General features: G+C 39.9%; 1 protein-coding gene and 1 pseudogene across 1 annotated transcript; one reads left to right on the top strand and one right to left on the bottom strand.

Annotated features, from left to right (window-relative positions):
* Positions 1-16,630: 16,630 nt before the first annotated feature.
* On the bottom strand, positions 16,631-54,621 carry SMC3 (structural maintenance of chromosomes 3). Its single transcript, XM_044240489.1, has 29 exons — positions 54,499-54,621; positions 53,368-53,443; positions 48,313-48,351; positions 46,255-46,322; positions 44,794-44,865; positions 44,353-44,432; positions 43,819-43,897; positions 40,021-40,138; positions 38,899-39,074; positions 37,980-38,060; positions 37,582-37,746; positions 37,160-37,281; positions 35,837-36,050; positions 33,090-33,193; positions 32,496-32,595; positions 31,933-32,093; positions 31,449-31,590; positions 29,082-29,232; positions 26,619-26,771; positions 24,565-24,716; positions 23,637-23,795; positions 22,764-22,871; positions 21,821-21,929; positions 20,871-21,118; positions 20,178-20,390; positions 19,590-19,781; positions 19,259-19,436; positions 17,655-17,761; positions 16,631-17,040 (listed from the first exon to the last, which is right to left on the bottom strand). Exons 1-29 carry the CDS (start codon positions 54,511-54,513, stop codon positions 16,969-16,971), a joined length of 3,654 nt encoding a protein of 1,217 aa, XP_044096424.1. The 5' UTR covers positions 54,514-54,621; the 3' UTR covers positions 16,631-16,968.
* A 9,451-nt stretch (positions 54,622-64,072) lies between these two features.
* On the top strand, positions 64,073-64,191 carry LOC122901325 (annotated as a pseudogene).
* The last annotated feature ends 7,898 nt before the right edge of the window (positions 64,192-72,089 follow it).

Here is a 72,089-nt window from a genome sequence, read left to right as displayed (position 1 = left end):
AATATATTAGACATATTAATACATTAGATATGAATATATTAGATATATTAATATCAATAGCAATGTTTCCCCTAGCTTGTCATTTTCTTTGGCTTTGTCTCTGGTGTATTTTTTGGCCATGCAGGTTTTTCTTATTATTTTTAATGCAATTGAATTTTTGAATCTTTTCTTCTTTTTTTTTAAGATGTTATTTATTTATTTGACAGAGAGAGAGACAACAAGAGAGGGAACACAAGCAGGGAGAGTGGGAGAGGGAGAAGCAGGCTGCCCCGCAGAACGGGGAGCCCGATGAGGGGCTCAATCCCAGGACCCCAAGATCATGACCCAAACCAAAGATAGACGCTTAACGATTGAGCCACCCAGGTGTCCCTATCGATCTTTTCTTTTATGATGTAGAGTCATTTTTAAGTCCAATTTCCCACTAGATACCAGAAAAAGATGATTTCAGACAAGGTCTAGCTATGTTGGACTGAGCGTGGGAAGGGCCTGAGCTGGTGGCGAGGAGACAGGGTTCAACCCCTTTCTTTGCTGCTTATCTGCTCTGGATCCTGGGCAAGTTGTCTTACCTCGCCTTGGCTCAGTCAGTTCCCTCAGCAGACAACTGGGGATAACAAGGCCCGGCTTCAAGAGTTGTCAGGATTCCATGAGATGGTGTAGAAAAAAACGCCTGGTGCACGCTTAGCATGAGCCTTCCATACAAGGTACTTCTGCCTCTCCAGATGGTGTGTACAGGTGTGTGTGTGTATATGTGTGTGTGACAGGTGTAAATATATGTGTGTGTGAGTGGGAAGAGGCAGGGCCAGCTGTGAGATACTGCACAGTTGGCTCAATTACTCATGGCCTCAAAATAAAAAAGCTGCTCCAGGGCCCCAGGATGATTGTAAATCCTACAGCCCTGGCCCTGGGCCAGAACCCTCCTTGCCCACCCTCCCTGACTGCCTCCACTGATGGCCAGAGCCCTGCTGCCTGACTCTTTCCCAAGGATGGCCCGGCCCATGGATGCCTAGGCGCTGGGTAGTCACAGAGCATCGAGGGCTCCAGGAGAGTCCGGAAGGGTCTGGGGCAGAGGCTGGGCCCCTGGTTTCTGCTGGCCTTTTGGAAACCACCTCCGTCTGGGTTGCTTGCCCACTCTGGGGACCTCTCTGGGTAAGGAGATTGATCTAGAATCAGTGAGTAGGAAGCTGTACAGTCTGGCTCAGCCAGGAGCAAATCTCAAGTCCTCCCCACATGGGAGCTCACAGAGAGGTGGGTGCACGTCAGGCTCAGCTTTTCTGAGAAGCGTTCAGGAATCCCTGTTTTTGTATACCCATTCCTGTTCTTACACTTTGGGAATCCGTTTTTATGAATCTATTTCCAAACAGACCTACCACCTCCTCCCTGTTGAGCTCTGTAACTATTTTTCTGTGGCTTTGCTAGAGGTGAGAGGCACACAGACACCTCTGGAAACCAGCATGAAGCCAGGCAGGTCTCAGTTTCCCCGGCAGTGACAGTTAGCCCCTCAGCAGGCTGATGATCCCTGGGAAAGGTTCTGGAGCACCCAGGGCAACCTCCTTCTCACTCCACTGACCAGGAAAGTGGGATTCTGGGAAGGGAGGGGACCAGCCTGACATCACCTGCATGAGGAACAGGTCAGGCCGAAGTCTAAAACCTGGGAAAACTCTCTTCTGTCTCTGGGTTCCTGACGTCAGACTTAAGCCTTGAGAGTAACAGGGGCTCAAAGGACGGTGGTGGGTTAGACTCAAACCCAGGTTTCTGGTGGCCAGCCCTGGACCCATTCCATTCCCCCAAGATGTCACTAGAAAAGTTCTAAACAAAGAAATACTTCATAAGATCCTATTTGAGGGCGTCTGTGGTAGATTAAAGGTCAGCAAAACTTGTGACCACTCCCCCCATACAGAGGTGCGAGGCGAGCCACTGCCCCTCACCTTGGAACTGGGCTGGGCTTCTGACTCGCTTGACAAACTGACTAATGCGCAAGTGATGTCCATTCATGGCCTAGTTTCCCCTAACACGACGCCAGACACAGGAGTGATGCCACCTTGTACCCTCTAGGTCAGCCCATCTCTTCTCACTTAGGCGGCTGCCATTGCTACTCCGTGGAGCAGAGTCACCTAGCCGAGGGCTGCCCGGATTCCTGACCCAGCAGATCAGGAGACAGAATAAAATGGTGGTGATTTCAATTTACTGAGTTTGGGTGTCATTTGTTACACGGTAGTAGATGCCGTATCGAACGCGCCGGAGGGTAGGGCAGCTGGCTAACGTGAGTACACACTCCCCTTTCTCAGGGTGTCGTGAGGTATTCTCGTTCTACCAGAGAGGAAGCGGAGACAGAAGTTAGCCAACTGGCCCGTGACTACACAACCGACGAATGGCGGGACTGGGATTCACAAACCTTCCTTTTTTCTAGAATCCACCAATACTGCCTCTCTGGATGGACAGAGCTCCCCTGGGCCCCTCCCCATATGAGACAACATGCCTGGACGTGCAGTGTTGGTGGCACCAAGGGCTGGGGACTCAATGCTGGAGCGAGGGTCCCAGCGCCCCAAGAGAGCTGCCTCCAGGATGATGAATGAGCGCAAACCCCGGGCCCAGCCTTTCTCCATCTGCCCGAGCCCCCTCCTCAGGCCTCCGCCGCCACAGCTGTCACCATCACAGCCTCCGATCCAATTACAGACCCCAGAGCCCCCGGCTGCCTCCTCCTCCTTCTGCCACTGCGTGCACACGATGGCAGACACCCATCCTGCCTGGGAACAGCGCTGAAGTCGGAGGACGAATCTGTCAAAGGCAGTGCCAGCTGCAGTCATCCCCGTGGCCCCCACCCTCTGCAGTCATTCCCAGAGGTCTTAGACGGCTGGTGTTGAAGAGGGACAGGAATGAGGGCCCTGCAGAGGGCCGTGTGGAATCCTGCAGTTGGCTTTGTTTAGACGTGGAAGTCCGCACCAGGCCTGGACTCTGCACCTGCTGCTAAAGGAAGTCACCTCTGCCGCCCACTCGGGACACATACATGAGCACACACACATGCCCGGAGGAAGTCACCTCTACCTCCCACACGGCTGTGGCTCAGGAGACCCCCGCACGGATTAACTCGGCTTCACCAGTTACTAACCTGGAGACTGGGGGCTTGTTCTAACCTAAGCTTCAGTTTGAAACAGTTCTTCAGAGCATCTACCTTATGTTTTCATATACCAGGTCCTTACCATATGCTTGTTGAGTAAAGCCCGTCATCCCCCAAACCTTTCCATTCATTCCCTCTGTGCGAGTCCTGACTCCCACTTTCCTCTCCCTCCCCACCTCCCCATCATGGATGCAACCAGGCTTGACCCAGCTCCTTCATGCTACTCTTCCCCTGGTTCCCCTGAGAGTCTGTGAGCTACCATCCCTGAGGTCATGCTTCTGAGGACAGGAGTGGGTATGCAGAGAAACTTCGGGGGTTTAGAAAACGTGTCTGATACTTGGAAATAAGGCAACAAACCCGCTGGATGCTCTTTCAAAGCCATAGTAGAGTGATGGCCCACAGGCCCCCGAGGGTCATCTGATCTCTAAGGGAAGGTCACCCACTATTTTCTACTGATTAGAGCCCAGACTTCGTAAAATTAGATGTTAGCTTACAAAGAAAGGGAGGATTGGGAGGTTGGGAATGACTCCATGGGCTAGAAAGATACCCCAAAGGTTATGATTCGATTGACCTATGTAAGTCTGGTCAGCCTGCTAGTTCCCTCACTAATGAGACAAAGAAATCTCTAACACGTGCTTCTGTACTGTGAGCATCGCGTTTCCAACTTTTCAAAATTCATGCTTCCACACAGATCTCATGTGTTGGGATGAGGCCAGAGTTGGGGTGGGAGGACCGCTGAGGGTGGACACTGGGAAGAAGGTCAACGCCATTGTGGATGGCGACAGGCCACAGAACGGAGAGGAAGGCTGAGCGAAAGGCTGAGTGCGCTTGCGTCCTGAGTAGGAGGCGTGATTGCTGCTCAACAGTGCTGAGGACAGGGGTCCAGGGGTCCCTGTTCCTAAACCTGAGGGAAGAAGTAGGTGAGAAGATGTGGTCTCCATCAAACGGGTTTCAAGGATGAGACATCTCAGAGGAAATCATCAGTGGGTGAAAGGAAGTTTCAGGTGCTGCAACTGAGGCTGAAGTTTTTGGAGGGCTTAGTGAGAAAAGAGGTTTTTGGAGGAGGAGGGGCAAGTATGGACGATGAGTGCTTGAATGAGGGCAGCAGGAGATGGCCAGCCCTCTGGACAGGAAGCTGTCAGAATGAGGTCCTGAGCGCCTCCTACCCATGGATTCAGAGGTCAGGCAGGCTCAGAGCTGGGTTCTGGCTGCCGGACACGAGCCATGGGGGGGGTTTTCTTGGTGGCCAGACTCACACTGGCTGAGCAAGGGACCACCACTACACTGGTCCCGCTCATCCTGGGTCCTGGCGCCCCAGAACCTGTGGTGTACCCGGGAGGCAGGAGGATGGCGGGGGACTATAAGGTCCTCCAGCTGCATGCACTGTAACACGAGGGCTGCGAATATCCCCCAAATCATCAACAGGCATGGGACCTCAGCTGGGAGCTTCCGGGTCCCTTCTATTAAGAAGGCCTATGAGTCAAGCTGGTAAGTTTAAACCCACTTTCCCCTCAAGATGGGGATTCACTGAAGGCCCTCAAGTAAAACGGGGGAGGTGGCACCCACCATGGTGGGTCAGGGTGGGGACGACTCTGGTTTATTGTCTCTGTTGCCCCAGCCCTGCAGTCCAGAGGCCTTTTCGTGTAAAGTTCTGCCCATTTTCAGGGACCCCCAGCTCCCTCAACCGGAGGCTGCAAGCACTTGACCTTAGTACAGATGTCAGTTTCATTTCCCATTTTGGATAAAAATACGACCCCAAAAAATGTGGCGCTTTCCTTGGCGTAGATGCCTCAGGAAGGACATCTCCCAGATTTGAACCTCAGGTTCAGGTCAAAGGTTTCAACAGGCCTGAACTTGAGGCCAGCGGAGCTCCCTGCTGGGCCCTGGCACAGACCGGCTGATTCCAAATCTCCGGGGGCAAAGCCATTTTGCAGAGAAACTGCCCCTTCCACCACCACCCCACGTACAGCTGACGGGGGGCTAACAGCTTAGAGCTGCTCTGCTGTGCTAATGAGCTGGTATATGGGGTCCTGCATACACGTCTAAACAAAGTTCTGGCGAAATTATTCTAGATTTTTCCCTAGCCACCAGGTTCATCACTAGGGTGGGGCAAAGTAGACCCTGCAGAGCACAGTTTCTCTCGAATATCCACTCTCCTCTATGGGGAGAACCACGTCAGAGAGAACCATGGTGAAGACAGAAATAGAGTCTGTGGGAGAAGTCACTGGGGGGCAGGGTGGGGTGTGACAGGAAACGGCCCACCAGCAGGTGGAGGGCTTACTGACGGGGACGTACAGTGATGCTGTGGGCCTGAGAGGAGGACAGGCCTGCTGGGGCCCGGCTCTCTCACTGAGAGCTGCATGGCCGTGGGTGGGTAAAGACCTCTTTGAGGCTTGGTCACTTTCTTTGGAAAACAGGGGCAACAGATTCTCTCTGAAGGTGATAAGGCTCCTCTGCCGTAAGGAATAGAAACCACTGAGCACCGAGCCCGGCATTCAGTAAGTGCTCAGTACGTCAGCTGTGTTGTCAGTCATTCATTCAACACTCACCGGATAAGAATGACAAAACAAACAACAAAACGAAAAACAGACATGGTCCCAGGCCTCACAGTGCTCACAGGGTAAAGAATCTTAAAGAGATTTCACTTAAACAAAGGTAAGTAAAAGAAGATAAAGTTTTTGTTTTTAAAGTGTGTGGGGTAGGAGGTGGGAAGTATGGGGCTAGAGAACGGGTTTGATTCAGAAGATGAGAGCTTTGTCCTTGCCCCTGCTTTGGATTCACTCTGTTGGAGCAAGAATAGACTGTGGAGGTCCCAAAAAGGGGATGTGACTTCCTGAGATCCCAGAGCCTTCAGCCTCATAGAAAAAATAAAATTGTCCCCTGCTCCACCTGGCTCCACACCGCTGTGTTTAACACTTGGTGACCTGCAACTATTCCTAGTTCTATCAACTTCCATATCCTTCTCTATCTCCAATGTCTCATTTCTTTTATTTTTTTAAAGATTTTTTTAAATTTATTTGACAGAGAGAGAGAGAGATCACAAGTAGGCAGAGAGGCAGGCAGAGAGAGAGGGGGAGAGGCAGGCTCCCCGCCAAGCAGAGAGCCTGACGCGGGTCTCCATCCCAGGACCCTGAGATCATGACCTGAGCCTACGGCAGAGACTTAACCCACTGAGCCACCAAGGCACCCCTCAAGTATGTCAAGTTTCTGCTTAGAAACCCTCCTACATCTGCAAACTACAAAGTGAGGAATATTGCTTTTAAGATTTTATCTATTCATTTGAGAGAAAGAGAGAGACAGAGAGCACAAGTAGGAGGAAAGGCGTAGGGTGAGGGAGAAGCAGACTCCCCAGTGACCAGGGAGCCCAGCCCAATGCAGGGCTCAATCCCAGGAACTGGAGATCATGACCTGAGCCGGAGGCAATCACTTAACCAACTGAGCCACGCAGGCGCCCCAGTGGGGAATAATTAAATGGATTTCAGGACCAAAAGAGAACAGGGACGGGTGACACTGGGTGGGGGGTCAGTATCACAGGCCTGCTCTTCTGAACTAGACGATGAACGAGAACTGAACCCAGGCTCTCCTTCAGGAAGGCCGAGCTCTAAGCAGCATGGTCAGGGAAGGGGGTGGGGTAGTGGCAGGTCCTCAGTCTTTTTAAAACTGAGAGCAGAGGATAGGGTTGGGGGAGGTGAGAGCAGCTGAGGGTTAACACTAGAGAATTCCAGAATCAAAACCCTCAACCAGCACCCCACTCTGCAAAGGTGCCTGTGAGTCATGCGGAGTGAGAGGAAGAAGGGACAAATCCTGGTTTTGGATTGGCAACTCCTTCTTGGCTACCATCTGAGAGCCTGCATAGCCCAGGGTCTTGTTGCAACAAAACCTTCTGCTGTTGCGGCTTGGCCTGTCTGGGGGTGCGGAGTGGGATGGAAGGGGGGAGGCTGCAGGAAAAAACAAAGCTCCACAAATAGTCCTCAGATTTGTACACGGCTCTGACAGCAGCGGGTTCGGGGGGCCTCACTCCATGCTACGGCTGGTGGAGCTGCGAGCGTTGGCAGCATCTTCCTTCCAGGTGTTTGTCAGCAGGCTCCACGCCCACACCGGGGCGGGGCTTGAACTCGCGACCCGAGGTCAAGAGTCACATGCTCTACTGACGGAGCCGGGCAGGCATTTTGAGTTTTAAAAAGGAAGCCAGAGAGGTCTGGTGGACCCGGAGAGACCAAGAGGCTATTCTCAGCTCCACCCTCTCTAACTGGAATTTTTAAGCAAATTACTTCACCCTCATGGAAGCTCAATTTCCTCGTCTGGAGGTTGGGGTTACCACCGCCCACCTCTGTCCTTAAGTGAGATGATCAAAGGGCCTGCCTGGTACTTAGGAGGTAATTAATAACTATGAAGTCACATACACAAGGCTAGCCTGGATAAATCAATAATACTCTGAAAGGCTCATCTCTGTCTCTGAAAGGCTAATCCTCATGCCTCCGCCCATGGGATCAGGAGAGCCACCTGAAATTAAACATCTCTTTCTTCTACTCCGCTAAAGGTAGAGGTCAGACGCCCCAGGAGCACGTCCACAGGAAAAAGAAAACAAAGGGCCACAGGAAAGATCTCAGCAACCGCTTCAGTAGGTTCACTTTCTAGGAGGTTCCTCTGAGCTTTAATTGTACACCTGAGACGACAGACAGACATGCTCCTTCTCGGAACTGAAATGCCAGGTTGCATATTGATTTGTTCATACCTTAAACTCCTGTCCGTCATGAGGCCATCCGTGCTCCGTGCCTGCATTCCCAACGGGGTCATCAGGTTAGCATCACGCAGGACAGGATGGAGGCCAGCATGCAAGCCCCGCTGAGGGACAGAGGGCAGGGCTGTCTGCACACAGACTCCCGCACACCTGCTCAACAAGGGGGCGAACATGGTTCTAAGTAGTATAGAAACTAGACTTCTGGAACAACCCAAAAGAGGATTTTCTTCAAGGCTACAGGGGTCCTAATAAAGTTTTTAATAAGAAAATAAATCAGCGGGGTGCCGGGGTGGCTCAGTGGGTTAAAGCCTCTGCCTTTGGCTCAGGTCATGATTCCAGGGTCCTGGGATGGAGCCCAGCATCCAGCTCTCCGCTCAGCGAAGAGCCTGCTTCCCCGCTCTCTCTCTCTGCCTATCTCTCTGCCTACTTGTAATCTTTGTCTGTCAAATAAATAAATAAAAATCTTTAAAAATAATAAATAAATAAATAAGAAAACAAATCAGCAAGAATTCCTGTCATTCTGTGAGCAAATTAACCTAATTCGGACTCAGTCCTGCTGGGGAGATGACTTTGAAATGGTCAAAAGAAAAGCAACATAAGAGGTGAAGACGTTTCAATTAAGGGATGCCAGCTTAGAGTCAGAAATCATAGATAAGGAACACTAAGGCGACCCCTTTGGGTGGATACAAGATTCAGAAGGCACAGGCAGAAAACAGTATAGCTCTGGGCAACAAGAAGGGCTACTGAGGAAAGGGCTGCTGCACCACTTTCTGAAGAGCTGTACGCCTGCGGCAAGCACTAGGTACCTTGGCTAAAATACCCAGTTTATGACTGAGCTGGAAGCAGTTATCACTTAGCTCAGGAACTCCTGTAATAGAGAAATTTCAAGAATATCACACCTGGACCTTCTCACGGCTCCTGTGGCTCCTGCAGCTCGACTAATGAGGAATCAGAGAGGAAACAACTGAACGGAGAAAAGCCAAGGGGTTGGCACGTGTCAAGGGCCCCCTCTAGCGGTCTGGAAATAAAAGCAGTAATTTGGGATTAAGGAGATGGGGAGGAAAAAGAGCAGCATACACAAAGCTGACCGAAGCCTCGACCTCACCAACCTTTGATCATCATTCTAATTCTAAGGTGGGAGTATAGATTCCTGTTGGAAAAACCTCTCCCAGCAAAGGCTTCTGCCTTAGATGTGGCCTGGTCCTTTACAGTCTCCATGACCATAGTCCCAAATGATTTGGCCTTAAACCCATGTCCTTCAAGTTCAATTTTCTTTCTTTTCTTTCACACTTCTAGGTTATCAGTTCTTAAAACCAGCATTTTTAATGGCTGAATAATTTCAGACTAAAATTACGAGGCTAGCGCTGGATCTGGTGTTACCGCACACTTAAACGTCTGTGTGTTATGTAATCAGCACATCAGGCGCTGGTCTGAAACGACATGGAACCCATAAAAAAGAGAACACGCAAATGCTAGTGTTCCGTTTGCAACAGAACTCAACCCACCAATGTGATGACTCGAGAGTCAATATACCCGTGTTCTCCTCGCAAACCTAATCCCTGTGCTGCCTCGTTTCCCCATGCAGCTACTGGCTGCCACAAGGGCTCTTACACCCAGGAGACACTCTGTCTCTAGGAAGGGGGGATGGAGTGCTATGCGGTGGCAGATTTATGGAGCTACACTGGCATCTTCCATGCAGAAGACTGGCAGCCAGGAGTAATCCAGTCCCCCTAGGACACTAAGCGAGACAGATGATCAGATGCCACCGAAATAGGTGACGTCTAAAGAAAAAGGGAGGGTATGGAGGGAAAGGCCGAAGAAAATAAAAGTGGTGACTCACCCTTAAAATCTGTTACTCTGTATGACACAGAGGATCAATCAGCACTGTACAAATATGACACATCTTCCTTTTCATGGTGAAGTAGGGGGGACAAAGTACTCAGGTATTAGAAAGCTGGCTCTAGTTAGGAAAGTCAGCTGTGTGTGCTCACTTAAGTCATTTAGGTCCTACTTACTTGGGTGTTAACTTGGGCTTCAAATTTCCTCATCTACAGAGGTATTAGACTAAAAAGAAAAAATCTTGTTATTTTTAGATCTAAATATATCCCTGTGTACAGGGTCCTGATATTTTTAGTGTAAAGAAAGTGTTGACCAAAAGAAGCTGTATTTAAGGGGCACCTGGGTGGCTCAGTCGTTAAGCATCTGCCTTCAGCTCAGGTCATGACTCCAGTGTCCTGGAATTGAGGCCATCGGGCACCCTGCTTAGGGGGTGGAAATGAAGCTGTATTTAAGAGCAAATGCTTTAGGAAAATCTTGAGCTTCTGCCATACTTAATATTCTTCCTAGAAATGTAACTGAATTAATAATCTTTGTTGAAAATTACTTAATGTGACCAAAACAAAGGCCATGTTTCTAGAAATTTCTGGAAATAGATTCTACTGTTTATCCCAGAGGAAAAGAAAGAGCTACCTGTTTCTCCCAAAAGGGGTACGAAAGCTAGGGAACAATGCTTTCACTATTGCTTAATCTTAGAAGATAATTTCTACCTAATTACATACAATTAAAAATAAAGGAAAAATCCTCAAGTAAGGAGAGAAAGACCTCCCTATTTTCTAGGTACTGGGTTAACACTGTGCTGTCACCAATTTTAACTGCATTAATATGCATCTGTTTTCTATTTACTCTTCGCCTGCTTAACATAAACAACACAAATACGCAAACTTAGGTTAGTGTTTCAGAATAAGGACTTAGGCCTGAGTAAAAGGTAAAGAATAAACATTATTTCTAAAACTGTAAGAATCCTTAAGACAGAACAAATTTACTGCACCTCTTCGGCAAGCATCCCAGCAATGCAATGCAATGGTGCTCCTTGTTTAAGGAGACCATCTGCTGCTGGGTGACAACAGAATCTTAATACTGTTCTCTCTTCCTCAACATTGGTATTCTCCCTTGGTGGGAAGCTAAATGAAAGTGCTAGTCCTTGGGGTGCCTGGGTGGCTCAGTGGGTTAGAGCCTCTGTCTTCAGCTCATCATGGTCCCAGGGTCTTGGGATTGAGCCCTGCATGGGGCTGGCTCTCTGCTCAGTGGGGAGCCTGCTTCCCCCTCTCTCTCTGCCTGCCTCTCTGCCTCTCTCTGTCAAATAAATAAAATCTTTAAAAAAAAAAAAAAAAGGAATTAACCAACTGTTTTTGCTTCAAGTTTTTACCTAAATTCCAGTTAGCTAACATACAGTATAATACTAAAATAATTAACCAAATACTAAAATAATTAACCAAATTTTAAAAGGAGTTGCTATTGCCTTTTTAAAAAACAAAGAAAAAAGAAATCCTCCAAAACCCGTCTGAAACCTTTTTCTGTACTTCTAAGACACTATTCAGAGTAAACCATTTCTATAAACTGCATTTTTTTTATAGCAGTTGGTATTTTTTTTCGTTTTTAAAGATTTTTATTTATTTATTTGACAGAGATCACGAGTAGGCAGAGAGGCAGGCAGAGAGAGAAGGTAGGGAAGCAGGCTCCCTCTTGAGCAGAGAACCCAATGCAGGGCTTGATCCTAGGACCCTGGGATCACGACCCGAGCTGAAGGTCAGAGGCTTTTAACCCACTGAGCCACTCAGGCGCCCCTAAATTGCATCATTTTTTTAAAAAAGATTTTATTTATTCATTTGACAGCGAGAGAGCAGCAGCAGAGGGAGAGGGAGAAGCAGACTCACACCGAGCAGGGAGCCCGACACGAGACTGCATCCCAGGACCCTAGGATTATGACCTGAGCCAAAGGCAGAGGCCCAACTGAGTGAGCCAGCCACACACCCCAAGCTGCATCATTTTCTTCAGAAGTTGGTACTTTTCCATTTTCTATTCATTAGTATTAACAATTTCTATTCATTAGAATTAATAATCTTATGTCATCACTATGATAGAGCAAAGAATATAGTTTTGTTTCTTAAGTAGGCTCTACACCCAACACGGAGCTCAATGCTCCATAAGATCAAGACCTGAGCTGAGATCAGGAGTCAGGTGCTTAACTGACTGAGCTACCCACGCACCCCAAGAATATGGGTTTTAAAAACATTTATATTCTGAGGCATCTGGGCATCTCAGTCATTAACGCCTGCCTTTGGGGCTCAGGTCATGATTCCAGGGTCCTGGGATCGAACCCTATATTGGGTTCCCTGCTCAGCTGGAAGCCTGCTTCTCCTTCTCCCTCTTCCCTGCTTGTGTTCCCCCTCTCGCTGTATCTCTGTCAAATAAAGAAATAAAAATCTTTTTTTTTTTAAGATTTTATTTCTTTATTTGACAGAGAAAGATCACAAGTAGGCAGAGAAGCAGGCAGAGAGAGAGAGGGTAGCAGGCTCCCCGCTGAGCAGAAAGCCCGATGCGGGGCTCAATCCCAGGACCCTGAGATCATGACCTGAACCGAAGGCAGCGGCTTAACCCGCTGAGCCACCCGGGCGCCCCAAAGAAATAAAATCTTAAAGAAAAAAAAATGTACATTCTATGTCTCATTATTTAAGCGCTTGTTACAAACTCACTGGAGTTTCATTATAAGGATATTCACGAGGAGATGCTTAAGAACACTACTAAGTTTTAGGGATGCCTGGGTGGCTCAGTTGTTGGGCATCTGCCTTCGGCTAGGGTCGTGATCCCAGAGTCCTGGGATTGAGACCGGCATTGGCCTCCCTGCTTGGCGGGAAGTGGGCTTCTCCCTCTTCTACTCCCCCTGCTCATGTTCCTTCTCTTGCTGTCTCTGTTAAATAAATAAAAAAGATCTTTTAAAAAGTACGTTACTAAGTTTTAGAATGATACTATACATGTAACTTCCCTTACCAAAATCTGTAGTACGGAGGTTGGTCACATCAGAACAAAGCTATATATCATAAACGATACAACAGTCATTTCAACCTCTATACGTAGTGACTCATAATGAAAATTTTGGGGGAGATGTGTAAGAAACATTTTAGGAATATTAGAAAGATACTATGCTTATATAACCCTTTGAATGGGGACTTACACAGAACATTTCTTACACCAAATTCTGTCAGGGAAGATCAAATAAATAGATTTTAGAGAGCATGCACATGTGCAGGGGGGAGGCGCTGAGGGAGAGGGCAAGCAAGCATCTCAAGCAAACTCTCTAAAGAGTGTGGAGCATGACAAAGAGCTCCATCTCAAGACATATCGTGATCTGAGCCAAAATCAAGAGTCAGACGCTTAACTGACTAAGACACCCAGGGGGCTGTGGGAAGATTAATCATATTATAGCAAAACTAGAGTACAAAACTAGAGCAAAACTAGAATAAACTCTACAGCGATTCAACTAGTCAAAATGGAAGTGAATATACATCTTTAAATTCACAAAACTACTTCCTCTTTAAAAATGCCTCTTTAGTGGTGAAAAAATAATGACTACTGTTTATCTGAAAATAAATAAATTGGAAAAAAACCTGAAACATAAAAAAAAAAAAACACTCAAAAAAAAAAAAAGCCTCTTTAGGGGCACCTGGGTGGCTTAGTGGGTTAAGCCTCTGCCTTCGGCTCAGGTCATGATCTCAGGGTCCTGCGATCAAGCCCCACATCAGGCTCTCTGCTCAGCAGGGAGCCTGCTTCCCCCTCTCTCTGCCTCTGTGCCTACTTGTGATCTTTCTGTCAAATAAATAAAATCTTTAAAATAAAAATGCCTCTTTAGGGATTTCTGGCTTGCACTAATGGAGTAGCTCTAACAAACCAACCCTCCTGTTATCTAAACAACTATAAACTCTAGGGAGAGAAATCAGCAAGAAAAAAAAAAGGTAGATATATTTTGAAAAGGAAGAAAAAACCAGTCTCTATGGGTCACCTGGGTGGCTCAGTTGGTTAAGCGTCTGCCTTTAGCTTAGGTCATGATCCCAGGGTCCTGGGATCAAGCCCTTAATCAGGCTCCCTACTCAACAGAAGCCTGCTTCTCCCTCTCCCTCTGCCTGCTCCCCACCTGCTTGTGCTCTTTCAAATAAAACAGTTTTTAAAAATAAGAAATAAAAAAAGTACTTGTGGAGAACATGATTTGTCCATGTAGAAAACCCCAAAGAATCTCCGAAAAGCCCTACTAGAATAAAGGCGATTTCCAAGGTCATAGGAGTATCCCAATGTGGACTATACCTAGTGACTTCCTCCCAAGGAAGAGTCAAAGAAAAGAAAAAAAAAACCCTAACTTTACAGGGAAGAAACTGGCAAATGATCTTCGGCAGGTGATTGAGTAAACATTAAAGTAAGACACGTTAATAACAGGGGCCACTGATGAGATGTGATGGGAACACTACTCCTGTGATACTATTTAACGCCAGTCTATGTACAAGAAAAATAATCAGGGAACTCCAAAACAAGAGATATTCTATAAAACACATGAAACATAGTACTCAGAACTGTCAAGATAGGAAAAAGACTGAGAAACTCACAGACCAGAAGATCTAGGACAACTAAATGTAATGTACTAGAAATACTCTTGAGGGATCTGGGGGAAAAAAGGGCATTAGTGGAAAAACTGCAATCTGAATATAATCTGGAGCTTAGCTGATGAACTAAATGCATCCATGCTGAGTGACTAATGTACCATGGTAATTGCTTTGGGCTGAACTGTCTCCCCCAACCCTCCCCAAATTTGTATGTTCAAGTCCCAATTCCCAGTACCGCTATATGTAACAGTAATTGGAGAAAAGGCCCTTAAAGGGGTGATTAAGTTAAAATGAGGTCTTAGAATTGGCCTAATCCAATCTAACTGGTGTCCTTATTTGAGGAAGAAATCTGAACCTGTAAATTTATTTTTTAAAAATGTCATCATTCAAAAGACACCATTTGGAAAGCAAAGACAATTCACAGGCTGGGAGAAAGTATTTGCAAGTTCTACCTGATAAGGGACTTGTATCCAGAATATGCAAAAACTCTCACAAATTCAGTTATTTTTATAAATACAAATATATATTAATATATAATGCATATTAATATATAAATATTAAAATGATATATGAAATATATTTACATAAAAATAATTTATTAATATATAATATATATTAAATATATATTTAAATACACAGATATTTAAGATTTTATCCAACAGAGAGAGCAAGCATAAGCAGGCGGAGCAGCAGACAGAGGGTGGCAGAGAAGCAGACTCCCCATTGAGTAGAGAGCCTGGGATCATGACCTGAGCTGAAGGCAGATGCTTAACCCACTGAACAACCCAGGCACCCTTGTTATATTCTATAATAAGTAACAGAACTTTAAAATGTACAAAAAATATGAATAAGCATCTCACTAAAGAAGAGACACAAATGACAAGTACATGAAAAGATGCTTAATTAACATCATCAGTTAACAGGAAAATGCAAACTAAGATCACGAGGTACCAATCCACATTCACAAGAATGGTTGGCTATAATAAAAAGAGTAACAACTGTTGGTGAGGATGTGGAAAACCCGTAACCCTCATGTATTACTGGTGGAAATGTAAAATGTGCAACTGTAAAAGACATAAAAGGTGCAACTTCTTTGGGACAGTGTGGCAGTCCCTGGGATGCTTGGCTGGCTCAGGTACAAGAGCACGAGAGACTCTTGATCTTGCCGTCGTGAGTTTGAGTACCACGCTGGGGGTAGAGATTACTTAAATAAAATTAAAAAAAAAAAAAAGGAAAGGAAAAAAAAGGTTTGGCAGTCCTGAATATGTGAAAAAGTTACCGTATGACCAACAATTCCAATCCAAGAAACATGACAACATATCTCCACACAAAAACTTGTTTCATGAATGTTCACAGCACTGTTATTTATAATAGTCAAAAGTGAGAACAAGCCAAGTGTCCAACTAATAGTTGGATAAACCATAGTATATATTCCTACAACAGGTATCACTCCGCAATATTAAAAAAAATGAATTATGTGCTACAACACTGATAAACCTCAGAAACACACTGAGACAAGTCACTCATAAAAGGCCCCACAGTGTAGGATTCTATTTGTATGAAATGTCCAGAGCAGGCACATCCATAGTAGGAGACAGAAACTAGATTTACAGTTGCCAAGGGATGAGGCAGGTGAGAGATACAAAGTGAGTGCTAATAGGTATAGGGTTTCTTTTTGAGGTAATGAAAATGTTCTAAAATTAGACTGTAGAGCTGGCTGAACAATTCTGTGAAAATACTGAAAAAGTACAGAATTGCATAATTTTAATAGATTTTATGGTCTATGAATTAAGTTTTAATAAACGTAATAAACAAAAAGCAAAGACCTCATTTGAGGGGGGAAAAGTTTCAACAGTAACGTTTTCCAAACTTTTCCTTAATCAGATAAACAAGGAAACTTTAGGACTTAATCTTTTGACTTAGTGTTCTTAGCTGCTCTTAAAACTGTCTTCCCAAATTCTAGTAAATACACTGCCCTCTTAAATTAAAAATTATTTTTAAAGAACTGTTACAATGAGTTAAAGCGAGGGTTCTAATCCTCACCAAGGGTCATAATCCTCTGGGGGAACTTTAGAACTACCAATAACCAGAACACCACTCCAAAAAGATTCTGATTCAACTGGTCTACGGATTTACGCCAGCAGTTTAAAGCTACCCTGTGGATTTAAACATGCAGCCAGGACTGGCAATCGCAGATTTATTTCAAAAGAATATGAAGCCACGTTTAAAAAATCTTCTTTTAGGTGAACGCAGATCTTTTCTTAGGCAAAACAAAAAGCAAGATATTTAAGAAAAATTTGTTTCTAATCATAAAACTATAAATAAAAAGCCACATAAAATACTAAATTAGTCATAAACCATTTAATTGAAGCTATAAAAAAAGAGGCAATATAATTGATAAAATAATTAGGAAAGAATATTTAGCATGTTTCAAAAGATTTAAAACAGGAGCAGGACACTTTACAAAAAGTTGTGTGGGAAATAAAATTCTTAAACTATAAGTAGAAATGTAACATTACAGAGTATCTTATAAAATACAATGACAGAAATATAAAAGGGCTATGTATGCTCTACGTCTGAAACTATTAGTAGTGACTACATATTTAGATTTAAATGTACAGTTCCTGGGTATGAGATTCATATTACTATACACAACTTCCAAACCAGTGGACAATATTTTCTGTTTAACCATGAGTAGTATCATCTTCTACAAAGTCTTTGGCCATCTCTGCTGTGATCACGTCAATATGACTAACCTGAAGAAAAAATGTTAAAAACTGTGTTAAACCTTAAAAAAAAAAACAAAAAACAGTGTTCTTACTGTATAGAGTAATATTTAAAACATATGGCCTACTGCCTATAAATTTTACATACCAAGTCAAATGAGTCTGCAACACTGATAGTAAGATTTTTATAATGGTGTTTGTTGAAAGCATTGAGTTTTTAAAATATTCTGCATTTTAGAATTCTGAAGATCTGGGTAAATACTAATGTCTAAATAGCAAACCGTGTTTTTTCACTTTTTATTATTTTGCTATTTCAAAGAATCTTAGGGCTGAAGACATTAAGAAGAGCTGGGTGGCCCAGCCAAAATAGAAATGGCTATATGTAAAACTGTTAAAGACTGTGCACTGAATAGACAAGACAGGAAGATATTGTCTCTTAATGCTGATAAAAATAAAATCAATGCAAGGAATGCCACAAAAAAAATTGCTACAATTTCATAGGCATTTGAAAGAAAAGCTTTTTCTTTACAAACTCATCATAAGCAACAAATTTCTAGGTTTTCCTTTATGATTTAAGTAACAGAAAACAAGAATTTGACAAGTACAATACAAACTTAAACTCAATGTAAAAAAATTTTTTTTACCTTATTTCTAAATTTTACACCATAGAATTTGTCAGCTGACTCAAGCAGTTCAGGCCTAAAAGTAGTTGTAATAAATTGCGCATGTACAGCAAGTTCCATAATCATATCTATAAAAAGAAACAGTAATTTAATAAAACCCTTTTTTCAACAGATCTGAACATTTAAAAATCAACTATCTTCATCCTTACCTAAAATTCAAAATAGCTTTGTGACTATTTTGTGACTTTTTCATGCACATTATCTGCAAAATTACGAACTTACTACTCTCTTACATTAGGGATAGATTTTTTGAAGATTTTATTTATGTGACAGAGAGAGACAGCAAGAGAGGGAACACAAGAAGGGGGAGTGGGAGAGGGAGAAGTAGGCTCTCCGCTAAGCAGGAAGCCTGATGCGGGGACTCAATCCCAGGATCCTGGGATCATGACCTGATCCGAAACCAGACACCCAACAACTGAGCCACCCAGGCGCCCCAGGGATAGATCTTTTACCTGGTATCTTAAAGTTACAGAATATGAAGCAGCAGCAGCTACTTATAACACAGCATTAAGTCAGAGAGCAGAACAAGTTTTCTCACACAAAAAACAAAGAACAACGTTCCCCTGCTACCCACATATCCAAAAATCTTTTGAATTTATTAAAGATCAAATACAGATTCTTTCTTTTTAAAGATTTTATTTTTTTAAGAGAGTGTGAGTGAGCACTAGTAGGGCAGGGCAGAGGGAGAAGCAGGCTCCCCGATGAGCAGGGAACCCCACATGGGGCTTGATCCCAGGATCGAGATCCTGACTTGAGCCATAGGCAGAAGCTTAATCGACTAAGCCACTGAGGCACCCCAAAATATAGATTCTTTAAATACAGAATCAACATTTAATGTCAGGGGCTATTCAAATATTGAGAAAAACAAGTTTTAAAAAGAGAGACTTCTGGGCACCTGGGTGACTCAGTTGGTTAAAGCCTCTGCCTTCGGCTCAGGTCATGATCCCAGGGGCCTGGGATCGAGCCCCGCATCGGACTCCTTACTCAGCGGGGAGCCTGCTTCTCTCTCTGCTTCTGCCTGCTGCTCTGCCTGCTTGTGTTCTCTCTCTCTCTCTCTGACCAATAAATAAATAAATAAAAATCTTTTAAAAAAAGAGAGACTTCTGCATAAAAGTTTAACTAACGTAGGATTTTCAATTTTCAATTGATTCAACTGATTCAATTTTCAATTGATTGAAACATCGACCTCTCACAGAATTAAGCTTTGTAAAGTAGTCTAATGCTAAATTCTTAAAAACGTATTAAAATAAATTTTAGGGGCGCCTGGGTGGCTCAGCTGTTAAGCGACTGTCTTCAGCTTAGATCATAATCCCAGGGACCTGAGATCAAGCCCTGCATGAGGCTCCTTGCTCAGCAGGAAGCCTGCTTCTCCCTCTTCCACTCCCCATGCTTGTCTTCCCTGTCAAATAAATAAATAAAATTTTTAAAAATAATAATAAATTTTATTTACAGAATATACACCCTGTCCAATCGCCCTAAATATCTTAGGCAACAAGAATGCACAATCAAAGAGGCAAGCTATCATTTTTAAGCAAGCTCTCATTTTTAAGTACAAACCAAACTACCTGACACAGCTTTTCTGTGCTGGGCATCCAGAGCCTGGTCAATCTCATCAAACAGGTAAAAAGGAGCTGGGTCACATTTCTGAATAGCAAAAATCAGAGCAAGAGCTACCAAGGATTTCTGTCCACCAGAAAGCTGTTGCATTTCTCTCATTTCACCCTGTTTTCCTGTAAATGACACCTAAGAGAAAATTTAAATGAGTTAATACCCAGAAAGGGGTAGAATCACCATCACCTCTTAAATCACATAGAATGTACCTATTTAATTTGTAAAATATTCCACAAATTCCACTATGGTAATACTGGGGAAAATTGGATATGAACGTATTTTTACCCTAATTCCAACTCCAGTGAACTGGTCAACTGATGGGACGCTGCTCTGTGACCCAGAACCCCTCTCACTTTCACCACTTCCTTCTCCTTCATCCTGAGACTGACTGCCCTCCACATCTCCTTTCTTCATTACCAAAGTAGCTTTGCCACCAGGTACCAACTTCTGGAATACTTCACTGAAATTCTTCGATACCTTAAAATGAATGAAATGAACAAGTTACAGGGTGATTCAAATATAACTTTTGCTTAGGTGGCACTGCACGTATTATTTCTTAAAGCAAAAGAAATATTTATTTCTTAAATATATTTAAGAAATATTAAGAAATATTTATTTCTTAAAGCAAAAGACAAATATTTAAAACCAATCACAAATATTTTAACAGCAGCAACAGACTGAATCCTTTTAAGAGCTGTGTAGGATGTTCTCATTAATATGTTAGGAAACTATATGCTGGATTTGTTCACTTGTATTAGATCCAACTATCAGTAGGAAGAAAAACTTTATAAAACCTTTATGAATTGAATAATAAGCTGAATAACAGCCGAAGCTTTTGTCTTGTGTGAGCATTAAATACAAACAGAAACATACCTGCTTGAAAGTTAACTGAATAGCTTCGTATTTTCGAAGTTCAAGTACGTTCATCAGTTCCATGATTGATTTGTACCCCCTATCTAACTCTTCTTGTCGTTTTATTAACTTTTCTTTCTGCTCAGAGAAATTCACAAACTGATCTAAAGCTTTTTTGTTAACATGGCTGTACTTCTTCAATTCTGTGTTGCACTGTTCAAGTTTTCGAAACAACTACAAAGAGAAAAAGATGTATAAATAAGTTCACATGAAGAGAAATTTGCAACAAGATTTCAGATTTAAGGGGCGCCTGGGTGGCTCAGTGGGTTAAAGCCTCTGCCTTCGGCTCAGGTCATGATCTCAGGGTCCTGGAATGGAGCCCCACATCTGGGCTCTCTGCTCAGCAGGGAGCCTGCTTTCCCCTCTCTCTCTGCCTGCCTCTCTGCCTGCTTGTGATCTCTGTCAAATAAATTAAGTAAAATCTTAAAAAAAAAAATTTTTTTTTCAGATTTAAAACTACACAATTTACGGGGTGCCTGGGTGGCTCAGTGGGTTAAGCCTCTGCCATCGGCTCAGGTCATGATCTCAGGGTCCTGGGATCGAGCCCCACATGGGGCTCTCTGCTCAGCAGGGAGCCTGCTTCTCCCCTTCTCTCTCTGCCTGTCAAATAAATAAATCTTTAAAACAAAACAAAACAAAAACTACACAATTTACCTGTTTGAGACTCAGTGTTTGGTACTTTTCAAATGCTTCCTGGGGAAGTGAACCAAGCTCTCGGATTTTCTTCATACACTCCTCTTTCTTCTTTAGTAGCATGCCTTGTCGATTCGTCATCTTTTCTAGTTCTTTAGTATCATGATTTATAGCATCCATGTGTTCTTTTTCCATATTTTTCCAGCGTTCCATACTCTTCTGAAGTTCCTTAATTCCAGCTTCTGTTTTATCAATGGAATTGTCCAAATCTAAGAGAAAAAAAACAAATTAAGCCAAAATACCTACTTTAAAGCTAGAGCACTATCTGACCAAAGATTTTAATGGCCAAATCTATCAAAATAAATAGGTTTTAGGGACACCTCGGTGGCTCAGTCGTTAAGCATCTGCCTTGGGCTCAGGTCATGATCCCAGGGTCCTGGGACTAAGCCCCACAGAGGCTCCTTGCTCAGAGGGAAGCCAGCTTCTCCTTCTCCCACTCCCCCTGCTTATGTTCCCTCTCTCTCTATGTCTCTGTCAAATAAATAAAATCTTTATAAATAAATAAATAAATAAGTTTTAGGTTTTTACCCTTGTTTTACTGTGTAAATCCACGAAACATTTAATTCAGGACAAAATTAGGAGTGTACATGAGTCATTAGGTATATATTTCTCATTATTAAATGTTTATAAAAAATTAAAAAAAAATTTTCTTCTCAGCAACTAGGTGATAAGAAACTTAATTCACACTTTTGGCAACGACATTAGTAATTATGGTCTCTCATAAAACTGTCACAGACATTTTAATAAAACAAAGGTTACTATTTATAATCAACCCACTAAACTCCATTCACTATAAATTATTTATGGTGATGGAAAACACAAAATCATTAGTGCACACTTTTGCTTAACAACTTTATCAAATAAGCTAATTTTTAACAAAATAAAAAAATTTTTACTAAATAAAAATTCACCTTCTGATCGTGCCATAGTATCTTTTACTCTTTTATTGATCGCTTCGAGTTCTGAGGTTGTAGCAGTGAGAACAGTACCCCCTTCCGTCTCTCTCAGCTCATTAAGTTCCTACAAGATGAAAGAAACTTAAGATTATTAAACCACAGAATAGGAATTGTTAGTTTCAAAATTTTATGACTTTAAAAGTTGCTTCTTCTGCATTAACGTGTATAATTTTATTTAATCATCCAATTCTTGATATACATTTGTATTATTTTTAGTTTTTGACTATTATAATCCTATGAACATTCTTGTTATCAACCTCAATGAAGTATAACTTACATCCAATAAAGTGAGCTAATTTTAAGTGTAGAGCTAGTGAGTTGTGACAATGTGTACACCCACATAACTACCACCACAATGAAGATACAGATTTTTTCATTAAACCAAGAAGCTCCCTTGTGACCCTCTATAAACAGTTCCCTCTACTCATGGCCCTAGAAAACTATCATTCTGCTTTCTACTGCTATAGAGTGCTTTCTCCAATAGCTGTTATTATGAACAAGTATTCAAGAGAGACAGAAGTACACTTTGTATAATTGCAAATATTTTAAGTATCCATTAAAGGGGGAAAAAAGTAATGATACAATAACTACAAAATTTCTCAGCAAGACTATACTGAGAAAACATTAGTAACTTAACACTGAGTACGTAGAATGTGCCAGGATAATCATACAAAACAGATATTACTGTTATGCTCATTTTTTAGAAGAGGAAACTGAGGCTTAGGAATACTACATTACTTGCCCAATGCCCAAGATCGTACAAGAGATGGCAGTGCTAAAACTCCAACTCATGGTAGATGCTTTCTGTCCCCAAAGCCCATGCTCTCAATCAAAGCTCCTCAAGTGTAAGTTCTTCCAAAAGGTTATGGTTATCAACAAACCCACAAAAAGAATATACCTGTTCTACTTGGTCCAAGCGTTTCCTCAAATTCTCATTTAGGTAGGTCTCTACTCGAGTAATGATACCTTCTAATTTAATTCTTTCATTTAGCAACTGTCTGTTTTCCTGGAAGAAAAGAAAATTATGTCCATATAGGCATGCACATTTCACACACAGGAATGCTGTTATCTGCTGTCCTCTCCACTACTTGTGTTCAAATGACCTACAATGGAAAGCCTTATATTTTTTTCATTTTCGGTCTTATTTATTCAGAATGCTTCATTTGTGTGCTTGGTTCTTTTTATAAGACATGCTGCCAAAAATATTTATCTATTTTTCTTTTTTTTTTTTTTTGAACTTACTATTTACATCTCTATGTACAAAAATCAGTGTCTAATAAAGGGGTGCCTGAGTGGCTCAGTCAGTTTAACATTCAACTCTTGATTTTGGCTCACGTCATGATCTCAGTATCCTGGGACTGAGACCCAGGTTAGGCTCTGTGCTCAGTACGGAGTTTGCTTGTCCCTCTTCCCCTGCTCCTCCCCCCACTCATGTGCAAATAAAAAAACAAAATCTTTTAAAAAAATGTTTAATCAAAACAATATTAATTATATAGTCAGATCAACAGAGACAGCAAAGCTAACAAGCTTGATCTTACTACTAATTGAAGTGCATTAAAATAAAGATGAAAAAAACGAAGAGTTCTTGTATAATCCTAACATAACCCACAATGGTTTAGAAAAACTTATTTACTCTCATGGGTACAAGAAGTTCAAGTTTCATTTTTCTATTTTCTCAGAGTTCCCTTCTTTCTCATTCCCTTGGTAGCAATAAACTTTTTGCAATAGCCAATTATAAATGAAAACTTATATTTTTATAAATTGTACTTGCCTGCTGAAGTTGACGAATTTCATCATTCAGTGCATCTACTCTCTTCTGATCTTCCAGACTAAGTTGTGAAAGCAAATCAGTTCCCAGTTCTGCTTTCAACGATTCTCTGGTAGACTCCATAGCATGCAAGCTTGCTTCTAAACTTTGTAAGCTACGTTGCTATGTGACAGATTATCCACTTATTAATAAAGGTATTAGTCACTGTATTACTTACAACAGTGAAAAACTGAGAACATTCTATATTTGATATTAAAGTGAACTAAATTTTATCAACTCAAGTAACTATTAGGTATCCACTTAATTTGATAATTAGAACTAAGTAGCAGTAAGAAAAATATTTATGATACATTACTATTGAGGTATGTGGGACCAATCACAGTCCATGACTGAATCATATAAAAATCTTCTGGCATATTAATAAGAACAAAAAGAAAAGACTGCTAGAATGTGTTAGGATGGTATAGTTGGACAATTAAAAACTACGATTTTAGTACTACTGATGAACTATAATAACAGTTTTTGTCAAAGCTTTTGAGACTAGTTTGTTACTTGTAATTTAGCAGTAACAGTTTGGTTTCTATCCTGTTTAGTATAATTTGGATAAAAGAAAATATCCAAACAATTCCATAAAGAGTGCTTAACAGACAAAAAAATGATTACTGACAAATTAATGATCATTAGAAAATACTATTACGCCATAACTCAAAATGTCTACTTGTTCAATGAAGTTGGACAATCTGAACGTGGACTGCAAAAGGAGACTTTGGGTACCCACGGGTTTAAGTGCAGTACAGATACACAGACAAGTCCAAAAGTATGGGGCTACAAGAAATGGAACACATGAACTCCAATGGATAATCAATATACAGTACATCCCAATTCTAAATACTTAAAATAAGTCTGTAACAAAAGAGCCATACTTACGAACCTTTGGCATAAAAGTCTTCTCTGACTGCTGCCTCTTCTCTTTTAGCATCTTCATTTCTGATAATATGCTATCTCGAGATGCTTTAAATTTCCTTTGCTGGGTCTCTATCTGCTGCATTTGGTTCATCAACTGATCAATTTCATTATTAATCCATATACAAGGCTAAGGAAAATTTTCTCTAGTTCTTTTAAAAAGTGTGTATCCCTTCCCTTTTCTTTACCTCCAAATAAAAATTATTTCCTCAAATTTATGGACCATAACAATGCTAAATTAAATACTATACGAAGTGTGTTCAACCATAAAGTAGCTTAAAACATTACCCCACCATTTCTCTCTCAAAATAACCTATGTGCTTTACTGATAAGCTATATAAGAACAAAAATTCTTGGGAAACCCTAAGAGAATCTAAATGAAGTATATTTTTTGTTATCTTTTCATTCAAGAAATATTTACTATATAATCTATTGTGCTTAAAGCACTATAGAAGGTAGTTGTGTATGAAAAGGAGACATCGCCCAATGTAGAAAAAAAATAATACCACCATCCAAAAAAAAAAATTTGGATTATCAAATACAGGAAGGTAGTTGATGTATGTTGTCAATATCCTCCTTTTTCTTCGTGTTCCCCAAAGATTTCTTTGTGCCAACATCTTGCCAAATTTGGGCATTTCTAGATATGCTTTGCAAACCCCTGCAAAGTCAAAACTAACATGTTTATTTACCTTTTGCTTGTGCTGTTGCTTGCACTGATGGTACAGAAGGTATAAACTCACTTCAAAAAAAAAAAAAATTGCCAGTTTCAATTAAAAATATCCCAGGAGTGCCTGGGTGGCTCAGTCATTAAGCATCTGCCTTTGGCTCAGGTCATGATCCCGGGGTCCTGGGATCGAATCCCACATTGGGCTCCCTGCTCAGTGGGAAGCTTATTTCTCCCTCTCCTCCCCATTCATGCTCTCTAGCTCACTATCTCAAAAAAACAACAAAAAACCCCCACAACCACCTTTAAGAATATTCCAATGTCGGGGTGCCTGGGTGGCTCAGTGGATTAAAGCCTCTGCCTTCGGCTCAGGTCATGGTCTCAGCATCCTGGGATCGAGCCCCGCATCAGGCTCTCTGCTCAGCGGGGTGCCTGCTTCCTCCTCTCTCTCTGTCTGCCTCTCTGCCTACTTGTGATCTCTGTCAAATAAATAAATAAAATCTTTAAAAAAAAAAAAAGAATATTCCAATGACTTAGTAAAAATGGTTGTTCTTGATGCTGGAGTATCTATATATATATTAAGTAATCTTGACATTCAGTGTGCGCCTTAAACTCCTGATCCGCAGATCAAGTGTTGGATGCTCTACTGGCCGAGCAAGGCAGGTGCTCCTTAAGTATCTGTATTTTTTTAAATTGTGTGATATAATTTGAAGTACATAAAAAGCACTTTTGCCTTATACCAAAGAACTGTAGTTATTTTAAGAAAATGCACAGGTACGAGGTTTCTGTTGTGAGCTAAACTCTTCATGGGACTCTTCTTCATGACATTCTTCATGGAACAGCAGTTTTATTTGGAAGAATTTAGAGTATGATGTTTACTAAGACTTGGATTTTGACAGCCTTCCTCCATTAATACTACACCTGTACCAAATGACCTTGAAATAAAAACGTAATGCACATTTTTAACCCCTATGTTTAAATTCTATGCAGTATGTGGCATTAGAGAGGCCCCCAATCCTTCCGTGAAACACTAACCTCACTTTCCTTCCACAATGCTAACCATCCTCCTCAGTTTCCTCTATAACTTGACATTTCAGTGCACCTCAGGTTCTCCACTCTCAGAAATACACTGACTCACTGCTATCAGCTTTAAATGTTAATAGCTAAGGAAACAATGTTACAAGAGTTTTTCCTTGTCTTTAGAAGTTAACTTCTGACAACATAAGCTCCCATGCTTAAATAAAAGTCAAATGTGGTTTTTGTCCCCACTGTATATATGAAAAAACACACAACACGTAAAAGATTATATATTTCAACCCAAACACAATTCTCCACCAAAGCACAAGACAAAAAGATATTTTCAATATTTCTGCGCAGGTTTTCATTGAGCTTTGCTTCAAGCTCACCTAGTTCTTCTTCTGCTTTTCTAACATCTTTCTGCAATTCAAGTCTAGACTTCCTTGTGTCATAGTAACCTCCAGTTAGAGCACCCCGATGACTTACTTGGTCACCTATAAACAAAGCACAAGGAAGGTAGAAATTCTGTATAACAATTTCTTTATTCTGTGATAAACTGATTTAGAATCAAACAACTAATTTAAAGGCTTTACCTACTTAATGGGAATTTAGAAGGATTAAACCCACTCTGAAAAACATCTGCTTTCCAGCTGTTAGAATCTACATTTTAAAAATGTGCCAGAAAGAAGTGCTAAGGACCAATGATGACAGGTCAAGAGGACAAAGGACTGGAGTTTGGAATTCCACTGGCCATATTTGGGAAAATGTGAACATCAATGGTAATAATAATGGCAAGTCTAGAGAAGTTGAATGCTTCTAAAAGCACAGAGATAGGGGCACCTGAATGGCTCAGTTGGTTAAGCATCCAATTCTTGACTGCAGCTCAGGTCATGATCTCAGGGTGGTAAAACTGAGCTCCAGGTCAGGCTCTGCACCAAGCATGAAGCCTGCTTGAGAGTCTTTCTCTTCCTTTCTCCCCACTCCTGCTAGCTCGCTCTCTCTTAAGAAAAAAAAGAAACAAAAATACAGACGCCTTCACAGAATTTAAGAACCACCATTTGGAAACCCCCAGTGTATTGAGTCAAACCACTGGTAAAAGAAGTTGTGGGGGTGTGGCACCTGGGTGACTCAGAGCATGATTTCTGGGTCCAGGGATCAAGCCCCATGTTCAACTCCAAGCTCAGCAAGGAGTCTGCTTCTCCCTCTCTCTCTCTCTGCCTACCCCCTGCTCATGTTTTCTCTCTCTGTATCAAAAGAATAAATAAAATCTTAAAAAAAAAAATTTGTTGGGGAACCTGATATTCACGTTTTCTTAAAGGATAGTCCCACATAGCATGTATCAATTACAAAAAGGAAAGGGCATCTTAACAACAGAGAGACTGCTACTGGTCAAACTTAACATCATTAGCAGTGGGACATATTGTGGGATGCAGTAAGAAGTACACATCACTCATGTCAAGAACGTAAAACCAGGGGTGCCTGGGTGGCTCAGTGGATTAAGCCGCTGCCTTCAGCTCGGGTCATGATCCCAGAGTCCTGGGATCAAGCCCCGCATCAGGCTCTCTGCTCTGTGGGAAGCCTGCTTCCTCCTCTCTCTCTGCCTGCCTCTCGCCAACTTCTGATCTCTGTCTGTCAAATAAGTAAATAAAATAAATCTTTAAATAAAAAAAAAAAAAAAGAACGTAAAACCAAATCTAACGATGAAGAAACAGTTAAAAGGCAAATTTAGAAATGGAGCATTATGAGAAAGTCAATTTCCTGAGGGTGGGAAGGAAAGGAGCTATCCTATATTGAAAGAATCCAAAGAAAGGACTTTGCATGCATCCTTGATTGGATCCTGGAGAGAAAAGTATTTTGGGACAACTGGGAAAATTTTAATGTAGGTACTTTTTAAATGATGATGATATTGGGTTATGTTAAATTTCTTAGGTGTAACAATGATACCTGGGGTTATTAAGAAGAGTGTCCTTATTCTTATGAGATATACAAGTTTAACTTGTAGAAATAAAGTATCATAATTTTTATAACTTATTCTCAGAGGTAGTCCAAAACAACAAAAAAATTATCTATAGAGATAAACTGGGGGTGTGGTGGTGGCATGGTACCTTCTTTTCATCAGCAAATAAATTATACAGAAAAGAAAAAAAACTGAAAAATGAGGGCATATTGAACTGATATACCAGAGGTTCTTAACCAAGACTCCATGACTTAGGTAGGAAAAAAAAAATTTACATCTTTATTTTTATACTAACTTCAAAATGAAATTTAGCAATTCCTTCTGTTGTAACAAAAATCACAGTGGTATTATCAATACTTGTAACTTCGTTAACAAGAGAACAGCTATTTTCTATCAGATTATATTTGTTACAAATCTCAAAATATAGTTTACATGTATCAGTACTTCAAAGTTACATTTATTAGACCCACTGCTAAATCTTGTTTTTAAATACCTTCAAGAGTAAATTACTGTCATGCTTAAAAAAATATTCTGATTACCATGTCAATTATGATTGGTTTCTTTTGTGATTCAAAGTATTTTCTTTTATGCACTTAAAAACATTCTGAGAAAGGGCTCATAGGCTTTACCAAAGAGCCAAAGGAATCCACAGGACAAAAGGTTAAGAATCCCTACTAGAGACTAAATGATTATACTTAAAGAAATATCAACTAAATATAATGTGTAGATCCTGTCTGGACTCAAACAAACCATTTAAAAATGACAAAAAACTGGACATGAATTTTGAAATACTCTTAAAACTAAAATGGAATTTATCTGTTCAAAGCTAAGAATTACTATTACAAACCTTCTAGGGTAATGCAGTCCATAGTGAAAGCACGAGCTAGCTGGGTTGAAACTTCCATGCTACGGCAAATAAGTGTTTTCCCAAACACATGTTTGAAAGCTTTGTCAAATCTGGGATTGTACCTCAATTTACTTATCATAGGAATTGCATCCTAAAAATGAATATTTTGTCAGCAAAGAGATCACAACATAGTTAATTAAAACATGTTAGAATTATGAATTGCATCTTTATAAAATACAAATAAACACAAATGCCTTCATATTTCAAAACTACTTTTAGTCTGAAGAAGTTAGGAAAATCACTTTACTGAAATATCCTGGAAATTATGTTCATGTAACCATCCAAGTTTTCAAGAGCAGAGAAAAATAAGAAAAAGTTTAGTGGCTCTGGAGTCACAGCTCAAGCTCAAATCCTAGTTCTGACACTCATCAGATGTATGTTCTAGACAAGTTGCTTAACTTCTCCATTTAACAGTTATTTCATCTATAAAACTGCAGTAACAGTACTTTCCTGATAAAGTTAAGACTAGAAAAACTAGTATCTGAAACACAGAAGATAGCATCTGCCACATAAAAGGGCTTAATAGGGGCACCTGGGGCTCAGTCAGTTAGACGTCTGACTTGATTCTAGATCGGGTCATGATCTCAGGGTTGGGAGATCAAGCCCCATGTCAGGCTCCATGATGGATGTGGAGCCTATTTAGATTCTCTCCCCCACTCCCTCTCTCTGCACCACCCCCCCACCAGCTTGTGGATGCACTTAAAAAAAAAAAAAAAAGGTAAATAAATGTAAACTAATAGTATTTCCTCAAAATGTTTTCATTTTATTATATATGTCTTAAATATTCAGGAAAATATTTTTTCATATAAAATCTTCCTTTAATAAAATAAAAATAAAAAAATAAAAATAAAATAAAACCTTCCCTTTTTATGTTCTTCTAAACTGTTAGGATTTTTCTAATTCTCCAATTAGGAAATACAACCTACACACAGAACAATGCAACAAATATTAAGACAAAATATTAACACAAAAATGTTAAGCTTAAACCAATAATTACAAAGAGAACACCAATGTAACTATCACAGAGGACAAGAAATAAAACACTGCTGACACTAAAAGTGTGCCCCTTTCCTAATCACAAACAGTGGTTACCTGTTGGAGGTGACCACTATCTTAACTTTTGTGATAACCATTTCCTTGTACTTCTATCATCTAAATTTAGTTTTATGTATTTATTTATTTACAAGATTTTATTTATTTATTTTGGGAGGGTGGTGGGAGGCAGAGGGAGGAGAGAGAGAATCTCAATCTGACTCCCCCCTTGGCATGGAAGCCCAGTCTCAGCTGATGTGGGCTTAGTCTCAGGACCGTAAGGACCGTGACCTGTGCTGAAATCAGGAGTAGGATGCTTAACCAACTGAGCCACCCAAGAGTCCCTTTCCTTCCGCACTACATGCATTCTTGAGTCTTGGTTCAATCACAGCATCACATTTGTGATATTTGGGAATTTTTCCTCCCCAAAACCTCAAGGATAATTTATAGATTTAAAAGAAGAAAAAAGGTGGCCCCTTTAAAGTAGCTTTTAAGATTCTCACTGTAGCAGGGTGGGTGCCTGGGTGGCTCAGTTGGTTAAGGATCTGCCTTCAGCTCAGGTCATGATATAAGGGTACTAGGATCAAGCCCTGTGTGGGGTTCCCTGATGAGTGGGGCAGGGTGGGGTAGGGGCAGGGTGTCTTGTGTCTCCACCCTCTGCCACTCCTCCCTCTCGTGCTCTCTAATAAATAAATAAAAATCTTAAAAAAATATTCTCACCGACCCACTTAAACTGTTATCATTATCACTGAGTTTCAGCTTTAACCTTAAGACAGGACAGTAAAATAGTTGTTAATACCATCAACATTCTGAAACCACATACCTCAAAGCCATTACATTTTTCTCAAGAACACTTTCTGGGAATGTTTTGAATCCATTTAAACATACAGCAAGTAACAAAAACACTGTTTTCAGAGCCTATCCCCTGGCTAGATGTTTTTATTTAATTTATAAGCCATTTAAAAAGTATATTCAAAAAACAAAAAATATTCACTTCAAATGACAGCTCCTCAAGGATTTCTTCTCCTTAATTTTGTCACCCTGGGATAATCTCTCCAAGTATCCTGTCCTTCTGTATTTTAACACTTGACACATTTGCAATGATTTGTTTCATGTGTTCGCTGTGACCTGCACCTCCCTTCCCATTCCTACCCAGTAGTGACTATGCAGTAAGAGAAGACCAGTAAATCCTCACACACAGTACCTGTGCACTAGCATGTGCTAACCGTAAGAAATAACTTACTGAAAGACAGACCTTCACACACACCAACTCACATTGGTTTCAGGATAGGCAGTATCCCTGACATCTAACTTGTTAAGAGGAAGAAAAGTGACCTCTCCAGGAAGATTCATTTTATTAAACTCCATCAAAATCTTTGTGCTGACTTCATCTGAATCAACAATATGATAAAATAACCTGCACGTAAACAAAACAAGACATATCTTTACTGCTAGACTTTAAAGTGCTATAAACATTCAGACAAACAATTCACTTTTTTTCTATGCAATCCAATTTGTACTGGGGTAGGATGGGAGGGAAACTAGTTAGAAAATTCCAATGGGGGGAGGGAGACGAAGCCCCAAAAGGGATAGTTCTAGCTTCTTCAATTAGGAATACTTAACATGTACAGCTTTAAAAAATTAAATAAGCAACTAAAATAAAAGGTAATAGGAGACAGATTGTACTAAAATTCCAAAAATCTGCTTCTCTTATTCCTTCTTTCCTTTAAAATTTCAAAATATCAAACAAAAACTTCACCTGTTGCCAGCAGTGACTTCCACGCATGTGTAGAAAGCAGGCTCACATTCGAAGTTATTCATCACGATGCCGTGATAACCATTCTGAACATGCTGGTTTATTCCTTTCCTACGAAAGTGGTCCAGTACTTTGTTTATGCTGTCTATTCCATTTAAAATAGCCTGTTAAATTGTCAGAGGTGAAAAATATTAAAATAGTATTTCCAGTGGCAGTCCTGCTGGTAAGAAACAAACCCACTACTCTATACATTTAAAAATGCTTCAGATATTAGACACCCTTCCCAACGCCACATCACCCCCTTGAAAAATGTCAACTACACGAAACTTTAAAATGGGTTCTCTTCTGACACTAACATTAAAAATGGGACTCTTCATCTAAAAATCAAAAGTGCTATTGTAGTAAAGGCTGCTTAAATGAGACCCATCATTTCAAATTTACAGGACAAGTGATTTGCACTTTTATTTATCACCTGAAACCAAGGACTTACAGCTTAAAAATTAACAAATTCTTGTGTAGTAAATGGCTCAATGTATAAACTGAAATAATGAAAAGAACATGCCCACCTTTCCTGTTGCTGCTCTAAGAAGTTGCTGTTTCTTTTCAAGATCTTCTCTTTTAGCAGCAAGTGCTTGCTGTTCTGCATTCTCCTCTCTCCACAAGTAACTAATCAATAAAAATTACACTTTAATTTTAAAAGCATTTAGATGCACCAACGGTATATATAGGATAAAATACTGAAAAAATATCAAACTTGAATAGTTTATTTTTAACTCTGTAAGATTTTTAAAGAGATTTTATTTGAGAGTGAATGAGCACAACGAGGGTGTGTGTGTGTGCGCGCACGCGGGCGTGCACATGAGGCAGACCTCCCTGCTGAGTAGAAACCCCACCTTGGGGTTTGATCCCAGAAGACAGGGATCATGACCTGAGCCAAAGGCAGATGCTTAACTGAGCCACCCACGCACTTCAAGATTTTTTTAAGTCATCTCTACACCCAGAGTGGAGCTTGAACTCACAACCCCAAGATCAAGAGTCACATATGCACCATCAACTGAGCCAGCCAGGTACCCCAAGCTCATTTACAACTTAAAGACCATTTAACAGCCAGCAATTAGTGTCACTCAAAAAAATTAAGGCATATTTTAGTCTATACTAACTTTCTTTCACTTTGTAATTCATCTTTCTTATTTTTTACTTCGTAGTATTTTCTGTCCAGTTCTTCTACTCGAGCTTTGACTTCGTTAAGATCCTGATCCAGTTTCTATGGAAATAAAAATAATTTAAACTTAAAATCCAATTTCATGCAAACTAATCCACAGTGACATCAAGATCAGTACTTGCTTGGGGATAGCAGGGCAAGAAGGAAGGGGAAACATTTTGGGGTGATGAACAGGCTTATCATCTTAACTGTAGTGATGATTTCACAGATGTATTCATCTGTCAAAACTTATTAAATAATACATTTTAAACACACACAACTCACTGTATGTCAATTGTGCCTTAATGAAGTTGTTTAAAAAATCCAATTCTAACTTTTTAAAAATGCCTTTAGGCAAAAAAGACATCAAGAGCAAACATAAAACATAAATGAATTATTCTATAAAATACTGCTAAAATAGAATTAATTTGCTCACTAATGATCTAAACCTTTCTACTAGAATTTTAGAAGAAAAAAATACATTCACACATGCTCAAAATACTACAGTCAATGGTTTTCACACCATTTCCTCTATACACATAAGAAAGACTGAGGATTATACTAAGAAGCAAAAGGCCATTCTACATAATTCAATCAGCACTATAAAATCATCTCTAGCCAATGTAAAAGACAGACTTCAGCAGTGGAAGGTATAGCTCAAATACTGCAAAATAATGAAATTCAAGCTTGAGAAAGAATGAATAAAAACTCCACTGACAAATCGTGGCTCATCACCAGGCTGTTTCAAAAGGAGTATTCGTTGAGGATGTTTCCATGAACTCATGACAAACACATGTCCTTTCTTTCAGGAAAGGACATGTAGCTATCACAGCTGAAACTCTATTAATTAATTTCCAAATAACTACCAGGAATCAACCCATGTTTTCCATTCCCTCCATAAAATACTGACCAAAGCACACTGGACTCCAGAGACTAGGAGACAACGGTCTAGGACTCCTGGTCACTCTTCTACCAGTTATTTTTGATTACAGAGCCAGTTAGGTTTGCTCCCCACTAGGTTTTCATTTTTTTTTTTTTTTAATTTATTTATTTGACAGAGAGAGATCACAAGTAGACAGAGAGGCAGGCAGAGAGAGAGAGAGAGGGAAGCAGGCTCCCTGCCGAGCCGAGAGCCCGATGTGGGACTCGATCCCAGGACCCCGAGATCATGACCTGAGCCCTAGGCAGCGGCTTAACCCACTGAGCCACCCAGGTGCCCCTAGGTTTTCATTTTTTGTTCATGCTGTGATTACATTAAATATTAAACAAATATAAAGACAAAGGAAAGAGCTATTTCTTTAAAAACTTGATTTAGTTTTAGATACACTCAAAGGTGACTCACTAAAAATTAAATTAAATGGGGAAATCAACTCTAAAAGATCAGGGGGAAAAAATCTATAAATGCATATATTAATATGTAATATGTACTTTATAACAAATTATAGAATTCAAAATGTCAAATCAAGGTTAAAGACTAGGAAACTGACCCAGATTATAAAAGATAACAGAGATAAGACAACTAAATGCAATACATGATCCTAGATTGAATCCTGAATTCTGTTCTCATCCAGCTTTAAGAACTACATTTATATGTGTGGCTCATAACAAAAATGTCCCGAGAATTCACAATCACTACACATATTCAAAAGAAACATCTTGGGCTCTACATGAAAAGACTGGTATGCATTCTGGTGCGGGGTGCTGATAATGTGGGAGGCTATGCATTTGCGGGGGTAGGAGGTATAGGGGAAATCTCTGTACCTTCCTCCCAATTTTGCTGTGAACCCAAAACTGTTCTAAAAAAATGGTTCTTAAAAAAAGACTGGTACATGAGCATATATTTATCTTTTTAAGCAAAATACTAGGATATATATAAATAAATGTATGTTTACATGTGTATAATACAAATACTATTACATATAAAACTTAAATATATATGCACACTTATATAAACATTTTATGTATTTAGTGAGTTTCTGGATATAAACCAGTAACCAACTGGTATAGATCCCATGAGGTAAGAGGAGGGTTGCTCTGTGTAGGTACATATATAATTTCCTCACCCTATACTTGTCCTACATACTCCCTTCTCATCAATTCTATCATCCTCCAATCACCTATATGCAGCCATACATAATACTTAACAAAGCATTTTCCCCCTTTCTCATTTTAAATAAAGTGAGATCTTTCTTATCCTAGAAGTGATTTTATCTTCTACTTCAATTTTTAAGAAAATGCTACTAAACATGCACAGTAGATAAGGTTTTATTCATTTAGAAAATCTTATAAAAATCACTACTGTCCTAATCAACAAAAAATATATTCTGCAGTAAGTTATTAAATTGACAGAGAATTGTGAAAGACTAAAAATGGAAAAATAACTAGTTACTCTCAAGTCATATTTTGACTTATCATGTTAAAATTAAGGGTAGCTCAGGAATGTTCTACCAACTCACAAAAATGTATTTTAAAATATACTCAATCTATATGAACAATCACAGATACGAAAAAAATGTTCCTTGAAAAGGAAAACTATCATATAAATACTATGTATATAAATATTAAATTGTGCTGGTCTTTTCGAAGTAAGTACCTGTTTTGTATATTTTAAGAGTAACAATGTTACTACTGAAAAATAAAACTTAAATAGGTAAGATGTACATGTCTTTTGGAAGACTTTCACAAAACAGCTATAAAAGTTCTTACATTATACTGCTCCAGGTTTTTCTCTTTATTTGCCTCCGTGTCCTCCAAATCCTTATGGATAGCAGCAATCTGTCTTTTTTTGTCATTAATAGCCTGATCTAAAGACTTGAGTTCCTTTTTAATCCACTTATCCCTTTCTTCTTTTGATGTAAACTGGCTTCCTCGACCCTGCTTTGCATAAAGATCTGTTCTTTCCTGGGTAGCTTGGGCCAATCTATAACAAGACAGAAGAAAAGAATGGATTAAAAAGGAGACCAGAATATAAGCAAGTTTAACTGCAATCAATGTCAAGACCACAGAGATAATAGCCATCTTCAAAATTCCACAGAAAAAAAACAGTAAAAGCAACTGGTATCTAACAGAGATCCTTGGACTCTGTTATATAATACTATATAATATAAATCTCATTTTGAAAAGCCACTATATAATATATATATAATATAATATATATTATATTATAATATATATAGTATATATAATATACTATATAATATAAATCTCATTTTGAAAAGCCACAGTTAAAGTCATGTAAAAGAGTCTATATCCTAAGGATTTCAGGCAGACAATATCTTCACTCCAGGTCTGGGTTAGTCAGTAAGGCTAGAGATAATCCTAATATCCTACCCTCAGGAATTTTCCAACTATATTTAGCTATATAAACATTTCTAAATCCTTATAATAAAAGACACTATCAAGGTTAAAAGGCAAAAGAAAGACAAAGAAAACATTTACAATACACAGAATACTAGAACAAATACAGATTGCAGACAACCCTATCAAATAATAAGAAAAAAAATCAGAAAAACAGTGGCAAAGGAAATAATTCACTAAAACAAATACTGGTAGCATAAGAAGATAATAATGCACTAAACCATGAAATCAGCAAAAGTTGGCATGTTCAATCTACAGATACAGACTAAAATGTCTAGATGCTGAAACAGTAATGAAAAAAGGAAATAGGATCAAACAGAGTAAGATGTCATATGGGTAAAAAACAAAATAAAACAAAGAAACCACCATTCATGTTTTATAAAGCCCAACAACATCTAGGCAAGTTATTTATCTTAGGCAAGTTATTTAACCTCCCAGAACCTCAAATTTGTTGTACCTAACAGTTATAATGTGACTCTCTTACGGCTGAATGAAAAAAATATATGTGATACGTATACAATAACACATGGCCCAGAGGAGCTGTTTAACACAGGCTATTAATGTGAAACTGGATTTAACTTCTGCTCTTACTGTGTCTTAATTCCTAACTATTCAGCTTTCACAGAGGAACTATGTAGAAAAGTAGAAGTGTTGGTGAAAGAGATCCCAGACCTAGCAATTCCTCGCTCTTCTTTTTCTTTCACACTGTTGAATTTAGGTTCTGTTTCTGCCAGTTCTTTCTGTTTTTCTTCTATTTTTTCGAGCAGCTTCTGCCTCTCTTTTAATAAGCGTTTCTGTAAATAAAGCAGGGTAAGTAAAAATGCAACCTTAAAAATTTCTGCTTAATTTTAAGTTTAGCATAAGATATTCTCTCATGGAAAAGAATTCATGAAAAAAACTGATCCTGCAACACAAAACTAATTTTTAAATTAAAAAAAAGGAGACAGTACTGAGTTGCTACTAAGTGTGAATTATTTTAATGTGCCAGATCTTTTACAAAAATTTAAGCTTGTACTCCCGTTACAGAAAGGATGGTCTTTTGCAATTCCTACTCAACTGAACATTTGTCTTTCATTTTTAGCATTTTAACTTACCCTTTGTTCACTATTGCCTGCCAATTCATCTTGTAAATCCTTGGCTTTAAGCTCCAATTTAGTCCTCTGCTTAATCTGCTCTTGTCTTTCAGCACTGAGCTGCTCCTTTTCTTCTTTCATAGCTGAAATTTTTGTTTTCAGTTCTCTAACTTGGCGCTCAATATCCTAGCCAAAAAGTATGACACAGAAGTGAGTCAGACAATTAGAAGTACAAAAGCAGTTTTCACACCATTAGTTCTGTCCCTTTTTCCTTCATTTACACTTTCAGTACTGCTCTGTCTTTCTAATACTCAATCCCAATGCCACCCATCTGAAGTTACCACTCCATAATTCTGGTAAAAAAGGATTTACTGTGGTCAAAAAATATAAGTTAACCTAAGCCTAGTTTATAATCTTACCTCCATCTTATCTCTTGCATCCTGCTGGGCATCTCTTAATTGCCTGGATTTTTCTCCACTAGTCTCTCGCTTAGCAGAAAGCTGCGGGGAACAAATAGCTGTAATTTCTAACTCATTTTTTATTTTAATACTTCATAACATGTAGTAAAATTGTAAAATACCTGCTAAAACAAAATCATTTACCTGAAGAGTTTTTTAATTTTTAGTGATTTTAAGTAAAAAGCTCCTTTAGTTTTAAGTATTACCTAAAAACAAACTTTTGGATGAAAGGTCAGCAATACTAATTACAAAATACATCTTAAAAAGCCAAGAAATGGGCACCTGGGTGGTTCAGTCATTAAGTATCTGCCTTCAGCTCAGGTCATGATCCCAGGAAGCCCTACATTGGGCTCCCTGCTCTGCAGAAAGCCTGCTTCTCCCTCTCCCACTCCCCCTGCTTGTGTTCCCTCTCTCACAATGTCTTTCTCTGTTAAATAAATAAATAAAATCCTTTAAAAATTTTTAAAAAATAATAAAAAATAAAAAGCTAAGAAAAAAAATTCATGAAACTTTTTTTAATTATTAAGTAAACTCCACCCCCAATGTGGGGCTTGAACTCATAACCCTGCTATCGAGAGTCCCGTGCTTCACTGACTGAGCCACCCAGGTACCCCTTCACGAAGCTTTTAAAGGTGGCTTCCCTCATTCTGGTTTGCCTTGCACCAGTACCTGATTACATTTCAGGTAAAATCATAGCAAGGACCATACAGGTCTAGGCGTTTTTTCCTTGGGATAAACTGAAAGAACAAATTTACTGACCAATGATTTCATTAAAAGGTATAAAAATTTTAAGTTTCCATTTAAAAATTACTGAAAGGTATAAATATAGAATGAGCTTAAAATAAAAATCACGCTGAATTCAAGTAACAAAATTCCTTACCTCATCAAGTTTAGCACGAGTCTCGTTAAGCTCCTGGTTATAAATGGTATATTCCAGGGCTCGTCTCATTTTATCCCACTTTTGATACTGAGCTAGTTCTTCCTTTTCTTCTTCTAAGGTATGTAATCTCTCTTCAATATATTTTAACAACTCATTGATTTTTTCCCGTTTGCCCTCTTAAAAAGAAATGAGAGAGGGGGTGAAGGAGCTGAATACAATTTTTATGTAAATAATATCTATTCTCAAATATATCATGAGTTAAAATCAATCTTAAGAACTAAAGCATTATAGGGTAGTGTGTGGTAATCAAATCTAATAAAGTAAAATGACAAAACACTTTATGACGAAAAGCATCAGAGAACAAAGTTACGCATAATGACACTTTTTAAGTTTTCATTATTTTCGTTCATATACAATGTTCTATCAGTTTCAGGTACACAAACAGTGATTCCATAATTCAATACATTACACAATGCTCACCATGAAAAGTGTAGTTACCATCTGTCACCGAACGTTATCACAATATCATGGACTATATTCCCTATACTGTACTTTTCATCTCTGTGACTTACTTTATAACTCAAAGTTTTTCCTCTTAATCCCTTTTACCTATTTCACTTAACTTCCCCCTGCACCACCACCTTGGCAAAGGAAATAAATAATTCCTTTAGGAACTCAAGACTGTTGGATTCTAAGACATGACAGAACACAGTACTTGAGAAGCTAAGTAGGGTTTCCATAATACATGTACTAAGGAAAATCAGAAGTTTCCCCTTTACTTGCTCTTAAACAACTTAAAGCCTAATGCCGGCTGATACTCCCCGCAATTCTTTTTTTTTGAGGACTGCATCCAAATCTGTTATCCTCACTAACAATGTGGACAGTAGAGGCACAAAATAGTTGACCTACAAAGGCATTATTATCTAACAGTAATTCCTTATTTAGAGAGAGAAATTATTTGAAATCTCACAACTTAAAATGTCACCAACTAATTGTCTCTCCATTCAGTACATAGGCAAATTATCAAACAGTATACTACTGAGACTAGATAAAAGCCCTTACAACTATAATAACACAATGACAAAGTAATTCATAAAATAAGGCAAGATCACATTTCTTTACCTGTTTCTTTCATTAAAGATATGCTTTCTTCTTTTCGTTCATCATATACTCTAGTACCAGCTACTTCTCTTAATAGTTTTAGTCTCTGAGAATCTGGTGCTGTGGCCATCTGGTTGATCTACAAATTTTACAAAAATAATTACTATGTAGCTACAGACTGCTCTTTAAGAACTCCTCCTTGAAAGAATATGCACATGCTAAGTTTTCAGTATCACTTTAAGAATGTAATTTGTGCAATGCATATACCTACACACCCGTATGTCCTTTATGTAAATGAAATTTATCAAATGAAAATCCAAACAGAATTGATACATTCATCAACCTAATTTTTGAATAAAACTCTAAATTAAAAATGAAGGAAGAACATCCCATCACCATACTTTTTCTTAGTCAACATTGTAAGGTATAAAAGATGTACTCCATTTTGAAAGAACAAAGTATTTTTACAAGAGGGAAACTATCACTCTATAGTTTTAAAAAGCTGTGATGATACTATTAAAAATATAACAGGGGTACCTGGGTGGCTCAGCTGGTTTAGTGTCCAATCCTTGTGTTTTAGCACAGATCATGATCTCAGGGTTGTGAGATCAAGGCCTGAATCCATCTCCCCACGCAGTGCAGAGTCTGCTTGAGATTCTCTCCCTCCCCCTCTGCCCCTGCCCCAACTTGTGTACACTCTCTCTAAAACAGAATCTTAAACACACACACACACACACTATTACTTCTTAAGTAAACTCTACACTCAACATGCGGCTTAAATTCACAACCCCAAGTCACATGCTCTACTGACTAAGCCATCCACATACCCCAGAAATGGTATGCTTTAAATACAGACAGATAAAAATAACTGTCTAACCGAGGTAGTGACCATTGAATAAGCAAAAGCATTTTTTAAATCTTATTTAAAAATATATGGCAGGGCACCCAAATGGCTCAGTCAGCTGAGTGTCCAACTCTTGGTTTTGGCTCAAGCTGTGCTCTCAGGGTCATGATATCAAGCTCCGCATTGGGCTTCACACTTGGTAGAGTCTGCTTGGGATTCTCTCTCTCCCTCTGCGACTTTCCCTGCTTGAGCATGCTCTCTAAAATAAATAAAATCTTGGGGTGCCTGGGTGGCTCTGTTGGTTAAGCATCTGCCTTCAGCTCAGGTCATGATCCCAGGGTCCCGGGATCGCCTCGCATCGGGCTCCCTGCTCTACAGGGAGCCTACTTCTCCTGCTCCCTCTGCCTGTAGCTCCCCCTGCTTGTGTGGGCGTGCGCGCGCTCTCTCTCTCTCTCTGTCAAATAAATAAATAAAAATCTTAAAAAAAAGAAAATCTTGAAAAAATATATATGCAAAAAAAACACAGAAAGTGGTACAAAGTGACATGCAACTTTAAACAACCATGAGTTTACCATATTCATAAAAATAAAACTAATCACGAAGGGCAAAAAATACTCTCATCACTGCATTAAAAAAGTGAGCTGAGTTACTCTTAACACTTCTTACATAAAAAGAGAATCATACTTTTACATAAAAAGAGAATCAGCTCTGAACTAAGAAAATCTTGTCTATCAAAAGTACACATATATCGAAGAATCCTTCATATCCTTTTTTTAAAAAAAAGATTTATTCATTTGAGAGACAGAGTGAGAGAAGACACGCACACTCAAGCAAGAGGCGCGGTGCGGGGCTAGAAAGGAGGGAGAGAGAATCCCCAAACTGACTTCCCAGCGAACATGGAGCCTGACTCAGGGACTGAACTCAGGACCTGGAGATCATGACCCAAGCTGAAATTAGGAGTTGGCCACTCAACTAACTAAACCACCCCAGGCGCACTCCCTCCTTCAGATCCTTATCCCTGATTACCCCAATTATGCATGGTCATTCAACTTATTCACTTAAAAAATATTTAACAAATATTTACAACATATATGCCACTCTGCTGGGCACTAGGAAAAGATCAGTTAACAAAACAGAAAAGGTCTTTCCCTCATGGAATTTACATTCTAGTGGGAGACGACAGGAAATACGTGTACCAATACAGTATACAATATAACTATTACAAAAAAAAAACAAAAAACAAAACAGAGAAAACATGTAGGGCTTGGATAAAAGCAACATTTTTTTTTATCTTTTTTAAGATTGTATTTATTTATTTGACAGAGATCACAAGAAGGCAGAGAGGCAGGCAGAGAGAGAAGGGGAAGCAGACTCCCCACTGAGCTGAGAGCCTGATGTGGGGTTCAATCCCAGCACCCTGGATTCATGACCTGAGCCGAAGGCAGAGGATTAATCCACTAAGCCACCCGGGTGCCCCAAGGCAACACTCTTTTAGTTGAGGTAAATCATGGTTGGCTTATATGAAATAACATATAAGCAGAAACTGAAATGAAGTATAGGGGCCTATTTGTATGTGTGTAGGGGAGACTCAAATAAATGGGCTCCCATAATCAGCCTCCATTTAAAGAAATTCCTTGCTTATAAAGCTGGTCTTTGCAAAAACTTGCTCTCAATTTCCCAAATGTGAAACACCATACTCTTCCTAATCACCTCTCCTGGATGATAACCTTCCAACAGATATCTAAAAATCCTCCAATACGAAGTAAGTAGACACTTAAAAAGAACTTTCCCCTGGTCCAAAAATACACTACAACAAACTATGAGAACACTTCAGGGTATGTTCTTTTTTTTTTTTTTTTAAAGATTTTATTTATTTATTTGACAGAGAGAGATTACAAGTAGGCAGAGAGGCAGGCAGAGAGAGAGAGGAGGAAGCAGGCTCCCTGCTGAGCAGAGAGCCCGATGCGGGACTCCATCCCAGGACCCTGAGATCATGACCTGAGCCGAAGGCAGCGGCTTAACCCACTGAGCCACCCAGGCGCCCCAGATAATTTCTTTTTTTAGAACATACCCTGCAGGGCGCCTGGGTGGCTCAGTGGGTTGGGCCTCTGCTTTCGGCTCAGGTCATGATCTCAGGGTCCTGGGATGGAGTCCCGCATCGGGCTCTCTGCTCAGCAGGGAGCCTGCTTCCTCCTCTCTCTCTCTGCCTGCCTCTCTGCCTACTTGTAATCTCTCTCTGTCAAATAAATAAATAAGATCTTTAAAAAAAAAAAAGGAAATTATCTTAGGTACAGTTTAAAGTATATGAAGAAACAGTAAAAAATATGTAACTAATAAAAACTATAAAAAAATATAATCTCTACGAGAAAAAACAGTTTGTGGCATTATAGGTTTCTGGCAATGTAAACTTTCTAATCATTTTAACTCTATGATATATTAAGTAACAGAGGATTAATTTTAGGAAGTAATTTTTTTTCTAATGTTATTTTTATAGAATTTCTATAGTACTCTTATTTATTTGTTTATTTTTTAAAGTTAGGCTTTATGCCCAGCATGGAGCCCAATGCAGGGCTTGAACTCATGACCTTGAGATTAAGACCTGAGCTGACAACAAGAGTTTTATGCTTAGCCAGCTGAGCAACCCAGGCGCCTCTCTATACTGTTCTTAAATATGATCATTGTGACTTTCACAAACCAAAAATGTCTTCTAGTACAGGACATCTTATTAAGTGATATAGGCCACTAAGAAGACAAGACCCACAACTGCTGAAATTATTGTATCCCACTACATAATAGATCTACTTTGTACCTTATGGGCACATAAAAGGTAATATGACATCAAAATAAAATAAATCATGAAAGTAATGTCCATTCTGCTTCAAGTTAACCACTAAAATCTATCAGCTAAGTTCATCATTCAAGTGAATATATTCAGAAAACAAATTCTAAAAGAAAAGGACATACAATTTTTTTACCTTTCCTTGTTTTACAATGTAATAAGGATTGCTTCGAGAAAAACCAGCACTTTCAAGGAGATTCATCACATCATTTTTCCTGTTCATGAACATTGAAAAAAATTTTTTCAGATTAATAACCCAACGATAAGCAAAAAAAAGAAGGCTGACTCCTGGGTTAAGGAGCATGAGGGACTATAGTCATTGAGCCACCTACTATATTAGCCTCAGAGGATCCTGATTCTTCCCACCCCTCCCCCAAAGATTTTATCTATTTGACAGCGAGAGGAATCAAGCACCCCGCTGAGCAGAGAGCTGGAGCCCAAGGTCCTGGGATCATGACCTGAGCCAAAGGTCGATGCCCAACCAAAAGAGCCACCCAGGTGCCCTGAGAATCCTGATTCTTATGTTAATGCTCAAAATACTGGTTTGTTGAGCACATGTTAATGCTCAAAATACTGGTTTGTTGAGCACAAGTCATATATAACCCATGTAACAGAGTAAGTAAAATACTTCTACTTTGTAAAGAAATTAAAACGTAAAGAAAATGCTTACGTGACCATTTTCTTGTCTAGGAAATACTGATCCTTTTTGGCACCAATAACTCTTCTAAGTGAAACTTCTTCCTTATCAATCTAAGAAAAAATGTAAAAGCCCAAAATTAATTTCACAGTAAAAGTGGAAAACTTTTTAGTTAGTAAGGTCATTCTAGAATCCATAGCCATAAACATTATTTTGAAATCTCACTAAAGATATGCTATGAATATAAATTCTTATGACAAAGACATTTTTCACAATAGCTTACACAACCTCCCTTCTGTTTACTAGAATGTTCATTATAATTTCAAGGCAAAATTAATATGTAAACTGCATAGCTATTTTAGCATAAACTATAAGAGCTTAAGTACATTTGTAAATGTTTCAAAACTTGGAAGAAAATCAGCTGCATCAATAAAATTCTCAACATTATTACTAGGGAAAAAACCCACTACTCACTGGCAACCGGTTGTCTGAATTATCAAAAATAATCTCCACAAAAGCAGAAATGACACGAGGACCAGTACCCTCCTAAAACATGCAAAAAACAAATTGGTCATTTAAGTGGTATTTTCACATTCCTTATCTTTTTTTTCCCCCTTTCAATGCCTTTAAAATTAAGTGCACGGTAACAAGCCTAATTAAATGGAGAAAAAATCCAGTCAGACTACAATATATTCTTCTTGTCAAAAAAGCAAAGACACGGGATTAGGATAACAATACTTCTCAACCAAATGGTTTTAGATTCTCACTAAATCCGTGAGAAATAGGCAAAAGATAGCAAGTCAGATGTATTAGGTCTTATTCTGAAGACCACTTTATTAGAATTTAAGGCCCCATTCCCACCTAATTCTACTTATTTGCTAATTATCTACAACACTTTGAGGCTCTTCTCTTATAGACTCATTTAATGCTGTAAAGGAACCCTAAAAAATACACAATTACTGGAACTCAACTTTTTTAAACTATCTGCAATATGCTACATAATCTTAAATCTGCCATGAAAAGACACATATCTAACATGTGTCACATACAGAACAATTTATGACCCAGCTACTTCTATACCAAGTCCAGAGAATTTCCAGAGTTTAGAAACTGTGTATGTCAACACAATAAAGAATGGTACCTAAAGAGGTTCTTCTTTCAATGCCAATCCTAAAAAATCATCTACAGGTAACCAGTTTTGATTACTGGGCTATAAATACAAATTTAAGAGGGCTAAATAAAAGATAATGGTTAAAAAACATAAACAACCAAAATACCTCCCTAACTGTGAAAGACTCTATTGAGATATAGTTAGGATTTTCACTTTCTGGTCTTAAAACTAATTATAAGTCACATTCAAATCAAAAAGAAATTTTATCATTTTATTTTAGCCTTTTATAATTTTTTATTCTGGAATTTCTTTAGTTTGTTATTCATAATTATTCAATGAAAAATTCTAACAATGTTATTTACCATAAATATACTTACCTTTCATACTGGAAAATGCTGTTACCATTTAACTTACAAATATGGCCAAAAATAGAACAAGTATGTTGTTTAATTTGCAATTATTGCTTCTCTATGCTCCCAATAACTTCTAAGTCTCAAAGTTCCTAATTTCTAATCTCAAACTTTTTTCTCCTTAGCAAATCTGCTTTTGAGCATTACCAGACCATACTCAGACCATACTCTTAATAAAGACATACCCATCAATAGAAAAATCTTACAATTTTCTTACCATTATATAAAAATCGGGCCTTTATCATGCATAAATATAGGAGGCTAAATTCCACAGCAGAATTAATACACTTAAAAGAGACAGTGTCATGTTTACAAAAGATCTGCAGCTTGAACAAATGATTTTATTTACCAGAATCAACAGTGTAGTTTAAAAAATACATAATATCAATAACATCTCAAAGCAATTTCACTCACATGCAACAAAGCCAATCGCTGCTCGGGACGAAGATGACTGAACTCATCACTAAGAACAAACTGAATTGCTAAAAATACAAAAACATAACTATTAGTACAGTCTAAAAAAAGATCTATGCCTTATTTACACCTTTCCATACCTTCTACCAGGTCATGAACAAGGCAGATAAAGTAGATTATTCCATATATGCAGATTGGTCTGTATTTCAGACTAATTACCTTGGAAATGATAAGAAAAATACTAAGAAGTTTCCACTGAAACATTTAAGGAAAGAAAAAGAGAACACTAAGGTAACAAAGAGAGACATGCAAACTAAAGTTTACCTCTTGATCAAAGTAGACACTGAGTGGCTAACACTTTGTTTTTACCTACTAGATATAAATAATATACATCAAAATATTTATAAACAAAATAGGATACATTCCTACAATATCCTTGGATACTTTTGTCCAAAAGAAATAGAACTAAGTGGGAAATACAGGGACATATTTCAGATTCCCATATTCTACTTCAATGCTTATCTGCTTTAAAAAGCCATTCCTGCTTCCATATGGGGTATCTAACTGGACGACCCTGCCCCAGAAACGAAACTCTACTCAGCCGTCCTGTTCCCAATCCACCCAGGAGACCTTTGACATTCTAAGAGTTGAGTGTGCATGTATGAATATGTATGCTGAGGGTGGACATGGAGTGGTTTATCTTTTACAATCATCTTGGGAGGATAGATTCAAATTACCTTCATCTCCCTGGAGATCACAAAATACTTCTACTCCAATCCCACTCTCTCACCTTCACCAAATTACAACCACTAAAGAGCTATTGATTTGTGAGCACAGAAGGGATAGAGCCTTTGTTCTAACTAAGGTCCCTGCTTTTCCTCAAGCACTACTCAACTAGGAGGTTCAAAATTTTTGCAACTTACTTCTTACATAATTCAAAACTGTTAAAACGTTTTCTCTGAAGAATTTAACAGAGGCATTATTATACTTAATAACACTTTTAAAAGATTTATTTATTTGAGAGTGAGTGAAAGAGAATGAGAGCGTGGTGCGGAAAGGCACCACAGAAGGATGAGTCTTAAGCAGACTGCGCTGAGTGCAGAGCCCAGCTTGGGGCTTGATCCACACAACCCGGAGATCACAACCTGGGCTGAAACCAAGAGTCAGATGCTTAAATGACTAAGCCACCAGGTAGGTGCCCCACTTAAATGCACTTTATCCTTACAATCTTCAAAGCTATTTATCCGCAAATTGACAGCGGTCTTCGCTGAATCTGAGAATTTTTTATACCCTTCCATCCTTCCAAAAAAAAAAAAAAGATTCAGAAAGCATTTTTTTAGAAGATGTGACAGAGGAGTACCTGACTGGCTCAGTAAGTAGAGCAAGTGACTCTTGATCTTGGGGTCATGAGTTCAAGCCCTAGATTGCATGCAAAGCATACTTTAAAAATGAATACATATATGGAACAAAAAGATGATCCATTTTCCAAAACATTATTAGCTTTTCTACTCCATTTACATATATATATATATACACACACACATACACATTTGCAACATTTATATAACCGCACTCAAGTTTAAAAGCACTTCCATTTGTATCATCTGATGAGTCTCACAACCCATCAAAGCAGGCTGACCAAAGACCTCTTTTTAAAGTGCAAAGATAGAGATTGTTCTGTCCATTATCTCAGCTCATTATTTACTAGGTACAGAGAACTCAGATCATTATATCATTATACTTGAAATCCTCTACACTAAATCACAACCCTGTATGAAGAAGTATTTGAGTTTCATGCAGACACACCTCAGAAAACCAATTTTTCTAAGTAGGCTCCATACCCAGCATGGAGTATAATGAGGAGCTTGAACTCATGACCCTGAGACTGAGACCTGAGCTGAGTTCAAGAGTCAGACACTTAACGAAGTGAGCCACCCAGACACCCCTCAGAAAACCAGTTTTTATTTTTTATTTTTTTAGAAAACCGATTTTTAAAATAAATTACCTGAAAATACCCAGGGTCTTTAATATATTTAGAATTTAAAAAACAATACCTACCATAAAAAAAGTTACTTTTTCCAGATCCATTTCTGCCCACTATAAAATTTCAAAAAGTACATGTTACTTTGCATAGAGACCAATAAAATTAAAACCTTACTTAAAGTATTAAAAACTTTATACTCTACTTTCTAACTTAATATCTTAATATTTGAAATTAAATACAATAAACAAAAGAAATCAATAAACAAAACATCTTTAATCACCAAATGAGTACAATTTTTTGCAGAGACATCTAATGGCTTTTCTTCTTAACTTTATTTCATTCATTCTTTTGTTCTTTCCTAATAGTTTAAAATTAATAGGAATAATCAAATGTTACCAGGTTTTCATAAATTACAATCATACTATGAATATACACCTCGATTTTAATTATATGTAATGGAATCTTTTTAAAAATTTAGACTCACATGTTGCTAAAATTTTTAATACTTAAATAATCATTTTAAATTCTCAAAACTATTTGTTTATTAAAGTACTTATGATTAGCCCTATGATTATATCATGTATAATCTCAGAATCACAAAAGTAGACAAGTATAAGGCACTTTTAACTACCTACCTTCAGAAATAAACAATTCTATACATAAGATATCAAATGTTTCAGATTTAATAAATTCATTTGAATTTTCTTGTTCAGCAAAATTCCCAACCTCTCTCATCTTGACCAAGATATCCTGAATAAATTAGCCCTTACAGTTATCATTTTTAATGCAAAGTAAAGCATTAAAAAAATGTTATGAAAGTAATAAAACACTTTTTTTTAGAAGGCACAGAAGCCAGCTTGAAAAAGATTTCCACTGGCTTAATCTAGGACAATTTGAGCTCCAAAATAATTAGATGAACTATAAATTTGTGCTGGAGGGGGAATAATCCATGACTCTAAACTGATAATAAAATGATAGATAAATAACTAAGGAAGGAGAACTCTTGCTCACAGTAGAATACCACACAGTAAATGTGAAAGGAAATGGAAAATTATTCTGCAAACACTAAAATAAAGGCAAGAAAAAAAAAATAAAGGCAAGAATCATCAATGGATACTAAATCTAGGGGGAAATTTTGAAAAGGAGCACAGTATTTGCACGGTCCAAAATCATTTCCCATCCTCATACTATTTATTAGTTGCAAGAGGACAAACACTGCACAGAAGAAACACCAGATAACTACCCAGACCGGGTGATCAAAAATAACATCATTTAAAAAGAAGGATACAGAATGATGGTTCACTTCTAGATGTAATATCCTCAGAAGACCGCATCATTTATGTAGCTGTTCTTTTTTTTTTTTTTTTTTAATAATGTTATAAAAGACAAAAAAGCCTGTGGAATTGATCCAGATTAAAGGAGACTGAAGAGACACGACAACTATCTGCAATACCTAATCCTAAATTAGATCCTGTACTGGAGGAAAAAACACTATAAAGAACTTTTTTGGGTCATTCAGTATAACTGGAAAATGAAGAGAAGATTATGTTATTAATGTCAAATTTACTGAAGTTGATTAACGCTACTGTGTTTTATGTAAGAAAATATCCCTATTCTTAGAAGGTATACATTGACATCAAAGGTAAAGGGCTATGACCTACATAACTTACTCTACGAAAAAAAAGGGTGAGTGTGTGCAAATGATAAAGCAACTGAGGAAAATGTTAACAGGTAGATTAGAATAAAAGAGGTAGGAGTATTCTTTGTATTGTTTCTATTTATACTACTTTTCTATAAATTTAAAATTACCCCTAAATAAAAGTTTACAAGATAATGTATCATTAAAAGAATTACATATAGCTCAAACTATAATCTACTCATGAATAAACAACCTAAAATTTTAAAATTTCCCTTTAAGAATTACTCTTACCCATACAGTTAAATACTATACAGTAATTTTAAGCATGTTGAATACTTAATGATAGAATAAGATATTCAAAACTTAAGCAGAAAAAATAGATTACTAATAAATAACAATACAAGCCCATTTTTATTTAAAAAGGGTTATTTTTTATAAAAAGATTTTATTTATTTATTTGATAAACAGAGATCGTAAGTAGGCAGAGAGGCAGGCAGAGAGAGAAAGAGGAGGGAGCAGGCTCCCCGCGAAGCAGAGAGCCCGATGCAGGGCTCGATCCCAGGACTCGGGGATCATGACCTGAGCTGAAGGCAGAGACTTTAGCCCACTGAGCCACCCAGGTGCCCCTACAAAGCTTATTTATGCAGACAAAAAGACTGGAGGGCTGCGAGATAGATCCAGTTTGTATGTGCCCCAGATTGACCTGCCCTGACCCAAGTCTTGGTTGCCCGTCAACAGAAAAGCTCAGTATTCCATCACTGTAGGTTGTTTCAGCCTACCCTGGGTACACACTCAGCTCAGCTCTGTGAAAAACCAAAGAGGCTACAGTTCACTGACTACTTCAGGTGAATTAAGTCCCCAGAGTAACACAACCCAAGGACATGGGGGAACTGATGCCCTGTGTGGTAAAATGACCAATCAGAGACAGGAACCTGCAAACAAAACCCTCTCATTCCTTTCCCATCTGATCTTTCCCACACATGGTGGGTTCATAAAGTCTGTCTGAAAATTATCTAATTTGACCCCAAAACCAGCCGTGCCTTCTTTATAAAACTATGACCAGCCTTCCTCCTCATGCCAGCCCTTAGACTGCACCTTCTCATTAAAGCCTTATTAGTAGCTGAGTGTGCCTTGCACTCTTGTTTTCTAGGAAACCAGGTCTAATGTAAGTAGATTGTCAATATTAAGAATGGCTATTTCTGGGCAAGATTAGTGTTTTTTTTTTTTTTCTTCCTTTTAGCTTTTAAACTCTTCCATAATGTTCTATAATTAACATATATTTCGTCTGTTAAAAAGTTACAAAAAAGGTAACCTTAAAAAGGTATATGCTTGGTACATTCAGACATCATTCAACTATTCAAACAAGAGATTCAAACATCACCACAAGAGATATCTGCCTTCCAATCTTCAAAGTCAAAATCATTAAATAACAAAAGTAGTACGCTTTCATAGAGTATTCTTAATGTCAATCTCAGTCTATACTACTTTGAATCTTTCTTATATTAAGGTACCTGTTTTTAGAACATGTTTAAGCAGTAAAATCATATAGGCTTGTTAAAACAAACAAAAGAAAGAACACTAAGACAATCTCCTTTGTAACTATAACTATTAACAACCCTAATGTTGCATACAAAGCAATAAAGAACTGTTCGATAATAACTAAAACAAAAATATTTGATAGAACCTACAGACATAATCTAATCATCATAGGTAATAATGGTATCATTTTATAGCTCATTTATAAAATTATAACACTGATATAATTAAGATATTCATCTACTTTTAACCTGTAAAGAAAAAATATAAACCTAGCAATTATTCATTTTTCTCCATTTCTAAAGATTTTCTGGTTGATGAAAATCAGAAGGCACTTAGAATCAAAATATAAGCAAAATATTCGGTAAATCTATCCTTATAACACACCAATTAAATTAACTATTCAACAGGTACAGGAGGGGGGGAAAATGTTTCCTTTATTCCCAACTACAAGCGACAAGTGATGTACTGAGGGTAGGTTTTCTTCTTGCCCTCAGTTTTGTTTTGTTTTTTTAACTGTAGTTGACATTCTTACCCTCAATTTTTAAAATTTAATATTAATTTCAAAATAATGTTTGCCCTTTACTGATCTCCATATGAGTCTCACCTTACCACGTGAGACAGACTGAATTGTGCCACTCCCCTGTCCCAATCATATGCTGGAAGTCCTAATTCCAAATGCATGATATTTGGAGATAACGGCCTTTGGGAGATAATCAGCATCAAGTGAGGTTGTGAGGGGGGGGCCTTCATGATGGAATGAGTGTTCTAATAAGGAAGACGCAGAGAGAACCAAAGAGGTCATATGAGCATGATGATGAAGATGGTGACTTCCAGAATGTGACTGTGCCGGCACCCTGATCATGGCCTTGAATTTCCAAAACAGTCATAAAATAAATTGTTTAAGCCACTTAGTCTATATTTAATGGTAGACCTAGCAGTCTAAAATACCAATAAACCACACCAAGGACAATGTATAGACGTCTATCTGTAACAGTTTCTTCTGGCCTTTAAAAATTAAGCAGAACTTCAAGAAACACTTTCACTGGCTCTATCAGCAAAAAATGGAGAATATCACCTGAAGAGTCTTTAAACTAAACACTGTATTGCAGAACAAGAATCATTGTAGCTCTTTACCCTCACACATATACTTTCTCATTTAATTTTTCCAACAGCCATGTAAGATGAGTATCATTAGCTCCACTTTACAAACCCCTCAGGGAGTCAAGTTTGAAAATGTATCAGAACCGGGATTGGAAAGCCATCCTGTTATGCTCTAAAGTTTATGCTTTTTCTACCAAGCTGCATGGTGCGACCTTAAACAGTATGAAAAAAAACAACAACAACAACAAAAAACAATCCTGAGAACAATCTAATTTGTGAATAAACAATGGCCATCTTTGAAATAAGGAAACCGTGGGCTTTTTAATTAAAAAATGACATATCAACAACAGAACAGCTCAAATGCTAAATTTAGTGTCATTCGCTGTAAAGACACATTTTCATACATACCAGGCTAAATAAAAATGAGTAGTGATCGCCTTATGCAAATATTTTAAATGCATAAAATAAGCAATTCCTCAGTGCAGATAGAAGACATGCTATTTCTTTTTTCTTTTCTTTTCTTTTTTTTTTTTTTAAAGATTTTATTTATCTGACAGACAGAGATCACAAGTAGGCAGAGAGGCAGGCAGAGAGAGGAGAAAGCAGGCTCACCGCTGAGCAGAGAGCCCGATGTGGGGCTCGATCCCAGGACCCTGGGATCATGACCTGAGCCCAAGGCAGAGGCTTAACCCACTGAGCCACCCAGGCGCCCAAGACATACTATTCCATACAGAAAAAATAAATATAAAGTCATGTAATATTCAAAGCCAATTCCTCTTTCCTCAAGCCCAGACAGAACTTAAATGGCTCTCTACATAGAAATCTGATTTCGTAAACCATCAACACTTACCGATAACGTTATGTTTTGAACTGAAGGGATCTACAATTGTTTGATCTCTGTAACTCCGAAAGCCCTGGATAATAACCTAGTAAATAAAAAAAAAAGATACCTTTCAGAGAATACATACTAAAAGACGCAACTCCTAAACATTTCTCCTTGGCTCTTCTCTTTTCGGGGGTTTCTCATTTAATGCAAGACAGAGAACCTTCCATTTCTTACGAGAGAAACTCCTGCTGGAGGATGGTGATTAAAAATCTTCAACGACAACAGTCCGTTTACCAGTAACGACGGACAGCGCTGTTTTTTTAGGAGTTAACCATCAGGAGCCTGGTAAGGAACTCTCAGAATCAAGTACATTGCAGAAGGTTCGTGCGGACGCTCAGTATGACACTGCTTTAAGTAAAATGTGTCCAGCCCGCGGCCTGGCCCCGGCTTCCCTTACTCCAAGAGCAGTGGGCGCTTCTTTCGGACCCACCCGCCAGCCAAGGTAAGGAGCCGTTCCAAGAAAGGGGCGCTTCAAGCCCAACGCATCCCATGGAGAAACTTCTCTCCAAGAGCGTGGATGGGCTCATCTCTGCGGTGGACTCTTGCGCGGGAAGACCATTTTGACAGAAGTAAACAAGAGAACGAGGCGGCGCTACAGATTCTGCAAGGAGGAGGGTCCCTTTCACGTCCCCATTAATTCGGGGACAAAGACCCCGGGCTACGCTGACACCCCAATCTGAGCCCCCCAGGGGCGTCTCCGGGTCGGGGAGACCACCTCTCCATACACCCATGCAAATGGGCGGCGCGGGGCGAAGAGGACAACGCAGCTGCCCGCCCCGCCGCTGCAGACCCCGGCGCGGCCCCCAGCCAGCTCGGAGCCCCCAGCCCGCACCCGGCCCACCCAGGAAGGCCCGCTCCCCCTAAACGTCTCGGAAAGACGGATCCCTCAGACGAGCGCGCAGCAGGCGGTCGCCCCGATTCTCTGCGGCCCCTGCGCCCGCGGGGCGGGGCCTCTCCCCTCCCCCGCAGCCCGCGTCCAGCTCTGGGTCAACCCCGCCGGGAGGCGGGAGGCCGCGGGTCGCACCGGGACACCCCTGCCTCACGGAGTGGTCCTCAGAGGCCCGTAAGGGGGTGGGCGGGGCGCACAGGCCTCACCTGTTTTATGTACATGGTTCCACGGCCCTCACCGGGGAGGACTCCCCGCGAGAAGCGACAGCGCGGCCGTGGGGTCCAGTCAGGCGCCTACGAGACCCCTCCCCCAAAGCGTCGCTCGCTCCCGTCCAGCCAAACAAAATGGCGGCGCCCGTGGAGGCGGAGTCCGCGCCTTAGACGGAACCATCCTCGCGGCCCCTGGAGAGCGTAGGGGGAGTCAGGGTCAGGTCTTCTCTTTTCCTTTTGACAAAAAGAGCCTTCGACGGCGTCCCCCAGTGGATTTCATTTTATTGTTGAATTTATAGCTGAACTTTTCCTGATAATTAGTCGGAAGCTTCGTTCGTAAAAGCCTTGGCCGTGAGTTTGGCCCGTATTCCCTCCGAGAGCCGAGCCAATGGTTGCATCCACAAGGGCGTAAAGGTTCGGCGCCAAAGCCAAGAGTGAGAGCCTGAGGGCCAGTGGCGGAGCTTGCCGGTGGCCACGTGATCCCTGGCTGTTTAAAAATGCTTACCCGCGCTCGAACCTGGGAGTCCTGGGAGCTTGTGGGGTTCGCCGGGCGGAATCCGTGTTGCTCTGTTTATTCTTGATCGCTGCGGGAGCTTGTGTAAACTTAGAACGGCCCCTGCAGGCTCGGGACGGCACGCCCGCAGCACCGGGAAGGGGCCTGACGCTTGAAAATTTGTTTTACTAACGTGGTAATTAATACCCTGGGAGCTCTTACTACTTTGCCATTTACTGTAAATCTAGTCAGACATGGACAATTGCAACAAAAAGAAATTTAGATAAGAGTAAAAGCTCTTTTATTGTTTTAACAGCCTGAAAGATACTAGGTGCTAGGAGCACCCTAGATGCAGACTAATCTGATGAGTCTTAGGGGGAAAACTTAATGTAGTTAAGAAGCTGGATCTCTGGGCAGCTGTAAAATTACCTGCCGTTTAAGTTAGTGATCCTTGCTGCCCCTCCCGCTGCTGTGGGCTGTTCCAGCCCTAATTATTTCTAGATTGAACTATTTTTAATAGCCGGCTAACTTTATCCTTGTCAGCACCCCCTTGGTGCTGGCAGAGTCAAATCCTTTCCAGCTCTGGGTGTTTAAAAAAAAAAAAAAAAATCTTAAATATTTCAAATCCTAGATTAGTGTCTCTACACTCTCAATTTCTGTGGGTTTGTAGGCAGATTAATAAAGTTCAAAATTTCCATTTCCTATTCTATAATATGAGGATGATAAAAACATTTCATTTTTAGAATAAAAATAGAATGTATAAAATAATTTTATTTACTAAAATTGTAGAAATGTGTGCCCCTGAGGCTTTTATGAAATTGCAGTCTGGCTGACATCTTGATTTCAGCTTAATGACGCCTGAGGAGAGGACCCAATTATATTTCGCCCAGACTTCTGACCATGTTTCTTTCTTTTTTTTTTTTTTTTTTAGATTTATTTATTTGTTTATTTGACAGAGATCACAAGCAGGCAGAGAGAGAGGAGGAAGCAGGCTACCCAGTGAGCAGAGAGACCGATGCGGGGCTCGACCCCAGGGGATGGAGATCATGACCTGAGCTGAAGGCAAAGGCTTGACCCACTGAGCCACCCAGGTGCCTCCTGACCATATTTCAAAAAATTCTGATGCTGTAGACCTTTTCTCATAAATGTTAAACTCAGTTTACAATATCTGCAGCAATAAAGACTCCCAAGGACAGTGAAGGTGAAGTATAGGGCAAGGGCCAAGTACACACAGGATAAGACCCTACTTTTTCATTCTCATCCTTATACCCCCCTTCATTGTTAAGACATTCCAAAATAAAGCTTTGACTCTAAGCTATTGTCAGTTCACAGTCTTTTATCATCCCGGGAAGGAATCACAGAGTGATTTTATCTATCTCTAAGTTATTCCTCCCAACCTCTTAAAAAAGATTCTTTAATGTGTGCCCTATATATCTTTATTCTCAGGTTAGACAGATTTTCTATGGGTACCTTCCAATCCAATGATCAGGAAGGAAATATTATTATCACTCATTTTCAGTTGTTACGGTCCCCCAAAGATAGAACTAACACAGCAGAGATGATCCCAAATTATAGTTTTCTCTTGGTGACTCCTGGTACTGTGAAGTCCCAAATCACCTAAAAGAAAACCTAGAAAATTCTTATCCAAGTAAGATAGAACTATAGCATTTGTGGGAAGATGAGACTCGAAAGACAAAATCTTTTATTGCCTCCCTCATGGATATATAGGAGACATTGCCAGATTTCTTTAGGGAAAAAACTTGGGAGGAAACCTTTTTAGGTACTATGCCCCAAAAGCCAAGACTAAACACTTTATACCATTGCAGGATTTTTTTTCTTTTGGTGCCTGCATCAGACACTTTGAAAAATGAAGAGGTAGACAGAGAGGTGGGCAGCAAAGCAGCGTTTATTGAGCGATAACAAAGTGATAGCACAAAGCTCCCGAAGAGAGAGGGGACCTGGGAGGGTTGCCATTGAGATCTCTGAGTCTAGGGGTTTTTATGGGGTTCGTTGGAGGGCTGTTTTGATCTGATTAACCCTCCCTGTGCCTGTCGTCCAATCAAGGTTTTGTCATCCATCACATGGGAAAGCGTGGAGGGCTCATTCCAGGGTGGTTGTAAAATCCTTTTAAGGGTGGTTCCTCTTCAGGCAGGCGGCCTCCTTCTTCCTGCCTGCCTTTCTTCCTGCTCTTCATCCATACTTCCTAGGATGTAAAGATTCCCATCCCTCTACTGGATGCTGTTGGGGAAACTGTCCTTATTGGAAAAACCCATTCAAAAAACAACTGCCTTGGGGCGCCTGGGTGGCTCAGTAGGTTAAGCCTCTGCCTTCGGCTCAAGTCATGATCTCAGGGTCCTGGAATCGAGCCCCACATCGGGCTCTCTCCTTGGCAGGGAGCCTGCTTCCCCCTCTCTTTGCCTGACTCTGCCTACTTGTGATCTCTCTCTTTCTCAAATAAATAAATAAAATCTTTAAAAAAAAAAAAACTGCCTGAAAAACCACCAATAAACTTCACTTTGCTTCTTTATTTGTGTTCTCTTTCTGCTACAGTAATCTTCATATTTTTATCTTTAAAAACTCAAATTCTCATGTAAGCATGTGTCAACATTCTATTTAATTCATTAATGATAAACTCAATAACATGACAAAGCTGGTTTAAAAGATCAAAACTGAAATTTAGATCATCATTGGGAGAAAAAAGAACACTAAAATAATATTGCTAATTTAGACACAAAACTGGTAAATGCAGAGTGATAAACTATAACCTTTAAGGTAATCTAGTCTACTAGTCAAAAGAGATTCATCACATGTTATTGGTTTTCTTCCAGTTTTTACAGAATTGGAAACTATTTAGTCTCTGATCAATTGTGAATACTAAGTTGTTAATAACATTGAAAGGTCATGCAATTTTCTTCCTCCTGTCGTTCAAGTTTAGAGATATTTTTCTGGAAAAGGACCTTAAGAATAAAAATAAAACTTAAAGATAAACTTTCTTGGATACCCTAGATATTCCCAACAAGTTAAGGACCATGTTCTTCTATCTTATAGGAGGTACAGTCACTGTCTTTCCATAGAATCAATCACATTAGGCAAATTGGAGCTATAATAAAAAACTTAGTCATTGGAAAAATAATTGCCGGGATAAACCTTGGGTAAACTTCAATAAATTGCTAAATAATTGCACCAAATCCCACCCTTCATATTCCATATAGATGAAATTATACAATATGTGGCCTTTTGTGCCTGGCTTCTTTCATTTAGCAAAATGTTCTCAAGGTTCATCCATGTTGTAACCTGTAGCATGTAGTAATGGTACAGGCTGTATTCCCTCTTATGGTTGAATAATATTCCATTGTGAATAGATCACATTCTGTTTTTCCATTCATCAGCTGATGGACATATGGGTTGTTTCCATTTTCTGGCTATTAGGAATAAAGTTACTATGAATATTCATGTTCAAGTTTTTGTGTGGATATATGTTTCCATTCTTCTGAGCATGTCCCTAAGCATGGAAAAGCTGGGTCATATGGTAACTCTCCATTTACCTTTTTTTTTTTTTTAAAGATTTATTTATTTATTTATTTGAGAGAGAGAGACAGTGAGAGAGAGCATGAGTGAGGAGAAGGTCAGAGAGCGAAGCAGACTCCCCATGGAGCTGGGAGCCTGATGCGGGACTCGATCCCGGGACTCCAGGATCACGCCCTGAGCCGAAGGCAGTCGTCCAACCAACTGAGCCACCCAGGCGTCCCTCCATTTACCTTTTTGAAGTGCAAAACCGATTTCCAAAGGGTCCGTGCTGGGGCACCTGGGTGGCTCAGTGGGTTAAGCCTCTGCCTTCAGCTCAGGTCATGATCTCAGGGTCCTGGGATCAAGCCCCACATCGGGCTCTCTGCTGGACAAGGAGCCTGCCTCCCCCTCTTTCTCTGTCTGCCTCTCTGCCTACTTGAGATCTCTCTCTATCTAAAAGAAAAAAACCTTTTCTTTTTCCTTTTCTAAAAGGAAAAACAAAACAAAGGGGCTGTGCCATTTTATTTATTTGTTTGTTTGTTTGTTTATATCTGACTGAGAGAGAGCATGTAAGCACAGGCAGTGGGAGCAGTAGGCAGAGGGAGAGGGAGAAGCAGGCAGAAGAAGGAAAAGCAGGTTCCCTGGTGAGCTGAGAGCCCAATGTGGGGCTCCCTCCCAGGGCCCTGAGATCATGACCTGAGCTGAAGACAGCTGCTTAACTGACTGAGCCACCCAGGCGCCCTAGGCTGTGCCATTTTATAGTCACACCAGCAGTGTGTGAAAGTTCCAGTTCTCCTTGGCAAGACTTGTTATTGCTGTCTTTTTTATTTCAGCAGTCCCAGTGGATGTGAAGTGGTATCTCATTGTAGTTTTTGATTTTCATTTTCCTAGTGACTAATGATGTTGAACATCTTCTCATGTCTTTCATGTTAATTTATATATTTTACTTGGAGAAAATACCTTGACCATTTTTAAATTTGTCTTTCTGCTGCATTGTGAGAGTTCTTCATACATTCTGGACACTAGACCTTTAGATCAGATACAAGATTTGCAAATATTTTCTATTTGTTTGGGTTGTCTTTTCCCTTTCTTGATAATCTCCCTTGAAGTAGTTAAGTTTTACATTTTAATGTCAACTAATTAATCTGGTTTTTTTTTCATTTTGTTGCTTGCGGTTTTGGTGTCATATCTAAGAAATAATTGCCAACTTTTAGTCTAATTTTGATAACTTGTATCTATGAAAGGAGTCAGCTGACTACTTCACACTGCCTGGAAAACACTTCTACCAGAAATCTCCAACACTCCCGCCTCATTTACGGCTCTGCTCAATTGTCAGCTTTCAGGAAGGTCTCCTTTGACTAACTTATCTAAAGCAACACCACCCCTTGGTTACTTACTATCCTTAATACTGCTTTATTTATCTTAGAGTACTCTCTGACATTCTCTCTCTCTCTCTCTTCTTTTTCATTTTCATTTATTACAGAGCCCACTCTCACATTGGAATGTATGCTCCTGGAAAGAAGGAATATTTGTTTACTTGGTCAGCTGCTGGTTACTCAGTGTCCAGCATAGACTTGTAACAGGTGATCAATGATACTTTGTTAAGTTAATGATTCCCCAAATCTCCAACGCAATGTTAACCTTTCTCATCTTTGCCAATCCGAAATATGAAAAATGGTATTTTAACATCTCTCAATTGCATTTCTATGTCTGTGAGTGAAGTTCAGCACTTGCTCATGTACTAAAAAATCATCAGGGCTCCTGGCTGGCTCAGCGGGTAAAGCATTCGACTCTTAATCTTGAGGTCATGAATCTTGGGATCACCCTACATTGGGGTGGAGATTAATTAACAATAAATAAATAAATTAAAATGATTTTTTAAAAATAATCTTTTTTTCTGTATAAACATCATTGTTTCCAACAGATGCTATTTTAATAAATGTAGTAAATATAGTTATTTTATTTTATTTTTAAATACAGTTCTTTAAAAGGATTATAGATGTCATAGAGCTGAGTCATTCTGTACTTTATCAGGGTTTGGAATAGTGCCTATTCAATGAATAAAAAGTAACTACCAAAGACAACTTATGAGAAGGTGAACACAGGTTCCATGAAACTTCTGATGTTTAAAAAGAGTCCTCCTAATGGAAGGGGATATCCTAGGCTGAAATATGGAGAAGAAATGATTAGCTTCCTTGGCAGCTACTCGTGGAGCTTATTTAGTTTCCCCATACTAGCAGAGCCTGCGAGTAGGATTTGGGGGCAAGGAGTGATCTCAGGGAGCAAAAGTGATAGAGTGGGAAGTAACAGAACAGGAAGGTAGAAAAGTCGATATTGTGTGCAACGGTGAAATTTCTGCTCACCTGGGCACAGATGATCAATCCCACTGGGAGACTCCTGAGGAAACATGTACCACATGCCTCAGGATTGTCATACCAAAGGACAGGGAGACCGAACCGTTCATTTGCCAATTCCCATCTCCCACTGATTGAAAGGATATCTTGGAAGCGTATCTCCCTCCATGCTTGGGAGCTGCACCTGTACCTCGCTGTGCAGCATTCTCCAGCCTCGGAGAAAGAACAAAGGCAGAAAACCAGGTAGCTATACTGGCACACCCTTGAGGAGAGAGTCTGTCAGTGTGTATGGTCTCTGGTCCCTGCACTGAGAGTGTGTGTGTGGCCTTTGTGCGCTGCTACTTTATTAGTCTTCTAATGGCGTTGAATGATTCCACATGCTCTTGTCTTATCTCACCATCTAGATTTTGTACTCTTTCAAGGCTGGAATTTTGGCCACTCCAAGGTGTATCACACAGTCTTTTGGAATTATACAATGACACACACATTTGTTGACTGTTTTCATTCGTTCATGCATTCGTCACAAAATGTGATGATCATGGTTCTGTGCAGAAGGAAGGAAGATATGTACTTCAAATTTATACCTAGCCACCTTGCCATTTGTTGTCCAGGGTCCTGGATTTGCATTCGCGCTGCATTTGCACGTCCCAGAGAAGGAAACTAGACAGTCTCATCAGCCCTAAATGAGCTACCCAGGGAATATTAGCTACAGGGTGTTTGGGGCAAAAGACTTGGAAGTCATGAAATAAAATCTCTGCTTTCTGCAGATCATGTCTGAAATATGTTACCTTCTCAATTGATTTGTTAAAAGGAGAAAGGGGCAATCATTGGGGTCCTGATTATATGATGTAAGCTGGTTTTATAGTCTTGATAACGACTTCTGTAGGAGGAAAGCTGGTGGGTCTATTATCTGGAAGAGCATGTCCCTGTGTACAGGTTGGTCCTGGTTGGTCTAGACAATGCCACCACGTACAACTGTGTAGACTGTGCCGCACAACTCCTGGGGACATCATTCTCACAGCTGGGCAATATGGAGACCTAGAGAGAAAAATCTCAAGTGGAAGCTCCTTCTCAAACAAGAAAGACTGACAGAAGAGAAAGTTAGTAGGTGTCTCCGCTCATTGAAAGATGCCCAGTAACTAACCCGTCCCCACATGACTTTGCCCTGGGGAAGACAGCAAAGGCTGGAAAGCTGGTGAGTTGAAAATAATAGTTGTGGCATCTACTCTATTCCAGACTGTGCTAAGCAATTCATGGATAGCATTTTTAATTCTCAAGAGCCCGTTTAAAGATGAAGAAAGTGAGATAGAACCTTGGGCAAGCCACTCAGGTCTTCAGGTTGGTGCTACTTCAAGGGTACTCACGACTCCTTGCAGCCTATGAACTACTCATTACCAGTTCACAAGGGAAGCAGTACAGAATTAAGAGTAGGCTTTTAGAAACTTGTATAGTTGGCGCCTGGGTGGCTCAGTGGGGTAAGCCTCTGCCTTCAGCTCAGATCATGGTCCCAGAGTCCTGGGATCGAGCCCCACATTGGGCTCTCTGCTCAGTGGGCAGCTGCCCCCCTCCCCCCACCGCTTGCCTCTCTGCCTACTTGTGATCTCTGTCAAATAAATAAAATATTTTTTAAATCTTTTAGAGTAACTTAATATCCAAGTACATGATCAGGAAACTCACCTTGTTGAACAAAGGATAAACCAAGGGCTGTCCATGAATCACGTGTTTTGAGAGCTGTGTATGTGGTGGGACCATGTTACCATGTGTGATATTTCAAGGTTAGTTGGTTAACAGCAAACCAAACACATGTAAAAATCTGAGCAAATAAAAGTATTTCTCTAGATTATTTTTACCTATTTAAAGATAACTTCTTTTTGTAAAAACTATATTTAAAACTTACCATTTAAAAATATTAGCTAAGGGGTGCCTGGGTGGCTCAGTGGGTTAAAGCCTCTGCCTTCGGCTCAGGTCATGATCCCAGGGTCCTGGGATCGAGCCCTGCATTGGGCTCTCTGCTTGGTGGGGAGCCTGCTTCCCCCTCTCTCTCTCTGCCTACTTGTGATCTCTGTCTGTAAAATGAATAAATAAAATCTTTAAAAATATATTAGCTAAGGGATGTCTGGGTGGCTCAGTCAGGTAAGCATCTGCCTTCTGCTCAGGTCGTGATCCCAGGATCCTGTGATTGAATCCCGCATCTCATCTAGGTCCCTGTTCACTGGGCAGCCTGCTTCTCCCTCTGCCTGCCACTCCCCCTGCTTGTGCTCGCTCGCTCTCTCTCTCTCTCTCTGACAAATAAATAATAAAATCTTTAAAACAAAATTTCTCCTTCCATTCCCATTAACAAACTCTGTGAGATTCATTTCCCCACGAAAGCTTTTATTAAGACAAAACATAAAAGCAGTTTTGACAACCATTGTACATTGCTGGTAGCATTATGTTCCATTCTGCATGGATTAAATAGGCTAACAAGCCATAAGTATGTGCATTTGTCCATTAAAACTCAATAATGTTAATACACTGTTTATCTGAAGTAGGGAATCACTATATTTCACTTATAATATTTTTGTTTAATTGTGAATGCAGAACAACAAAGTCATTAGCACAATAGTTCTCTATATTAATCATCTATTATATGCACATTGAATGAACAACATGTAGAGATTTTGCATTTATTTTCCTTTTTCCTATGTTATGTTTTGATTTATTTATTGACATGTAATTTTGTCTGTTGTATCTGATAATAAAAATCAAGTTTTTAAAAATTTTGTATGTAGTGTAATTTATCCAGTCACTCTTTTTTTTTTTTTGAATTTTACAAATGGATTGATTTGCAACAGATAATTTTTTAAAAATACTGATTCTTCGGGACGCCTGGGTGGCTCAGTTGGCTGAGCCAACTCAGCGGCTGCCTTCGGCTCAGGTCATGATCCCAGCATCCTGGGATCCCGTCCCACATTGGGCTCCTTACTCGGCAGGGAGCCTGCTTCTCCCTCTGCCTCTGCCTGCCATTCTGTCTGCCTGTGCTCGCTCTTTCTCCCTCTCTCTCTCTCTGACAAATAAATAAATAAAATCTTTTTTAAAAAATACTGATTCTTCACTATAGTGTGAAAAGTTCTATATGTCACCTTCATCTGTAAAGCGAGGATGAACTGCCAACTTGAATCCATCACAGTTTTGGATGGTATAAAGTCCAATAAGCTAGGGGAAAAAGACCACATGGTCTTATGGCCATATCACCCTGTATGCACCTGATCTGGTCTGATGTGAGAAGTTAAGCAGGGTCAAGCCTAGTTAGTACTTAGATGGGATTCTGCCTGGGAATCCTGGGTGCTGTGGGCTTTAAAACAAAACAAAACAAAAATGAACCTCTCCTTCCTGCAGGAAAGGGAGCAGTTTGGGGTTTCACTTTTTCATCTTTCCCACTAGAGGGCAGTCAAGAAGTACTTATAATGTCAGAAGTACAGCATCTTTTCTTGATCAACTTCACAGTGTAGAGATAGAGGGTCCACCGCTCAGCACCATCAAAGCCATCTATGAAAAACCCACAGTGAATATCATTCTCAATGGAGAAGAACTGAGAGCTTTTCCTCTAAGGTCAGGAACACAGCAGGGATGTCCACTATCACCACTGCTATTCAACATAGTACTAGAAGTTCTAGCCTCAGCAGACAACAGAAATAAAAGGCATCTGAATCAGCAAAGAAGTTAAACTCTCACTCACTGAAGATGATGTGATACTTATGTAAAAAACCCAAAAGACTCCACTCCAAAACTGCTAGAACTCATACAGGAATTCAGTGAATTGTCAGGTTATAAAACCAGTGCACAGAAATCTGTTGCATTTCTATACACCAACAGCAAGACATTAGAAAGAGAAATTAAGCAGTCAGTGCCTTTTACGATTGCACCCCTAATAAAATAAAAAATAAATAAAATAAAATACAATTGCACCCCAAACCATAAGATACCTAGGAATAAACCTAACCAAAGAGGCAAAGAATCTGTACTCAGAAAACTATAAAGTACTCATGAAAAAAAATTGAGGAAGACACAAAGAAATGGAAAAATGTTCCATGCTCATGAATTACAAGAACAAATATTGTGAAAATGTCTATGCTACCTAAAGCAATCTACACATTTAATGCAATCCCTATCAAAATACCATCCTTTTTTTTTTTCAAAGAAATGGAACAAATAATCCTAAAATTTATATGGAACCAGAAAAAAAACCCGAGTAGCCAGAGGAATGTTGAAAAAGAAAACCAAAGTTTGTGGTATCACAATTTTATACTTAAAGCTCTATTACAAAGCTGTCATCATCAAGATAGTATGGTACTGGCACAAAAACAGACACACAGATCAATGGAACAGAATAGAGAGCCCGGAAATTGACCCTCAACTCTATGGCCAACTAATCTTCGACAAAACAGGAAAGAATGTCCAATGGAGGAAAGACAGTCTCTTCAACAAATTGTTTTGGGAAAATTGGACAGCCACATGCAGAAGAATGAAACTTGACCATTTCCTTATACCACACACAAAAATAGACTCAAAATGGACAAAAGCCTTCAATGTGAGCAAGAATCCATCAAAATCCTTGAGGAGAGCACGGGCAGCAATCTCTTCGACCTCAGCCACAGCAATTTCTTCCCAGAAACATTGCCAAAGGCAAGGGAAGCAGGGCAAAAATGAACTATTGGGACTTCATCAAGATCAAAATCTTTTGGACAGCAAAGAAGACAGTCAACAAAACCAAAAGATAATGGACAGAATGGGAGAAGATATTTGCAAATGACATATCAGATAAGGGGCTAGTATCCAAAATCTATAAAGAACTAATCAAACTCAAAACCCAAAGAACAAATAATCCAATCAAGAAATGGGCAGAGGACATGAACAGACGTTTCTGCAAAGAAGACACCCAGATGGCCAACAGACACATGAAAAAGTGTTCAACATCACTTGGCATCAGGGAAACACAAATCAAAACCACAATGAGATTCCACCTTACACCAGTCAGAATGGCTAAAAGTAACCAGTCAGGAAACGACAGATGCTGGCGAGGATGCAGAGAAAGGGGAACCCTCCTACAGTGTTGGTGGGAATGCAAGCTGGTGCAGCCACTCTGGAAAACAGCATGGAGGTTCCTCAAAAAGTTGAAAATAGAGCTATCCTATGACCCAGCAGTTGCACTACTCAGTATTTACCCTAAAGCTACAAATGTAGTGATCCGAAGGGGTACACGCACCCGAATGTTTACAGCAGCAATGTCCACAATAGCCAAACTATGGAAAGAACCTAGATATCCATCAACAGATGAATGGATAAAGAAGATGTGAGATATATATATATACACACACACACACACACACACACACACACAATGGAATACTATGCAGCCATCAAAAGAAATGAAATCTTGCCATTTGCAACGATGTGGACAGAACTAAAGGGTATTATGCTGAGCAAAATAAGTCAATCAGAGAAAGACAATTATCATATGAGCTCCCTGATATGAGGAATTTGAGAGACAGGGTGGGGGGTTTGGGGTGTAAGGAAGGAAAAAATGAAACAAGATGGGATCAGCAGGGAGACAAACCATAAGAGACTCTTAATCTCACAAAACAAACTGAGGGTTGCTGGGGGTGGGAGTTAGGGAGGGGGTGGTTGGGTTATGGACATTGGGGAGGGTATGTGCTATGGTGAGTGCTGTGAAGTGTGTAAGCCTGACGATTCACACACCTGTACCCTTGGGGCAAATAATACATTATATGTTAATAAAAATAATTAATAAAAAAAGTTTTAATAAACCTTTGTGACTTTGAAATAAAAACAGTACACAAAAAGAAAATATTAATAAATTATACTTTACAAAAATAAAAAAAAGAAGTACTTATAATGTCGGTGTATCATGAAGCCAAAATTGCTCTTAAACCAAGAGACTGAAACAGGTAGGAGATAATAAAACAGAGCAAAAGCAATTATCCAGTGGTCATTACTGAATATAGTTAACACTACCAAACTGTATGTTTAAAAATGCTTAACAGGGTAATATTTGTACGACGTGTATTTCACCACCACTGAGAGAGAGACAGAGATAGTCTTCAGGCCGGAAGCCTGGAGTAGGCACGAACCGTCCACATTGCCAGCTTCAGCTCACAAGATGTGGAGAGAAGTGGAGGGACACAGGCTGGCCCATCACAAGGGCTCTTGAACCTCTTCTCTGGGGCACATACACTTACACATACATGTACTTTTATTCTGGTGTTTCTTTACCCTAGTTTTCCAAAGCCGACTATTTTAGAACCTCCCCTTCCCATAATTAGTTCGTTCATTCAACATTTACTGACTACCTCCCTAATCCAGGCACCTTGGAAGGCTCTGGAGGACAGCCGCGAATGAGTTTCTGCCTCAAGGGGTCCAGAGAAGATAGTTCTTTCTCTTTGGGGCCTTGAAGGTCCTGCGTCTCCTTCATTTCATTGCCAAGTGGGCCGCTTGGAGCTGTTTCTCAAGCGTTCTCTTGAGAAGGTGGGGAGACACGGAAGAGAGATGAAGAAGGGCTACAGAACCACAGAGCGATCTAGGAATACCCTGACAACAGGATCAGAAGAAAACGGCCAAGCCCTGAAGGTGCTAGGGCTGGACTCAGCCTTGGCCAGCTCTCCATGGAAGGATGTCACCTTTTGACTCTAATAGAAGTTCACTGAAGTGACTCTTTGAAATCCAAAGGAAGAGGGGCCCACGCTTTGAGGAACTCATCCCACGTCTACTCCAGCCTTGTTCTGATTCTGTAGGAACACAGGATGTCCTCACTCCAAAGGTTGGCTGAGACCTCTGGAGGCAGTGTAGGGTATATGGGTAAGGGTTTGGCTTAAGATTCAAACAAGCCTTAGTTAAAACTCGGGCTGTGCCTCGTGGCATCTGTAACCTTGGGCAATGTTTGTAGGTCTGAGCCCTACTATCTTCACTTATAAAATGGAAACAATAATATTAGTAGCTCCTCAAAGGCTGTTGTAAGGCTGACATTATAAAATGTACATGAAGTTCTCCGCACAGTGCCTCGCACGCAGTAAGCGCACAATAATGCTGGCTTACAAAATATAAGCTGAACTGGAACTCAGAGTGCGTCTTACCCAACTCCAGTCTACAGATGGGAGGCCCAGTAGCATATTAATGGTGGAAAGATGGTAGATTTTGGAGTTAGACCTAATTTGAATCCTGACTCCACCACTGGGATTTAGGAAGTTACCTTAATCTCTCTAAACCTCAGTTTCCTCATCTGTGGAATGGGACAATCAGGTTGTTTTGAGGACTAAATGGGAGGTATTCTGTAAAACACCTGGTACGGGGGCCTGGCATACAGTAGTTGCCCAATAAAATGTTCCTTTGTGTCCTTTCTTCTTTTTGGTTGTCCAGAGTCATATTTGGTCCTAACTAACTTCCTTCCTTCCTCCCTTCCTCCCTTCCTCCCTTCCTCCCTTTTTCTTACCCCTTCCTTCCTTCTTTCCTTTCTAGTGGGATCCATGCCCAGTATGGAGCCCACTGTGAGGCTTGAACTCATGACCCCGAGATCAAGACCTAAGCTGAGATCAAGAGTCAGACACTCAACCGAATGAACCACCTAGGTGCCCTGGCCCTAACTTTAAAAATGCAGGGCTCAGGGCGCCTGGGTGGCTCAGTGGGTTAAGCCGCTGCCTTCGGCTCAGGTCATGATCTCAGGGTCCTGGGATCGAGTCCCACATTGGGTTCTCTGCTCAGCAGGGAGCCTGCTTCCTCCTCCTTCTCTCTCTACCTGCCTCTCTGCCTACTTGTAATCTCTCTGTCAAATAAATAAATAAAATCTTTAAAAAAAAAATGCAGGGCTCAGAGAGTTCGTGGTGACATTCATGGTGCAAACATGGAAGTCAAGCATATTTCAACTCAAATCCAATTCCTGACCTTGGGCAAGTTACTGATCCTCTTTCTGCTGCACTTAACTTGTCTGTAAAATGAGGATAATAATAGTACCTACCTAGCTCCTGGTGCTGGTATGAGGATCCGGCTCTTTCAAAGTGTCCCATAAATGTTTATTTCATGTCCTGCAACCATGGCTCTGATGTAGAAGATACTCTCAGGTAGATAAGTAGTAATGCCCATATTCATTCATTCATTTTTCATTCATTCATTCATTCATTTTTTTGGTTCATTTGTTCGCCAGGCTATTAGAGCTGGGATTCACAGAATTAGACAAGACCCCTGCTCTTGAGCTGCCCACAATCTACAAAACTTAAACAATGGCTCCCTGATTGTGTGTCAGGGGCTTTGAGGAGAGGCCAGATCACAAACAGCTGAGAACACGGACTCTGAAATCAGATTTCAGCCCTGCCAATCTGTGACCTTACCCGAGTGACTTAACCTCTCTGTGCCTCTATACAATAATATAAAGTAGGGATTATCAGTCCATTTCATTCAGAGGGTTGTTATGAAGACTGAATGGTTTTGTAGCCGCAAAGAGCTTAGAACAGACTGGCACATGGTAAGTAAACTATGTGGGCTTATGCAGTCAATAGAAGCATAAGCAGAAAGGACACCAGCAGCATTCTGGGGTAGGGGTGGAGTCCTAGAGGAAGAAATAGGGAAACCCAAAAGAAATTCAGGGCACTTTTAGGGGCACCTGGGTGGCTCAGTGGGTTAAGCCTCTGCCTCCGGCTCAGGTCATGATCTCAGGGTCCTGGGATCGAGTCCCACATCGGGCTCTCTGCTCAGCAGGGAGCCTGCTTCCCCCTCTTTCTCTGCCTGCTGCTCTGCCTGCTTGTGATCTCTCTCTCTTTCAAATAAATAAATAAATCTTAAAAAAAAAAAGAGAGAAAGAAAGAAAGAAAGAAATTCAGGGCACTTCTTACATGTCAACACCCCTATATTTCACGTTTTAAAATAGTCCCACCCAGCCAAACCCGGAAGGGACCCTGGATAATGTTTTGTGAAAGGCTCAGTTTACAGATGAGAAAACTCAGGTCAGGTGAGGTGAACAGAATAATGGCCCCCAAATATGTCCACATCCTAATCCCTAGAACCTATGATTATGCGACCTTATATGGCAAAAGAAACTTTGCGTGTGTGATTAACTTAAAGATTTTGCATTGGGGAGATTATCCTGGATTATCTGGGTGGGCCCAGCGTAATCACAAGGGTCCTTGTAAGAGAAAGAAGGGAGCAGTAGAGTCAGAGAAGTCAATGTGATGATAGAAACAGGGGTTGGACTGAGGTGGGGCCAATGAGTTAAGGAACCCGTGCATGTGTAAACAGGGACCTCTGCTTCCCCCACACTCCTTTCTCCCATGGGTGCCTTTCCATTGATCTGAGCCTCCATTCCCTGCTGATTGTCCCTGGAGCCAAATCTGCTACTTTCAGCTTTGATGAAGTGTCCTCCTCTCCATCCCTGCCTTCAGAGACAAAGCCCAAGCTTTATTCTCGGAAGTGGAAACAAGGTGTGCCAACAGGAAAGGAGTGATATTAGCTATCTGGAAATCTTTTCAACAAAGAACTCACCCTAGATGAGATTTGTGAACGAGGCTGATGAGATTTGGGAAATGTAGCCAATAGCAGATAAGTAGTTGTCTAATTATCAGGGGTCCTGTGTGAGAAAGATGTGGCGGCTAGGATGGAAAAGTGGTAGGAGGCAAAAGAGCTTATGCTTCCAGAACCAGACAGGGCAGAGGAGGCCTTGCGAGGCTGGGAAATGAAATTTGGACAGGAATATCCCTGGAGCGGAGAAGAGAAAGTAGTCAGACTACTGCTACTAGAGAGAACAAAAGGGTTCACCAGGGATCAAGAACATGGGTCCTACTGGATTTGGTAGGTGGGAACATAACCAGACATCAAGTTCTTGGAAGGTTGTTAGTATCCACCAACAACTCTCCTATCAAGATGGCATGGGAGTGGGAGCCCATCTCTTGTTTTTTTTTGTTTTTTAAAACCATGCAAAGCCTGGAAGGACAAATACTAAAATGCTACCAATAGTACGATGGAATTATGGGAGGATTTAGTGTTTTACCATTTAGCTTATAGACTATTTTCTATAGGTTCAGTCATTAGCATAGGTTACCTTTGCAAATGAAAGTTATCCATAAAAAAATAATTAAAAGGAAGTGACCCCTTGGTTATATCTAGTTTGAGCCTGGATCTTCCCATACATTATCTCACTTCTACTTAAAAACAGTACAAGTTAGGTGTGCCCATTTTATTTATTGGGAAACTGACACAAAGACTTGAAGCAATTTGCTCAAGGTCACACAGTTAATAAGGGCCGGAGCTAGGATTTCAATTCCTTTGCACTTATAGGCCACCCTCTTTCTACGACAGGATTTGCTTCCCTTTAAAGAATTGCCAGGTCTCTCTGTGCTCTTTCTGTGTTCAGAGCAACCCTCTGCTTATATAGTAGACTTGGCTGGCCTTATCCTCAAGAGAGGGAATAATACTGGTGCTGTTGGACTCCAGGAATCACCTTAAACAAGAATACCCTCATTTCCTGTTTCACCATTCCCACTCTTTTTATGCCTTCAAGTACACTGGTCCCTCCAGACCCCATTAAGGCTGGGGGAACTGGTGGGTCAAAGCCCAGGGTCCATGCTCCCAGGCTCTGCTACCCTGGCTGCTTTTCCTGCTCAGTCTCCTTCATTCTACCTCCCAGTGGGCCATTTGAAATAAGCTGGGGCTTCTATAAATACCAGAAGCTAGGTGATTCCCCCTGCATGTGTTAACCCAGGGCATTGAGATAAATGCTCAGTTTCCATTGGGCAGGTTGACCTGGGGAGGGTTGTTTCTGAAGAGACTCAGTCGCCACACCGCTTAGCACAGCACTTGACTAAAGGGAGTATGACAGAATCTTACAATTATTGAGCGCCTGCCTGGGATCAGCATTCTGCTCTTTCTTGTATTCACTCATTCAACAAATATTCAACTTTTGAGTGTCCATGGGCTAAGCGTTGTACTGGATGCCACAGAAAATAAACAGGTAAACGAGGATATGCAAGGAGCTTCTTACTTGGGGCATAGGAATTTTAAAAAATTATTTAAAAATTATTATATAGTAAAATTGATTTCTTCCGATGTATGTTCCATGCATTTTAGTACCTGTAGATTCATGTAACTAGCGTCACAATCAGGATGCAGAACAAAGTGTAGGGATTTTAAGTTCCATTTGACTATTGAGGCCATTGAGGTCCAGAGAGTCTGAGCAACACCCCAAGATGAGTACC

Source organism: Neovison vison, chromosome 2 (genome assembly GCF_020171115.1).
Source record: "Neovison vison isolate M4711 chromosome 2, ASM_NN_V1, whole genome shotgun sequence".
Classification (NCBI taxonomy): Eukaryota; Metazoa; Chordata; class Mammalia; order Carnivora; family Mustelidae; genus Neogale; species Neogale vison.
The sequence above is the reverse complement of the archived record's forward strand: the minus strand, read 5'-3'. Positions and strand labels throughout refer to the sequence as shown.

Excerpts from the sequence above, each read along its gene's own strand:
- SMC3 (XM_044240489.1), bottom strand. Across the intron at positions 46,323-48,312 it reads AAAAAGTAACTTTTTTTATG|CAATTCAGTTTGTTCTTAGT; the intron begins GTAGGTATTGTT and ends TTGTATTTTTAG. Across the intron at positions 20,391-20,870 it reads AAACACTGAGTCTCAAACAG|TTGTTTCGAAAACTTGAACA; the intron begins GTAAATTGTGTA and ends TTCTCTTTGTAG.